The following is a 72089-nucleotide window of genomic DNA, read 5'->3' as shown; positions in this document are numbered from 1 at the left end:
GAATTAAACAAATATAACATGCACCAATGTATGAAGATGATTTACACACCATTTGGATTTTTCTCAAGGTACATGTATGGTAATTTTTTTCATTTGAATTGTTTTCACATTTTATCATATGAGTCCCTACATTGTATCACTAACTAAGTTAACGTTATAATGTGTCTGTTAACAATGGTTAAAGGATACATAAAAACTGAAGCCTGCATGTATATATGCTTATTGAATCAGCATTTATACTCTGGAAGATAGTTGTCTGATTTTGTAAATCGTTTGTCTGGCTAAAAAAAAAATGATTAAAGGACTACTTCGAAAACTTTATGAAAATATGTCATATTCATACATATATTCATGATGGATACTGTAGGTATTAATGGTGATGCATTACAAGAACCTGAATAATTATCAATATAGTTAAACAGTTTAAATATGTGTTGTCCTCTACCAAAAAGATTTTTACTTTGACTTTAGTACTAGTTTACCTTGAGTTTAAAAAAACATTTTAGTTTTATTATATCCACTCGAAAATTAAATCAGACAATAAATAAAAGAAAGGATGTTTGTTATCTGAAATTTAACCTGATTTCAATTATTGATTAGTACAAATGTAATATTCAATACAGTATGTTTTAGGGGGTGGGAAGGGGGGTTGTAGATTTTGCCTGTTAAGGGGGAGGTATGTTGTGAACATACATGTAGATGATCCTGATAAACCATACTGAGATTTTCGTGCTGGCACATGTAATAAGAAGTGATTATGTATGTTATATGGAACATCCATCTGGTTATTTCTGATTTTCTCTGTTTAACCCTAAGGGTAGCTCATATTTAGAATACATGATGAATGACGATGAAAATTTCAGTGTCATTTGTCTCACAAAGCAGCTAAAAATGGAAGCTTGTGGGATTAAGGTAATTCCTATCCTAAAATAATAGTTTAATACATTAAATATATTGTAATTGATAAACCATTAAAACTTAACATAAAAAAGTAATTAGATTACACACCATTAGCCGATATATTTGATACTGAAAATAAACTGTTGCTTTGTTTATGTTTGCATATTTTATTCGCCCATTATTCAGATTTCAATGATGACAATGCTATAAAGGTACCGTTTTGTTGTTAGCATTAGTATTGATTTGATGTAAAGTAAATACTGATGGTTACAAAAAAAAACAAATTTAAAGATCGTGGGATTCTAAAATTACTGAAGCATATCCAAATTGGATATATCAAATAAAATATAATTACCCAAGTGAGGGTAAATATTTTTTGTGGTTAAAATAACTTCTTAATCAAATTAGAACAAGTTCTATCCTGTTAGTACTATTTTTAAAGTTTTAATGTAAATTTTGCCTGAAAATTAAAGGGATCAATGACAATAATGTACTTTACATTCAATATCAGAAAACTCATATGGAAATTAGTAGAATAAGTCAAGGGATAGTAAGATGAAGCACAACAAATTTTCCAGAAATGATAATAATAATAATAATTTAAAGAGGGTTAGCTTTTAGCTTTAAAACTGATATTCCTTCAGGCCTCATACACTGAAATATTTGTTTTTTTACATTCCGTCGGCAGCGACGGTGTCCACAAATATTCACTGTGTGGTTAAAGTTTTTGAAATTTTTAATAAATTTCTTAAACTATATTACTGGATTTCTACCAAACTTGGACAGAAGCTTGTTTATGATCATAAGATAGTATCCAGGAGTAAATTTTGTAAAAATAAAAATCCATTTTTTCTGTATTTTACTTATAAATGGACTTAGTTTTTTCTGCTGGGAAACATTACATTCACTCTGTAGTTATAGTTTTTAGAATTTTAATAACTTTCTGAAACTATCCTTGGTTTGTACCAATCTTGGACAGAAGCTTGTTTATGATCATATGATAGTATCCAGAAGTATATTTTGTAAAAAAATAAATCCATTTTTTCCGTATTTTACTTTTAAATGGACTTAGTTTTTCTGTGGGGAAACATTACATTCACTCTGTGGTTAAAGTTTTTAAAATTTTAATAACTTTCTTAAACTATCCTGGGTTTGTACCAAACTTGGACAGAAGCTTATTTATGATCATATAAAGATAGTATCCAGAAGTAAATTTTTTAAAAAGATAACTCCATTTTTCTGTTTTTATACGACAAATTTTTCGTCGTATATTGCTATCACGTTGTCGTTGTCGTCATCGTCGTCATCATCGTCGTCCGAATACTTTTAGTTTTCGCACTCTAACTTTAGTAAAAGTGAATAGAAATCTATGAAATTTTAACACAAGGTTTATGACCACAAAAGGAAGGTTGGTATTGATTTTGGGAGTTTTGGTCCCAACATTTTAGGAATTAGGGGCCAAAAAGGGCCCAAATAAGCATTTTCTTGGTTTTCGCACTATAACTTTAGTTTAAGCTAAGGCCACACCAATTTGATTCCTTGTTCGACGGACCCGCCCGCACCTATTTTTTTCAAAACAGATTTTTTTATTTTTTTTATATTCCCGCTTCCCGCATCCGGATATGAAATCATGTCCATTTCCCGCACCGTTTTTTTTGTAAATATTATATGAAAATCTCAACATTTGTTTTTTAAAATCACAGTCTAGCCTGTATATAACGATTTTAAACCTATCAGCACCCCACAACACTGTAAATATCTGCGAGAATATTTGTTTCGGCATGAAACCAATTTATTCCAAGCGTGAGTGCTCCGATATAAATAGAAATACAAGTACAGAACAAAACGTTGGTTTCTTTCCCCCTAACTTATATTCCCTATAAAAAAATGTTCGTTGTTAAAATAAAGTTCAAAGAACTTCTGAAGGATTTGCCTTCAACTGCAATTATAATGTATGCTGACGGTCATACCCGCTGCAGGTTTGTGCACCTGTCCTGGTTGATTCAGAGACCTGTCGTTCAGCAGTTATCGTTTGTTGATGTGGTTCATTGGTATTTTCCCGTTTGGAAATATAATTTAGATCGTTGGTTTTCCTGTTCGAATTGTGTACATTAGGCCTACTAAGTTGTGGTCTGATATAGCTTGCTGGTTGGTCTTGATCAAAGCACTGTGTAAAAGGCCGTACTTTGACCTATGTTTGTTATTATCAGGTTGGGACCAACCCTCCCTCAGACAAGGGCCTTGAAGCGGTCATTTTACCATGTTTACTGTTCAGTCTGTTGTAGAAATGAAAATAGAAAATTTATACTAAGGATTTGCACAGTGCTACTTTACAAAACCTTTGACAACTTAGAATTTTTTACTCAAAAAGAGGAGAAATACATTATATTTTAAACAACTTTTCTAAAAGAGGGATGGGTCCACTTATTTAAATTATATTAAACTGTTAAAGTAAATGTGTTAACATGGTTAAAGTCCAGGAATATTACAAAATTCTTGGACATATTTTGACCATTTAATACCAAATATTATAGTTCTTTGGGAAAATATAAGCCCTTTTGTATTTTTTTTTTTACTCAAAAATATATTATAACTTTTATATTTTGAACCCTCATAAAAGGGATATTCATAACATTAAGGGGTTGTTCTGAACCTGATTATGACTTGGATGGAGAATTGTCTCATTGTCAGTCACACATACATAGACCAGATTTAATTATTCAATTATTTCTTGTTGAACAGGGAAAAAATACTTCATAAATTAAAGAAATGTCAAGATACAAGTGATAAATCAAGTTTTAATATAGTCAAAACCTACTATTTTATTTTTACAAAAAAAAATTATAATCGCTCGCCTTTACTTTTTAAGCTTTGCCTCAAAAATTTGCAAATTAAATATTTTTTTATTGAAATTTTCAAATCACTCGCTCGCCCCAATTTTTAGAGTCCAAAAATCCGTAGAACAAGAAATTAAATTGGTGTGGCCTAATAGAAATCTATGAAATTTTGATACAAGGTTTATGACCACAAAAGAAAGGTTGGGATTGATTTTGGGAGTTTTGGTTTCAACAGTTTAGGAATTGGGGGCCAAAAAAGGGCCCAAATAAGCATTATTCTTGGTTTTCGCACAATAACTTTAGTTTAAGTCAATAGAAATCAATGAAATTTAAACACAATGTTTATGACCACAAAAGGAAGGTTGGTATTGATTTTGGGAGTTAAGTTCCCAACAGTTTAAGAATTAGGGGCCAAAAAGGGACCCAACAAAGCATTTTTCTTGGTTTTTGCACCATAACGTTAGTCTAAGTAAATAGAAATCTATGAAATTTAAACACAAGGTTTATGACTATAAAAGGAAGGTTGGTATTGGTTTTGGGAGTTTTGGTCCCAACAGTTTAGGAATAATGGGCCCAAAGGGTCCAAAATTAAACTTTGTTTGATTTCATCAAAATTGAATAATTGGGGTTCTTTGATATGCCGAATCTAACTGTGTATGTAGATTCTTAACTTTTGGTCCCGTTTCAAATTGGTCTACATTAAGGTCCAAAGGGTCCAAAATTAAACTTAGTTTGATTTTGACAAAAAATGAATTGGTTGGGTTCTTTGATATGCTGAATCTAAAAATGTACTTAGATTCTTGATTATTGGCCCAGTTTTCAAGTTGGTCCAAATCGGGGTCCAAAATTAAACTTTGTTTGATTTCATCAAAAATTGAATAAACGGGGTTCTTTGATATGCCAAATCTAACTGTGTATGTAGATTCTTCATTTTTGGTCCTGTTTTCAAATTGGTCTACATTAAAGTTCAAAGGGTTCAAAATTAAACTTAGTTTGATTTTAACAAAAATTGAAATCTTGAGGTTCTTTGATATGCTGAATCCAAACATGTACTTAGATTTTTGATTATGGGTCCAGTTTTCAAGTTGGTCCAAATCAGGATCTAAAACTATTATATCAAGTATTGTGCAATAGCAAGTCTTTTCAATTGCACAGTATTGCGCAATGGCAAGAAATATCTAATTGCACAATATTGTGAAATAGCAATTTTTTTTTTAATTAGAGTTATCTTTCTTGGTCCAGAATAGTAAGCAAGAAATATCTAATTACACAATATTGTGCAATAGCAAGATTTTTTTTAATTGGAGTTATCTTTCTTTGTCCAGAATCAACTTAAATCTTTGTTATATACAATATACAATGTATATTCACTTTTTACTACCAACTGATAAATTAAAATAATCTTTACCATTCAGTGATAACAAGCAGTTTTTTTACATCTTAATATTTTATTATGTATTTAAATGAGTAGTTATTGCTGCAAACTCCATTAGAAATTTTGATTTGATTAGTTTTGGAATAAGGGAAAGGGGGATGTGATTAAAAAAATTGGGTTCAATTTTTCTCATTTGAAATTTCATAAATAAAAAGAAAATTTCTTCAAACATTTTTTTGAGAGGATTAACATTCAACAGCATAGTGAATTGCTCTAAGAGAAAACAAAAATTTTAAGTTCATTAGAACACATTCATTCTGTGTCAGAAACCTATGCTGTGTCAACTATTTAATCACAATCCAAATTTAGAGCTGAATCCAGCTTGAATGTTGTGTCCATACTTGCCCCAACCGTTCAGGGTTCAACCTCTGCGGTTGTATAAAGCTATGCCCTGCAGAGCATCTTGTTTACTTTTAAACGGACTTCTTCCAGTTAGCATTACATACAGTCTGCAGTTAAAGTTTTCAAAACATTTATTAGATTCATTAACTATCCTAGATTTTTACCAAACTTGGACAGATCATAAGATAGCTAGTATCAAGAGGAATATTTTTATTGATTTTTTTCCTCGTTTTTGTTGAGCCTGCGATTTACAGCAAAAGTAGGTGAGACACTGGGTTCCGCGGAACCCTTTCAAATATTTTGAATTGTTAGACATTTTTCATGCTTGGACCTTTTCTATATTCAAGACTATATTTTATATTTATATTTTTCTCATTGTTGAAGCGTGGGTTATAATTGCTTACTACCACTTTATTTTGACTGTTATAGTCACTTTTCTAATTTGCAGTCATACCACATCTCCTCATCTAATTAAACACCCACATTAGAAAAAGTTTTTTTTTTTTTTTTTAAATATGACGAATACATGTATATCATTTTCAAACAGGAAAACAATATGAATTCGTACAGAATTGAATAATTAAAATTATCTAAACAAAGATCAAGTGTGTGACAAATATGCATACGTGTACATGGGTGTACATATTTAATATTATACAGCATCTTAATGTTATCTGTTAAATCTTTTTTAAGAGAATTTCTACTTGAGGTTAAATCTTTATGGGATATTGGTTAAGTATTCCATGTATTCCATCAATAAGTTTGTGACTATATAGAATATTTTTCATACAACTCTATTTTAGCTTTAATTTCGGGACTTGTTATTCTTTGAAAAACTTATTCCTCAAACAATATTGGTTATTTTTTGTGTAAATTTATATGTAGTGGGTATTGGTATACCACTGAGGTAAACCACAAATTCAAATCAAATTCAACAAAGTATGAATTTTCTAAAGGATTGTATTCAGCATGTTCAGACTTTGGCAAAACCATGAGTTAAATTATCCACAGAAGTACAAGTACTCATCAATCCACAAATATTGATACCCACAAAAAAATGTATCCATAGTAACTTATAATATTATGGACAGGTACATGTAGTCAATCAAATTATATGTAATATGATCATATGGTTGCACCATTGGTCGAGTTACGAAACTCCTTCAGGATTTTTATGCCCCATTTGGGTATTATGTTTTCTAGTCTGTGTGTCTGTCCGCCTTCAGGTTAAAGTTTTTGGTTGAGGTAGTTTTCGATGAAGTTGAAGACCAATCAACATGAAACTTATAGTATGGATCAGTATGCATGTACCCTAAGATATGATTTTTCTAATTTTAAAGCCAAATTAGAGATTTTCCCCCATTTTCACGGTCCACTAAACATAGAAAATGATAGGGTGGATGGGGCATCCATGTACAAGGGACACATACTTGTTCATTTATGTCAATATATTCTAAATAGATTTACAAGTTTAGAATAATGGTAAATTACTGTTCATCTTATTAATTTATGGACACGAGGTAAGATGAGTGTTCTCAATAAATCTTCATACCTACAGTGAAAGATAAAAGAAGTCTGTATGTTGGTGGATGGACAGTCTGACAGATATTTAGATTCTAAGATGTGGGATTGAAATGTGTCATACAAGTACATGTTTATGCTGACAAACCTTGTTGATGAATAAATATTTTGTTCTTGCCAATACAACAGCTGAATTATAATGATTATGATTAAAAGAAGATTTTGTTTTGATGAACAGAGCATGTCAGAATGTTGTCAGTAACTGTTGTACAGAAAAGTTGGTGTAACTTGTGCATGTAAAGGGAAGATGTTGTCAAAAGTCACCTACAAATCTGTGTTTGATAATATAAAAAAGTGTTTATGGTAATGACAAATTGTCAAAAATATGCATGTATAACAATAAATTAAACTTAATTTATAAACTTTTCTCTGTTAAAGTTTTTATTTACTTTTGCTTGTTTTAGAAATCTTTCAGAATTGAAGATTGAAAAAGAAAAAAGAAAAAAATAATTGACTTAAAGGAAAACAATTCGCCATTAATTAAACAAAAAAAAAGTTTTTCTCTTTCTGTACTTAAAGAGTCTGATTGAAATTTTAAAATTGTGTCCTGATATTAGATCAAATACCCAATCCATGAACTAAGGTCTAAAAAGGGGTATTAACCTTACAAATAGATTATCAACTTGACCATGATTTTTCCCAGAATGTCCATATATAGTTCCAGCTCAGGTCAACCTTTATAAACTTCATAACTGAATATTGTCATAAGGGACATGAAAAAGAGTATCTTTTCTGCTGTCTTACAGTTGTTGTATCAAGTATTAAAGTTGCAGGGGCACTTGAAATCAAGATTTTTTTTTAAGTAACATATTTTTCAGCCTGCCATGTAGATATTGAGGTATTTGGTTATGAGGTATTTGGTTATAAACAAATAAATGAAAAAAAATGAAATGATTTGTTTTAAATTCCATGAATTTACAATATTGTGACCTTGTTTGATAGCCATTGGACAGGTACAATTCTACTTATTTTCAGGATTTTCTTCGTACTTTCTATGCAGATGTTAACTTTTTTTTAAATGATTTATATAAACAAACTTATTGCTGTGGTTTACCTACATTTGACTTTATTGTAGACATTGTAATGAAAATATAAGTATAGAAAAAGAGCTGAAATGCAAGTTTTTATAGGACCACAATTTTTGTTTGTTTGTATAATGCTATGATGTTGTCGTCTGAAGACACACTTGGTTTCCATACAGTAACTTTAGTTCACTGAAATAGGAAGATAATAGCTAAAATTTGTTATATAAAAAAACTAACAATTATAGTGGTTAACTGCATTGTATCATGTGGCAGAGTTTTAAATTGTATAGAAGGTTCATAGTCTGAACATGTCATTGTAAGTTATTTCAACAAGTAGTTGTATTTCCAAAAGGATTCTGGCCTTCCTTGTAATCACCTCTCATACTCACGAGGTAAAGCACCACCATATGTAGATTGAATTATTTAGGTTGTAGTATTTCATTAGCATTTAGGGGCGGATCTAGCCATTTTAAAAAAGGGGGGGTTCCTAACCCAGGATAAAAGGGGGGTTTCCAACTACATGTTCCCATTCAAATGCATTGATCGTCGAAAAAAAGGGGGGTTTCAACCCCTGGAACCCCCCTCTGTATCAGCGCCTGGCATTTCATTAGCATAGGAACAAACAGTAAATTTTTGATACATGCACTTGTATTATCATAATTGGACAACTAAAATCTTCTTCCCATGTATTTAGAAAAGATTTTTTTTTCGATTTAAAAAGAATATATTGAACTAATTTATGTTTTTATTTGAAAGATTTAGATGCCTTAAATAATAAGGTTGTTGAAAATAAATAAAATTTAAATGCCCAATAGCTATTGAAATCAAGTTTTCTGATCAATTGATATGAAAACCAATAATACTTAGGTTACTAGTTTGAATATTTTCTTTAAAGATGTCAGTCTGAATGCAGGTAGTGAAATGTGAACAATCAGGTCAATTAAAGTTTTTCAATCAGGAAGTTCTGTCAAGGTGATTCATGCAAATACATGTATCCACAAAAGCCTTTTGTTGTGAATTTGAATAATATACATTGTGTAACAATTTGTACTTTATCTTTATACATAATGCAGTCAGGTATTATGAAATAATTCTTTTTGTATAGGAACTATGAGTTTTTATGTTGCATACAATTATTTTTTTCTATAAATAAAATTGAGAATGGTAATCAGGAAAATGTGTCAAAGGACAACAATCCAACCAAGAGCAGAAAACAGGCCAAGGCCACCAATTGGTCTTCAATGTCACTAGAAAATCCCGCACTGTAGTCAGGCGTGATCTGGCCCCTAAAACAAAAAATGTGTACTAGTTCAGTAACAGTAAACTCAGAAACCTATTAACCAACCAAAATAAAAAAAAAAAAACATACAAAACTAACAGTGGACATAAGTTCCTGACTTATGACAGCGGCTAGAATGCTGCTGGGTTAAACATATTTTGTGAGGTCTCAACCATTCCTCTAAACCTGTAAAAAATGTGGAATAAACAAACACAAAGTACATATCTAATGACATAAAATAATAATTTGAACCTTGTAATTTTGTATGAGAATATTTTGGTTAGGTATTTTATCTTTTGTTGTTGTTTGAGTAAGCAAATCCTATATATTTTAAATAGTATGAAGAAATATTTACATAACATTATTTATTCATGAAGATTAGAAAATGTAGTACAAGGAAATTGGCTGAAAACACTTCATACATTTCTCCTTATTAGTCACAATAAGGTTTTCATAAGATATCTATGGTTTTGAAAGTGATATGAAGTAGGGGCAACCCCGTCATAATGAGCCCTCTCATGGGGTTTTCGACTATTTGACAACTTGGCCATTTTTTTATTGATTTTTTGATAAAAGGACTATTTTTGATTATTCAAATATTTTGTACCCTTGTTTAAAAAAAAATGAAATTATTATGTGATTAATATTGGCAAAAATTATTTGTGATAACATGAACATCCCTATGAGGGGCCTCATTTCTATTGTTTTAGGGGAACATTTCTTTTAAATTTATCAATCTTTTTTTATCTAAAACATATTGTTTTTAAAGAAAAGTCCATTTAAAGAGATACGATGTAGATGTTTGGTTATTGACATTGTTTTAATGTGTCCTTTAACTAAAACAACTTTTTTAACAGTGATATATGGTTATCACCGAATATTTGTTATAAAAGTTATGACGTAAATGTATGGTATGGTCATTGATATTGCTTTAGTGGAACATGCCTTAACTATATGTATTATAATGAATATTTATCTAAATACAATGAAGAAGGAGATAAGTGGTTCAAGTACTGAATTATGTGTGTATTTAGAAATATAAATGTAGGGACTAACCAACATTGATGAAGCAAACTAACTGTCAGCATCCTTAAATAAAGGATTGCTTGTGCGGGCTGTCATAATTATTGATAACTACATGTATGCCTCAATAAGTGGTTGTTCTTCTTTGATTGTCAGTATCTTGAGTTGAATGATGGTTCTTTATTGACTGTCAGTATTCTGTAATGAGTGATTGTTCTTTAACGACTGTCAGTATTCTGTAATGAGTGATTGTTCTTTAGTGACTGTCAGTATTCTGTAATGAGTGACTGTTCTTTATTGACTGTCAGTATTCTGTAATGAGTGATTGTTCTTTAACGACTGTCAGTATTCTGTAATGAGTGACTGTTCTTTATTGACTGTCAGTATTCTGTAATGAGTGATTGTTCTTTAACGACTGTCAGTATTCTGTAATGAGTGATTGTTCTTTATTGACTGTCAGTATTCTGTAATGAGTGATTGTTCTTTATTGACTGTCAGTATTCTGTAATGAGTGATTGTTCTTTATTGACTGTCAGTATTCTGTAATGAGTGATTGTTCTTTAGTGACTGTCAGTATTCTGTAATGAGTGATTGTTCTTTAGTGACTGTCAGTATTCTGTAATGAGTGACTGTTCTTTATTGACTGTCAGTATTCTGTAATGAGTGATTGTTCTTTATTGACTGTCAGTATACTGTAATGAGTGATTGTTCTTTATTGACTGTCAGTATTCTGTAATGAGTGATTGTTCTTTAGTGACTGTCAGTATTCTGTAATGAGTGATTGTTCTTTAGTGACTGTCAGTATTCTGTAATGAGTGACTGTTCTTTATTGACTGTCAGTATTCTGTAATGAGTGATTGTTCTTTATTGACTGTCAGTATACTGTAATGAGTGATTGTTCTTTATTGACTGTCAGTATACTGTAATGAGTGATTGTTCTTTATTGACTGTCAGTATACTGTAATGAGTGATTGTTCTTTATTGACTGTCAGTATTCTGTAATGAGTTATTGTTCTTTAGTGACTGTCAGTATTCTGTTATGAGTGATTGTTCTTTATTGACTGTCAGTATTCTGTAATGAGTGATTGTTCTTTAGTGACTATCAGTAAACTGTAATGAGTGATTGTTCTTTATTGACTGTCAGTATTCTGTAATGAGTGATTGTTCTTTATTGACTGTCAGTATTCTGTAATGAGTGATTGTTCTTTATTGACTGTCAGTATACTGTAATGAGTGATTGTTCTTTATTGACTGTCAGTATTCTGTAATGAGTGATTGTTCTTTAACAACTGTCAGTATCCTGTAATGAGTGACTGTTCTTTATTGACTGTCAGTATACTGTAATGAGTGACTGTTCTTTATTGACTGTCAGTATACTGTAATGAGTGATTGTTCTTTATTGACTGTCAGTATCCTGTAATGAGTTATTGTTCTTTATTGACTGTCAGTATCCTGTAATGAGTGACTGTTTTTTATTGACTGTCAGTATATTGTAAGTCAGGTTTGTTTATTTATTGATTGTCAGTATCCTGAAATAATTGTTTGTTCTGTATTGACTGGCAGAATCTTTTAAGAAATGATTTTACTTTGTATACTTTTTGTTTGAAGTTAATATGATTTATTTTGCTAATTTTGCTAACATGTAGTGTACATTTTTGTATTTCTGTGTAAGTGTACTTATCTGCTAACAATATTACCAAGGTTTCGTTCTTGTCTTCTTGGGGGAATAGTTGAACTTAATTTATATGCTGTTTCCCTGGTAAGAAATGGTTGTACTGTACTTTATCTTTTGTATTAAGAAGGAAATGAGATTTGTTTACATTAAGTCATAAAAAAATATGAATACATTGAATATAATTGACAATAAAAGTCAGGAAAACCTGCTACACCTTTATACATTAAAAGATCAAAATTAAAAGAGATTAATTTCTCTCTAAGCATGAGAATAAACATAATTCTCTTCAGTTATAATGATATTATATTTTGCTCTGAGATATTTGAAATGTAATGATTTTTTTCGAGATAATGTCAGCTGTACTCTGATTTCTGTTTACTCTTGCGACAAGGAGATTTATTGACATTTGTGTTGCCACCTACGATTGGATGCTCCTGAACATAAGGAGCATTAAATGCTTAATCCAATTAAATTGGTATCTGAAGTGTTTTTTCTTCCTTCTTTGCTGTAAAGTTAATGGAAAAAGTGGCATTTTAGCTTCGCTACTTGACTCCATTTAGTGTACATATGTAAAGGAAATGCTTATAGGGATCAGAATTGCAGTCATTAGCAGTTTTTTTTTTAAACCTTACGCATAAGCTAGCTAATAAGGAAGTATTATGAGAATAAGATTTGAAATAAAAACGTGATCGTTAATCTAACAGTAAATGTACAATATATATATTAGTTCTCTGTCAGTATTAAACAGGATATGATTTTACTGTATGTCTCATAATGGAAGCATACATATTTATTATTAAACAAATATGCAATTTTTCATATTTTGAGATAAACAATCATAATTCAGTGATTTTCATTTGTTTCTGTTTATCATATTTGTTATTCTTTTATTGTTGTTTACATAAATCAGGCCTTATATTTTCTTGTTTGGAATGTTTTACATTTGTAATTTCTGGGCCTTTGATAGCTTGCTACATGTATATGCAGTATGGGTTTTGCTATTTTTTTAAGGCCCTATGGGAACATATAGTTGTTTAACTAGTAAGTCATTTAGTCTGTAGAGAAGAATTGTCTCATTAACAATCATATGACATCTTTTCATTTTCATAAAAATGAATGATATAAACATTAAATTGTTTGTAAATATTTGACAAATTTTATGAAGTTGTAAATATTTGACAGATTTTATGAAGTAGACTGGTTGCAATGCCTTAGAGACAACATAAAAAAATCAATGAATGATAAAAAACTTAATTCAAATAGTTTGGGGTGGGGAGTCAAATTGCTAAAAGTTTTGTATAAATTGACATCCATTTTACATATATCCTTATTGGTCAATCATTTTTCCCCAAATTAAGTTAAGAGGGGGGTAGGAGGGTCAGTGAAAAAACTATATGAATTAAGTTTTTTATCCTTCATTGAAATTTTGATGTCGTCCCTTATCCCTTTACTAAAAATCAAAGTTGAAACATTGTCCTGATAAATACAATGATTTTTCAAGTCATCAAACTTAAAGAAAGAGTACTGGAGAACTAACTAATAATTAACTTCAGTACATGTATATTTCTGTAACATAGTTTTACATAATATTCAATATTAACTGACCTCTCTATGATAATGATGCATCAACATATACATTGATTGTAATTAAATATTTTTATCTAAGTTATGTTTTTAAAAAGTGTGACCTTCTTTTATTAATTGTCTTGTCACCATTTACATATTAGCACTTGTGTAAACGAATGATTAGGCCTTAATTAAAGAAAATGATCTACTAACTCTATTTTGTATGCCTTTCAATGCTTACCAATAAGTTTTTAATAATAGTGCATTGTGAGACACTTGCAGGTCTCCCCCATGTATTAAAGGTGAAAATAAAATATATAATGCCCACCAACTTACAAATGATCCTTCCTAGCTACCCTGTTAATCTTAAGAAGGAAGCCAATAATATTCATACCTTGATAATGACCCTTTTTTGGGGTTTAAAATATAAAAAAAAGAAGATGTGGAAGGATTGCCAATGAGACAACTCTCCACAAGAGAGAAGATGACACAGAAATTAACAACTATAGGACACTGTATGGCCTTCAACAATGAGCAAAATCCATACTGCATAGTCAGCTAGAAAGGGCCCTGAAATGACAATGTAAAACCAAGGAGGTTTAATATAACCTCCTTGGTAAAACAATTCAAACGAGATAACTTACCCAATCTATGTACAAAAAGTGAACGAAAAACAAATATGTAACACATAAAAATAAATGGTTCATCACTTCAAATCATATCATCATAAAAAACTCTTTTCAGCGGCAAACTTATAGACCTAAAATATATTAGTACATGATATGTGAAGGGAGTTAATGCAAACTGTAGTCTTAAATTCTTATGAATTATATAAGGAGAGTATAAGTTAATTTATAACTAATTGTATTTATGTAATTACAGGCTGGCATTGGGTGTGATGTGTCTTACAGCACTAAACAAGGTAATTATAACACTGAAGAGATTCATATGTTCATACTTCGTGATTTACATTTTATATATCTATTTATCCTAAGATCACCTAAACTTACATGTTAATATGTATTCTGGGGAATACATGTAGGTCAGCATCCAGCTGAATTGAATCACTGTAAGTTACCTTTCTTATTACATTAACCCTGGTTAAGTTTATCTTCACTTCTCATTCTCAGTCTGATATTAAAAGAAATACAAGAAAAAGAAGATGTGGTGTGATTGCCAATGAGACATCTCTCCATAAGAGACCAAACTGAAGGATGGAGAAATTAATAACTATAGGGCACTGTACAGCCTTTAAATATGACAGTTCATTTCTCAGTAGCTATAAGTAAGAATCATCTTCAGTAAACATTCAAATATTTTTTGCATTAGGTCAACAAATGTGTCCTAAGTCAGAATGACACAAACTAGTAGGTTGCTGGTACTTATTTTCAACATTGTTAAGCTTTCGTAGAGATAGGATAGAAAATTAATATTTCTTGGTATACTTTTTGATAGTTGTCTATTTTGTGAGATGATTGGGGAAAAAATGAAAAATTTTAATTAAGTTTTTGTCGGTTAACAGTAAGAAATTTGATCAATAAATAGCTTTTTAAACTGTATGCAATGCAAATATTTGTAGAAATATAGATTGTTTGAGTGAATCATTTATACATATGACATAAGCATATAGTATTGAAGCTTTAACTATTTCCTTTGATGACAAGTTTTAAAATCTCTTTGTCTGAACTTTATTTATTTTGCTCTAAATCTTTGGAAAATAAAAAAATAAAAATTGGTAAAAAACAAACCATCTATTTAGTTTTATACACAATTATTGATATATTTTACCACAGTAACTGAAATAGGGATGAGCTATATACATGTATATAGATAAGACAGAAACCAAACAACACAAAAACTAGAGGCAATTATGGGTTATCAGTGGTTGTTGTTTGTTGATGTGGTTCATAAGTGTTTTTCTTTTTTATATAGATTAAACAGTTAGTTTTCCTGTTTGAACGGTTTTGAAAAAAATTTACAAAACTTTTTTCTCGATTTTAATGGGATGGAGAGGGGATGCGGACTATACATAGCTGCGTACTCTACACGACCAAATACAGTAGTCATTTTTGGGGCTCTTTATAGCTTGCTGTTAAGGTGTGAGCCAAGGCTCTGTGTTGAAGACCTTTCTTTTACATATTGTGACAAGGATGAAGAGTGCACTCATACATTCCACATTTCTTATATCTAACACATAGACCTCATGCAATAGTAGAAAAATGTTCAAACTATGTGTCCAGCTTTAAATAACCCACCTTCTATTAATGTTATAAATACATGTTTCAAATATTATTAAAAAAAAATCCCATCTATACCTGATGGACAGAAGATCTAGACCAAAGAATACCATCAAAGAGCATAATTTCTTGCACAGGACCAGCAAAAAATATATTGGTATTAAAAAAAATTTGATTCCCCACCTTCACTACATTGATTGATTGATGGTAGCTTAAAGCTCCTTTGATCAATGGACTGCTGTATGTAAAACATCGCCAAGAACTTTAGGTATGCTGTTTATGGCATTAGGGCAAGTAGTGACAACAATATTGTTAAAGTTTGTGATTAGGTTATACAGGCCAGACATATTTCTGTGTTTTAAATAATTTATTATGTCATTGTATCCTAGATCAAGGTTAATGTTACTTAGAAATAACTGAAATTAGTGCTATTAGTTCAGGTAACAGAATAATTACTAATTAAATTAATATGTATGGTAAATACATGTATTCCCGAAACAGAATTATTTGTTAAATGAAAAAAAATGTTCTAAAAGAGTGATTTCTTTGTGAACTCCTGTTTTGCTGACTGGACACAATGTATGGTGAATGCAGTGCTCTGAAAATGGTTATTTTGAATTGTTAGAATGGAAAGCATTTACTTCTAGCAACAGTAATTATGGGAAATCTGTGGATACAATACATAAGAAAAATTACATTTGTAAACTTTTTCACCAATTTCATAATATGTTCCACATTAGTGGCCATGGGTATGTCAGTTAAATTTCTACAACCCACTTTAGAGGAATAAAAAATGAATTACATTATTTTCCAATATTTATTAAATGTTCAAGTATCAAAATTTGTGACACCCTGATTAACTGTTCCATATCTTAAATTATTAAATGCAACACATGAAAGATATCTGTTTTTCACAACTCAATGGTCTTTACATGAATTTTATTTATCCTATATTGCTATTAGTTAATACTTCTTTTAAATTTTATAGATATTTAATATATTATATATAAGTGCAGCTTGCTGTTTGATGTGAGCCAAGGCTTCGTATGGAAGGCTGTACTTTGACCTATAATAACTTTTTTTTACAACTTGTCACTTGGATGAAGAGTTGTCTCATTTGCACTCATATCACATCTTCTTATATAGAATTAATGAAAAAAATATGAACAGAGGAAATTTCTTAAGCAGTATGCTTAATATCTTTTCAAATTTGCTCACAGTGCAGAGTTAGTTCTGTATTGGAAGTCATGACTTAATTATTTCACGATTAGCATATTTCTGCATGATTTAGATTTAATTAAGGGACTGCATTTACAAATGCAAATGTTTACAGATTTTCACCTTAGAAGAAAGAAAATAAATATGTACTGTTGCAAAATTTAAGACCAATTACCTAATTGGTTTTGAAGCATTCTATTTTCGCTATTTGTACTTAATTACCCAGGTAGGCACAATTATTTAATTGTATAGTTAAAGACATGGAAAGAGTTGAAAGAAAACAATCTAGAGAAAAGGACCCAATTTAAGGAATGATTCATGACCATGAAATTACATATACTTGAGGTAGATTAAGGCATAATTTATGAAGAAAAAAAATACCAGTAAATATATTACCAAAAGATTGAGTAGAAATCCAGTGTAGAAAACAATAGTTTAATGTGTAGCATGCTAAATATCTAATAATGTGAGATTTGGAATGCTTATCTAGCTAGATCTTTAGTTTTTTTTAGCTCACCTGGCCCAAAGGATGTTTTTTCCATCATTTTGTTTGACCTTTGACTGAATAGATAGAAGCTAAATTTGTAAAATATGTACATGTTAAGTTTTATTACTTTGCTGATGGTTATATTTCAAAATAATTTTGAAATGTCAAAGTTTTCATTAAAACCCAATGGAAAACTTTATTTTTTCTACCTTTTCCATCATTTGTGTTTTCCATTTACCAGCAGAGAAAAACAAACCATGTAGAAAGTATTCTACATTAGCTGTTCGATATAAAGATATTGATATTTTATGCTCTGAAAGTCACCAAAGAATTCAGCTTGCTATTTGCTTCTTGCATTCAGACATGGACTGCAGGAGAAAGTGTTTGAAATTAGAATTTTAAAAAGAATTGATCCATTTATGGACATGCACCACCATGGTTTAGTAGTCAGGAATTTACAGTAAAATAGGGTTTAGGGACTGAAAACTGGTTTTTGAAAATCCACCTTTTTGAACATGTGGTCATTGAAGATAACTGGCAATCATACCACATCTTTTTTTATTTTTATAAGTGCTCCTATTTGTAATTCTGCACACAACTTGTAAACAAAAATCAATGTCAGGAGGAGAGAGTCTCAAATACAAAATAATTAACATAGTAACTTTTATGTTTCAAAAAAATAATGTTATCATGTATATTTTGTAGAATGTGCAAGTTTATCAGCTCAATTTCCGGAACTCTACCAGAGAGAGGATGGACTTTATCCAGACAAACCTAGCTTGTTTGATTTGATACCAATTGAAGAAAAATGGACGGACAAAAATTCAGGCAAACATTATATGTATCCTGGAGTAAATGTTACTTTTAAAGTTCCACCAAATGGTATGATATATTTTCTTTAACAGTCACAAGCTGTAAAAAACCTATTGTACCAAGACATATATATTGAGCAAAATTAATGAGGGGTGTACTTAAGTTGCATACCTGTAGCCAGGGTGTTTGTACAAACCCCCCTTTGAAAACAAATAAGCACTGTCTGTTTGAATTGTGACTGCTAAATTTGAGTTTGTGAGTCCCAATAGCAACCCCCCCAATTTGGATACCCTCACATTATGTATATGTATATATTGATAGGTTTATAATTTTTTTAGCTCACCTGACCTGAAAGGTCAAGTGAGCTTTTCTCATCACTTGGCGTCCGTCGTCGTAAACTTTTACAAAAATCTTCTCCTCTGAAACTACTGGGCCAAATTCTACCAAACTTGGCCACAATCATCCTTGGGGTATTTAGTTTAAAAAAATGTGTGGCGTGACCCGTCAAACCAACCAAGATGGCCGCCATGGCTAAAAATAGAACATAGGGGTAAAATGCAGTTTTTGGCTTATAACTCAAAAACCAAAGCATTTAGAGCAAATCTGACATGGGTTAAAATTGTTAATCAGGTCAAGATCTATCTGCCCTGAAATTTTCAGACGAATCGGACAACCTGTTGTTGGGTTATTTTAAGGAAATTTTGCAGTATTTGGTTATTATCTTGAATACTATTATAGATAGAGATAAACTATAAACAGCAATAATGTTCAGCAAAGTAAGACCTACAAATAAGTCAACATGACCAAAATTGTCAGTCGACCCCTTAAGGAGTTATTGCCCTTTATAGTCAATTTTTAACAACTTTTCGTAAATTTTTTTAACTTTTCTAAAAATCTTCTTCTCTAAAACTACTTGGCCAAATTTAACCAAACTTGGCCACAATTATCATTGTGGTTTATAGTTTAAAAACTGTGTCCAATGACCCAGCCTACCAAACAAAATGGCCGACATGGCTAAAATTAGAACAAAGTGGTAAAATGCAGTTTTTGCTTTATATCTTTAAAACTAAGACATTTAGAGCAAATCTTTCAAGATTCAAATGTCCTTCAGAATAAGATATATCCCCTCACAAATTTTCAGTTGAATCGGACAACCTGTTGTTGGGTTGCTGCCCTAAAATTGGTGATTTTAAGGAAATTTTGCAGTTTTTGGTTATTATCTTGAATACTATTATAGATAGAGATAAACTGTAAACAGCAATAATGTTCAGCAAAGTAAGATCTTCAAATAAGTCGGCATGATAAAAATTGTTAGAGGACCCCTTAAGGAGTTATTGCCCTTTATGGTCAATATTGAACAACTTTTCGTCATTTTCGTAACTTCGTAACTTTCGTAAAAAATTTCTAAAACTACTTGGCCAAATTTAACCAAACTTGGCCACAATCATAATACTAGGGTATCTTTTAAAAAAAAAAATGTCTTATGACCCTGCCTACCAACGAAGATGGCCCACATCAGTAAACACATTAACAGGTGAGCAATACAGGCTCTTGAGAGAATTTAGTTTATAAATTGAGACTATCCCAAATGTTCGACTGTATAATTCCCCTCTGAGCATCATATTCCGCTCTGAAGATCGGGACTTCATCATGCGATGATATGCAACATTAATGTTCATTATGGGTCAAAAGGTTTGACAAATGAATCGAAAAAGAAAAAAAATGTAAGAAACTAGCTTGGAGCTCTTTCTCTTTTACCTAAATAGTTCTCCATTGATTTTGATAGTTGTTCTATGAAAGTTTTTTTTTTATCAATATCTTAATGAGCTATAAACAATAAAAAAAAATAGGGAAGGAATACTCCTTTGAAATATATGAAACATTGTTGTATCTATCAATTGTATTCTGTAATCTTGTTTTAATTAAATTAATATTTTTTTTTTTATAAATTTAGCAAGTTTCAAGACTGTGAAAGGATTTGAGCTGATAGGAAGAACAACCAATCCAGATGAAACTAGATGTTTTGTTTTCTCTTTTAATGGTTCTCTGTTGAATGCAAGTACAAAAGATGTAAGTTTAATAAAATTAAGAAAGGAAATGAGGAATGTGTCAAAGGGACAACAAACCGACCATAGAGCAGTCAACAGCCGAAGGTCACCAATGGGTCTTCAGTGTAAAGACTCTCCCTTGACTAAATGTCTGTATGGGCCATTCATGATTAATTTTATCTATTTCTTTATGATATTTCAGTAAATTATTAACCTTAATCTCAGACTAATATTCTTAAACTTAGTAACTTTTGAAGGATCATTTTCAACTGACCATTATTATTAATATAGAGTCTTATAAAATTTCTCAGAAGTATTTATCATGTCTACAAAAATTTCTATCCTATGACTTTGGCTTAAATTATACTTTTATAAACAAATAAAATCAAGACTTGAGTAGTTTTCAAGATTATGACTATCCAATATATATGTAAAGTATGATGGTCACTCTAAAGTGAGATGGTCTACGCTAAAGTGCGATTCCTCCATAAGCTAAAGTCTGATGGTATGCGAAAGTATAGACGTAAGAAACGTAGATGGATTTTGAGGTTAACAGTCATTTATTCAACTCAAAAATGTACATGCTGGAAGATATATTTCAGTATCAACTGTCATGTCCATGACTTAATTAATACAAACCTATCCGTGCTTTGTCGGCTGAATCAAATGTGTTCATTTTTTAGGGGTGCTCAGTCCCTGTTAAAATATTGTGAGTTTTATGGAAAAGTTAAGTTTGTAAAATAAAGGTGCATGCTTTCAAATTCATATGTAAATTATAGATTGTCAACTAAATCACTAGTTTGTACATTGTAGGAAAATATAACATGTACATGTACGAAAAAGGAGAAAACTTAGACATCTCTTTTCTCACGCAATTTATTAAAAGCTTATACAAATAAATGTTAAACATTCTGACAATGAACAAATTTTGTATGTGTAATTTACAATGGGGCCTGCAAGGGAGGTGTTCAAATAATTGATAGACTGTGTGAACGGTAAGCTACACCAATGATCCAAATATTTGATGACCGGATAGTTAAAAAATAATTTCCATGAAATATAGTATTTTGTTACCTAAATTACCTTTTTAGCAATAAAAACATGGTCGGTCTTAAAAATTTAGTAACAATCACTTAAGCCACAAATATTTATAAAGCCTATTACATAATTATAGCTTAGCATTCTAGCTTTTGCAAAAAGACAATTTTTTAACATCCATGTACTTTCACGTTTTTAGCCCTACAATCTAACACTTTTGGTCAACAACAGCCATTGCACTTTAGCATGAGACACCAGCGTACTTTAGCGTAGACCATCAAACTTTAGCGTGACCATCACACTTTAGAGTACCATTGCACTTTAAAGTCCTACATATATATTGTACATGTAGTTAAGTTTCTATTTTATTTTTTAGGGAGAAATCCAGTTTAGAATCTGGGCCATAATTGTACAGATTGAGACATTCTTTGATTTTGAAGTGTTTAGTCTTCCTAAGCCTCCTGAGAATGAACTTGATGGAATGTCTATAACAAAGACTGTTACAATGAATCCTAGATTTGGTTAGTAAACAATAGGATCTTACACTGTTTACAGTCAAAGGAAAGAAAACATTTTGTTGAGTCTGCATCTACATTTAGTTATAGTCAATGGTTGGAGCTTTTGCTATCTAATTAAAATTGAATCTTCATGCTCACTCACTTTTTATGATTGGTCACTGCGGAGATCTAAATTTAATTAGATTGGAGATTTTGTTTAGCCTCAACAAAGTCTAGAACAGCATGCTGTTTCTAGAGTTTGCATCACAAATGTATTAGTATACTATATATACTAGTGGTTAGTGAAAGAAATTTGATATGCATTTGTTTAAGAATCGGCAAATCTCATTGCCATGGAGATCATTTGGTCCAGCCCTCTAAGTCAGGGTCTATTGACTTTGAAACTTTTGCATATTTTACATGATTAAGTTTGCGATTGGAACAGTTTAAGTATAACCACTAAGGTTAAGTCAATATTTAGTATTCAGTTGTAAGTATTATCATTGACACATCTCATTTCTAATGTAGATATTGTTAACACATGTTAGTTACACCAATATATTTATTGCAATGACTATGAGCTATGAAAAACAAAAGAGTTCTTTACAAAGTCACTAGAGTTATCTTTCTTGGAACATTAAATTGATCATCAACAGATATAAGTCTTACCCAAAAAAGTGTACACAAATACCAGATTATTGATACACTTCTGTGGAGCCTCTCAGTATTTTTCAGTGTTCAGCTCTACAATGATGACTTGTAAATAAAGGCACCAGTAGTATACCTATGTTCAAAACTCATAAATCATATACAAAAACAAATCTGGGTCATAAACCAGAACAGAGGGAAACACATTAAATACAAGAAAATGACGACACAACATTAAAATGTTACACACACAGAAACAAACTAAGCATTAAACAAAATCTGATGGGAATAACAAATATAACATCAAAACTAAATACATGAATTTGGGATAGAAAAGAACCGTGACACGTCTTATAATAATGTGAATTCACACTCAAATATAAGAGGAAACAAACAACACAAAAGAAACACAACGTTAAAATGAAACACACACAGAAATGAACTATAATATAACAATGACCATATTCCTGACTTAGTAACGGGTGCTTTTTTCGTACTTTGATTTACAAGTTAAGGTATGCTAATTAAGCAAGACAACTCATGCATCTTCTTGTTTTATTTGGTTTATTGAATGGTGGAGACTGCAGACATAGTTATAATTGTCTTTCCATATATATTGTTGTCTTCAAATATAGTCATTAGTGTGAACAGTGTATAACTTTCAATTTTCCTTTTGATATTCATGCATTAATTAACAGGAGATGAAATTACTACACCGTACTAAAAATAATGTGGGTAATGAATTTATGAGGCCATTTGTAGGAGATGTGCAAATTCAGAAAGTGTTAGAGCAGTTCTTATGCATTTTTTTATAGTGCAATTTTCTATAATGAGATTAAACTTTCTAATCAAACACATATTTTTTCTTTTCAGATTTAAGTAAACCCTCAGCTGATTGGATAACAACTATAAGTTTTTATCCTAGCAGTATTGACAAGCTGATATATATCCGCTTTGTGGAGCCTCCTCAACAATATAATTTTACACAGTTTGTTATTAAATTGTGGGAACTGGATCAAAGTAACAATGATGTGAAAGTTCTCAAAGATGTAACAATATCACAGGTAATTATTTTAAACCTGAAAGCTTTCTCTGAAATCAGTATCTATTTATAGGTTAAAAGAGTGCAATTATTTGTTTACATTTTACTGGCAAGCGTTTTACCCAAATGATGGTACTCAAGAATAGAATCCCATAGGGGTTCTGATTGGTTGATACAGGATTAGAATTATTTGAATCTAAAGCTTATCTAATAAGGTTTAAAAATTCTTATTGAACATATTTTCCATCTGCACGCCATTTAAAATATGCCTTTTTTATTAAGCCAAAAAAATAGACCATCCTTTTAACTACATTTAGGTAAATTTTTGACACACGATCATCTATATTTTTTGAGTGGTATGCAACACTGAAATTTCTAATAACAGGAAATGCTACCTGTTTTTCTTTAGTTTGTGTAGTCTTCGAGAAATAAAATACAGAACACCAGTGGTACCCTATGAAAAGGGCATTACCAATAATTTCGCTTTTGTAACCCTATATGAGAATTTGATTTTTTGCAACATGAATTGTCCAATTGCAATAATCATGATAATATAATAGCAAGTTGCAAACATTTAAATGCCAAAGAGAACAGGTACTGAACTGGGGAAAGGTTTTATATCCTTTTCAATAAGAGTCGATATCCTTCAGAAGATTTATCTGTTTGTTCTTTATTTGTTTGGCCTTTACAGATTTTAGGATCAGATATTCATTTATTAATTTCTTCCTTCATGAGATTCATTGATTCTGTCAGCAGGATTTCTGGGAGAAAAAAAAGTAAGCTATCTAAAATGGGTCTCCTTTGGAGATTAACATATACCCCAAATCTCCTTTCAATTATAAAGTCTAAAATGAGTTATATATGTAGCTCACTTTTTATTTGTCATTCAGTTTTTTATAACATTACTTGACAAACTGAATTATTTACATAATTTTCAAGCAAATACTATGCATAATCTAAATGATAAAAAGAAAAAAACATTTGTCTTATCAAGTTATATTGTAAATAGAAGTGCTAATTTAAAGAAATATTTTAATTTCAGTATGAATATTATTTTCATGATGTACCACCAGGGAGATATAAAGTGAAAGTAAGTACAAGTATAATGTTATAAATATAATGTTCTTCCATCTGTCAAAGTGTCCCACTTCAGGTTAAAAGTTTTTGGTCAAACTAGTTTTTGATGCGGATAAAGTCCAATCAACTTGAAACTTAGTATACATGTTCCCTATGATATGATCTTAATTTTAATGCCAAATTAGAGTTTTTCATCTAATTTTTCTCAGTCAAATGAACATAAAAAAATGATAGTGTGAGGAGCATGCATCCATATTCCATAGACACATTTTTGTTTATAAAAAAATCTCTGTCATGAAAAAAAAAAGTAATATGCAAAATAAATAGTGTTGATAAACAAGCAAAAACATAATTTTGAAAATGATAGGTGCAATATCATTCCCTTGTACAATACTCACTTTTTCTACAGGTTGAACCCAAGAGTACCTTTGGAGAGTGTTTTTGTTTTAATAGCAATGGTGTTTGTGTATCATGTGCTAAGACAACTACTAGACCTATCATTATAGAAAATTGTAAGTATATTTGTTGTCTTCCTCATAATAATCATCAGTTTAAAAAAAAAAAGAGTCAACTTTAGTGTTTAGCAGATGAATAAAAAAAAATGACGTTGGAAATGTGCCCTTATTTTTGTAGTAGTTTAGGATATATCGTTCAGGACTATAGAAATATTTGTAAATGTAACGTTCTTTTCTTTACTTATTATTGATGATTAACTATAATAATTTACCTTTGTATGTGGAATTGCTAAAGCAGAATTTTCTTTCTCATTATTTTACACTATAGTAAGCACATCTGTTACGACCACTTCTACTACAACTACAACTTCTCCAGCCACCACCAATACTGTCACTGGTCCAGATACCAGCTTTCCATCCAGTACCAATACACCATCACAAGTTGTTGGTGGGTCAGGCGGTGTGTCAGACCCACCTAATGCAGAGAAGGTTGTAGCTGTTGTATTTGGTATAATTCTTGGTTTACTGCTGGTAGGAATACTGGCATTCATTGCTTATAGTAACAGGAGAAAGAAACATGGTAAGAGACCTATGTATTGATTGTTTGAATATAGATTTCTATGAAGCATCACACAAACTTTACAAAAATAATAGTCAAACCTAAAATGAAAATCGCTTTTTGAACCATAGAAAATTGACTATTGGTAACCTTTGAAACTCAAAAACCATAGATATTACTTCAACCAGAGAAGATGAGGATGGGTGACCAGAAAAGAGTGGCAAAAAATTAAAATGTTATCTTATGTGCTCTTTGAAGGACATATATCAGATAAGTTAACTTATATGCCCTGGGTTCTTTCAAACGAAATGCAAAAGATAGACCTTGACACAGTGAACCAACTTAAATATGCAGTAGAACTTTTTGATATGTACATTTCTAAAAAAAAAACATAAAACATGTATGATCATGTATCCTTTTAAGCATATTTACACTGTTGATTTTTCATTCCAATATGTGTGTCATGTTGACAGGAGTAAAAGAACACTTGGAAATAAGACCATCAAGAATGCAATCCAAAGACACAGAAATTGGCAAAAATATCAACATAAATCTTTAATATAATACATGTACAATGTAACACATTATTAATCCACATTATTTTGATTAAATATTTAATATTTCTGTCATTAGGAATAGCAAATGAATTTATTTTTCAGATTCAGAAAAAATTGAAACAGATTCTTTTGAAGATAATGCTCCTCCAACTTCATATCTTACTACTGAACCAGCTTCTTATCAAACTGGATCTACAGATAATGCGTATCACATCAACTCTGGTAAGAAAATTTGGGTTTGATTGTTAAATAGTCATATAGATATAATAATATATTGTATGAGTGCCAATGAGACAACTATCCATCCAAGTCACAAAATTTAAAAGTAAACCATTATAAGTCAAAGTACTGCCTTCAACACAGAGCCTTGGCTCACACCGAAAAACAGCAAGCTATAAAAGGCCTAAAAAATGACTAGTGTAAAACCATTCAACCAGTAAAAACAAAGGTCTAATCTATATAAAAAAAAAGAGACACTTATGAAACACATCAACAAACGACAACCACTGAACATCAGGTTCCTGACTTAGGACAGGTGCAAACAAATACATCAGGTTCCTTTTTTCTATCATTGTACAAATAAATGACAGTCAGTTTTACTGATTGAGAAAATCAATATCAAAATGTCTAAGGTAACAATTATCTTTTGACTTTCAATTGACAAACTGTATTGCTAACCAAGAGATCTTATAGATGACAGAAAAATAGCAAGAACTATGAGCTGTCAAACTTATTTTGTGTTAGCCTCATTATTACTTCATGAATATATTTGACATTAAATACATAACTGAAGATGAATAAACATCATGATTGATCAGAGCCTTAAATTAGAGTTTTCTATTTCAACATTGTTAGCATGTACAGAACAAATATATTTCTGTGTTGAAATGCATCATTTACCTATATAAATATTGATGCTTCAAGACAATAAATGAATGTTTTATAAGTCTGAATTTTAATGATAAAAAAATGGAATATATCAAAGAGACTTTAACTTTTACTGTTTAAAAGGCTAAGTTCACCCAATGTTTGACTGTCTCCTGGCATTTTTTTATACAACAAAATATTGCCTAGGAAAACAATACAGAAAATAGTGCTTTTTTGCAGAAGACATTAATCATTATGATTACATTTGTTGCAGGAGATTTGGTCAAGATACCTACAGTTTTTATAGTATGTGCAGAAGATCATCAGTATCATGTGAATGCAGTAGAGGCATTTGCACGATTTCTAAACTCTCACTGTCAGTGTAATGTAGTTTATGCCCCATGGTGCCTTCATGAATATCTTGATGGTAAATTCAGATGGGTAATCAATACAATTGAAAAGGCAGATTTTGTTGTTATTGTGAATTCTGAATTGTCATACCATCAATTCAAATCCTGGAAGAACAAGGGAGACAAACTGTGGAAATCACCAGATGGAAGTCAAACTTTTGATTTATATATGTCGTCTGTCAGTCAGATTACTAAGCGTATTTTAAATGTAAACAATCATTTCAAATGCATTATTGTGCATTTTAATTACACAGCTAATGAATTCTCATTGGACGAATTATGCACAGGAGCTGAGTATCAGATTCCAAAACATATTCACGAGTTAATGTGCCAGATTCATCAGATGGATAATCGTCGTGCTGGTTACGACAATATCGGCTTTTTTGCAGATCTGATTGGATCTACTGCAGATGGACAGCATTTGTCCACGTGCATCAACTGGGCAGCAAATTTTGAAAAACAAAATCCTAATTGGTTTAATGAATATTTTGAAAATGGTGAGCAGTTTGACTCTGGTATAAGTAGTCCATCTAATTCCTTAGGTGGAGAAACAGGTATTAAGCGAAGTTCAGATGGATCAGCAGACGGTTATGTTAGAGATCATCATCAAACATCTCCACCCAAGTACAATCTCAGGGTGTACAGAAGTAGGGAAAATTCATTTGAAGATAACAATTTAGTTGATAACTTTTCTCAACAAGCACTCAGAACCTCAGACCCTTCTAGTGACGATTTCACTTTTAAACCTCCAAGTGACATTGAAGATGAAGACATTCTCAGTCAGCAGTTGAGACAAGAAATATATGATCTGAACAGAAGAGCACTAGAATCTCAATATCAAAATGATATTGCACCTCAGTATCACCCATCAATAGTATTCAGAGGCATGAGTCAAGAAGAAGAAATCCTAAGTCTTGGTGGACAGAGTGTTTAAAGTTTTAATAATAATAATCAGAAAGAAAAGATCTAGAAATCCATGTTTTTTTATAACTATTTGTTATCGTTGATATTGCTGCATGTCAGGTCAAATTGTTAATGTGTGTTAAGTCTACCTATTTTATTAAAAGTTTAAAAAGGTCTTTTATCAAAAGATTGAATAAAATATTTAAAATCAAAAGAATCTAGAATATATCTTAAAGAATACTTTATTTTAGAGTTAAACAAAACAAATTATATTTTGATTGTTATGATATTGTTATATAATGTATTGCTGTTAAAATTATATTCAATTGTTAAGATTTTAATCTGAAATTTATTGTCATAAATGTTCTTTTAACAACATAATGCATTATATTTTTAGGCATTGTATCTGTCTGTTTATCTGTCTGTTTATCAGGTTGTCAGTCCAGAACATTTTGTACTAGGTTAATGATTTGGGTTTATGTAGTTTACTTTTGAGTATGTGTTCAAATCTAGATAAAAGTAGTCATGCTCATGGTGAATTGTACCATACTATGAATAATGACCTTAAGGGAAACTTTGACAAATATCTGACCAAACTTTTGAAATTCTATTACCAGTATCTCTTCTACTGATTAAACTTGAATCAATTTGCAGAAATAAAATAATGCAAAGAGCATGTACTATCACTTCTGTGAACTCGACAATCTTAGATTTTAACACATTATTCTATTAATGCTAGGAGTACATAATTTGATTGAATTCTACATATGTATTATTTTACATCATTTAGAAGTGCTATTTGTGAAAGATTATTCCGTCAATGCTTAAACTACATATTTAATTGTATTTTGATTATTTTACACTAATTAGAAGTGCTATTTGTGAAAGATGCCATATATTATTTTCAAATGTTAGTTTTTTTAAAAGAAGCAATGCATTAAGTTTACTGCTATTCGATATAGCATGGTGCTGATGCAGTTGCATTTGTTATAACCCTTCATATATCTGTATGTCCTGATGTTTTAGGTAGTTTACTTTTTAGTTGCCTTATTATCATCTTTACAGCAAAATTTCTTGAGTCACTCACAGTGTAGGTAAAGGTAATATGTGTGGTTAACATTATTGCTAAAATTATTAGGTTATTTAAAGTAGACTAGTCTGACAGATATCCAATCTATCTTTCTGTATGACTGAATTTTTCTGAAAGTAGTGTAGTATACATAATCTAAACATATTTCTACTGTTTAGCTAGCAAGCAAGCCAACCTAAGATATGACCTTTACCTACACACTCACATCATTTTACTGTAAATTTAGTTAACATTTTACTTATAATGTTTACTTATAATCATATGCCTAATAAGGACTTTAACTTAATTTCATGACTGACCATGGCATTGTAGTGTGTGTGTGAGGCATGGTGTCTTATATATTAATGTTTGTTATGTAATATCTATAGTTGCAGGACCAAAGTTGTTTTTTTAGAATTCCTCTGTTACAGTATTACAAAATATGTTATCTTGTATATAGAAATATAATCAAAATTAGATTTTTAGAATATTTTATAAATATATTACATAAATATAAGAAGTGTGTATGTGCCATATTTTTTAAATTATTAATCAAATGTTGATATGTAGCAATTTTTTCTTGTTCATTTTATGAACATAATTAAATGATCTGATGGTGTGTAATTTTGAAAAGAATGTCCTGAAATATTTTAGAATGTTGTTTATGAGGGTTTGGATGGGGTATACATAATATATAATATATAATGGGGAAATAAATAAAATTAGAGAAAAAATGGCATATGACTATTGAATAGAAAGAAATAGCATTAATAATTAAAGAATACTTAAATGGATGACCCTGTCTGACCTTCTTTTTTGGTGAATTGTCTTCATATGTTGTTCTTTTTGGCTACAGGAATAACACCTTATTCATTTTTGTCTTGTTATATTAAAGAGGACCAATTTTGTTATGATCGACCATTGATTTAAGTTATGATAATGCATAATTATCCATTCATATCAGTTGATAGCATTGTATGAAAGGCCACTTCAGATATTTGATTCAAAGAATTTTGAATATTGGTTGAATGTTAAATTTCTCAGTTGATGCCTTTATATATAAATAAGTTACTCTTAAATTGAAAGCTATGCAAATTCAATATTTTATTAAAATCTCACAACTTGTATAGCATAAAACATATATAAAATATAGTGTAGCATCTAAGTTCCTAATGCAGGGTCAATGCGTTCTTACACAAGAAATTGTAGAGCGAATCAAAAGTATTTTAACAATCTTCCCAGTACAAATTTATTGTTCACACATTAAGTGTTACTCTTGTTATAAGTTATTTTGATAGTGTTATGAGCTTTTGTCAAAAGCTTGTGTTAAAATAAACTCTTATTTTTGTGTATATTTATGAGTTGATTATATTTTTTTCGTACACCTATTCAAAAATTTTTACAAAAAATTATTTCCTTTCAAAATTTAAAAAAAATCTTTTTGAACAATGGTTTAAGGTTAGCATGCATAATTTGACAGGAGCCTTTTTGCGCCAATAAATGTTTTTCAAGGGTATCATTTGCTCAAACTTTTGTTCTTTCAAATGTACACAGCTACTTTTGCATATGTACTATCTAGAAATTTACTTCTAATATTTAGTACTATTTTTTTACTTTAGAATTATTGTAATATTTAGGTACTTGTATTTTCCAGTACTTGATTTGTACTTAAAATATTGGTACAAAAATAATACCATCAATGATCACAGTATTCTATGTTTGAACATCATAACTTGGTGAGATTTGAAAAAGACAAACTTTTATAATGCTGAAAATGTAACCATGCAACAAAAAATCTGTAGTACTTTAATTTCAAGTACAAATCAAGTACTGTAAACAACAGGTACCTAAATATTACAATAATTTTAAAGTAACAAAATAGTACTGAATATTAAAAGTAGAATTCCAGAACTACAGATTTTTGGTACAGAAATAGTACCTATGCAAAATTAGCTGTGTATCAATTGTGATAATAATCGGAACTCATTAGCACCAATTCAACTGTACATATTTCTATCTTACATATTAATGATTTATTTATATTTGATGACAGTTCTTTGGTCCCTCCATCAGTATGGGCTGAAATCCCACCTACTGCAAGATGTATCAATAATGAAACGGAGGCATTCCACAAGAATTACAATGAATTACAAGGGACTGCATCCCATTTCTCAATGTTTGTGTTTTTGGACAATATATATATTGTAAAGCTACAAGCTACTACATACATTAAATTGTGAGTTACATATGCAGCAGCAGTAAGAAGTAGATATGCTTCAGAAAAAGAAAGATTTGACCCTCAAAAATATAAGAAGTATTTCAACTGAGAACTCAGCTGCAAAGGCTTTGTGTGTGTAATGAGTAACACATTCCAGCCTTTGTAATAATATATATGTTGTCCAGCTGTACAAAGTTTTAAAGTAGGTATTCTATTAAATGTCATAAAATGACTTTAACTCTGCCAGTGTAAACTACCAAAGCCAAGATGAAAGAGAAGGCAACTTATTTTTCTTTTAATTGGCACAATCATATATTTTATTTTTGGTGCAAATGATACCATGTAAATTTAAAACAATTAGCGCAAATATAGTATTGGGAAATTTTTTCGCATTTTAAAACAAATTTTGCATATTAACAGTGATCACTTAGAAATATAAATGGTTTTATCAAAATTTTCGTTGAATTATGAGATTGTTCAATATATCAAATAAGAAATTATTTATATCATGTTTTATAATTATAATGACTAATTTATACATTTTTACTGTTGCTGATATTATGATATATAGATCTTATATTACAGTTGTATATCTTGTCTTCCATGTGGCATATACATGTAGTATATTACTTATTCTCTTTAATTTGATTATTCCTTTTAATTTTTATACTCAGAAATCACAACATTTAAATTTATTCAGTTTTAAATATAGATGTTTTGTTTTTATCTATTTTTATAATTTGACTATTATACTGAGTGCCACTGAAAACGCAACACTTGTAAATTTCAAATATTTCAAAATTTATATAATTTTTTTTTTAAATGATTCCCTATATTGGTTAGAAAATGAATCTTAAGACTTCTTTCAAAATCTTTACGCTGGAATAATTTTAGAAAAAAAAGTTACGTGCTTGGTTACAAAAAAGGGGGGTGAGTTGAGTGCATTTTAACGTTGAGTTGAGTTGAGCGCTATTTAACGCACGAGATAGATATTTTCTCATTGTGTGTTTTGGAAAGCCTCGCTTAAGAATTGAACTTTCCCATCCTTTTTTGTTAGCCACTGCAATAAACTAAGCCGTAGATGCCAAGACTTTTAGACAACCAGAGACATGAAGTTTGGGGCATGGTGCAAGGAGGCATTTCAAGTCGTGAAATTGCACGCAAAATGCATTGTTCAGTCTCAGCAATTACCAGACTTATCCAAAGATTCAACCAAACTGGGTCTTTAAATGATAGACCATGTCCCGGTAGACAGAGAGCAACTACTGCCCAACAGGACCGATACATTCGTCTTCAGCATCTGCGAGATCGGTTCCGTACGGCTGTCCAAACAGCACGGGAGACTGTCGGCGTCCATAGGAGACAAATTGGAGCAAACACGGTAAGACGCCGTTTGCGCAGCAGCGGATTGAGGCCACGGAGGCCTTTCCGTGGTAACATGCTGACAGCAGTATGACGCCAAAATCGCTTAAGATCTTTTCCAGCAAGATAACACTCGTGCACACTCCGCACGACTCACAACTGCAACAACCATGTTCAGACATTACCATGGCCAGCCTTTTCGCCGGATTTGAGTCCAATAGAATACTTATGGGATCAAATTGGACAAGCCATAAAACCACGACAGCCCCCACAAGTTACGCTGCACCAACTCGAAATTGCATTGCGAGAAGAATAGACAAACATTCCACAACACTGTATCCGACGTTTGGTCAGGTCAATGCCACGTCGTTGTAGAGCTTGCGTTGCAGCACGAGGTGGACACATTCGTTATTGAGACTGTGAGTTAGTGAATTGTAGCGTTGTGTTGCATTAATGTATTGCATTCGAATTGTGGTAATTGAACATTTTTGGTTGAGTTTTATCTTAAGATAACCCTTTAACTGTCTTTAATAATTACTGTAAACAAAATATTATTTTTTATAAAAATATTATTTCTAAAAAACTTAGTGTTGCTTTTTCATTGGCACTCCGTATATATACTGTGGATTAATTAATATTTGACCAATTTTGACAAGGCTTTCAGAAGTCTTAATTTATCACACCTTCAGTTGATGTTGATTTTTTCCTATGGGTATCCTTCCTATTCATTTTTTATAATAAAACATTAAATTTGGTACATAGATTTTTTAGAAATTTCAACATTTGGAAACAAACAGCTCTATGCTGTTTGATGATTTCTTTGGTGATGAATTATCAATATCAGTTAGAAAAGTAACAGATTCAAAGAAAATGACTTCATGAAAATGAAAGATATAAAAAAAATAGTTTCATATTTGAATTTGAAATTGTTACTTAGTTTCTTATTGAAGGTGCTTCCTTTTGTTATAACTATAGGATACAGACTAGTTCAATTCATTAATTGAAATTCATTCTGCTTTTCTTTTTTTTTCTTTTTTCATGATTTTAAAAATTTTATAGATATATTAACATTTGTTTTGTTATACATTCTAATGAGCACATCCAATTAAAACATATCTTATGATCCTAATGTCTTAGAACAGTAAATAGTCTATGTCATGGTTTTGCCATAAAAAAAAATGCATATAATTTTTACTCGCTGAACTATTAATTAAAAATGGAAAAAAAATAATTATACATTTATTTCTTTTATTATCTATAATATAATCGATTAAATTCTTTAAAAAAAGGTAACGATTTAGATAAAAAAAGGAGGAATTAAGAAAAAAAATCTTATATTTGTCCTAAAATAATCTGAAATCCAATTTAAAGTCCTAAGATTTTTCTGATAAAACTGTTGGTACAAAAGTTTCTGTTCTGATGATATAAAATAATCAAAGAGTCAATAACATTGGTTTTGGGTTTATAAACCAATTCTTTACATAGTTGTTTGGGAAAAACATTATAAATTTTTTTTAAGGTTTTACAGCCTACAACAAGGTGAAGTTGTGCTTATTTTAAGTTTTGTGGTATTTTTTCACCGAGAACACTATTTGGAATGATGTACACCGGTACTGTTAAAACAAAGTGAATGATCCTACTGATGTTTTACATCATCTAAATTGTAATTTATGTACCAACAACATATAATATATTTAAAAAAATCTATTGATGTGTATTGATGATTTGAAGACAAAATTCAAGGATAACTTTTGTTGATTTTATGTGCTTTTTATGCTTTTTATGCTGATTTTCTCCTATTTTACAAGAATTTACAAAGTGATATTACAGAAAATAAAAGAAATAAGTTCATTTTTTTTTCAATGTTCAGTTAGTTTGGCATATTTTATTGTCCAAAACTTTGACAATAGGATCAGACACAAGTTTTGCAACTTAGAACGTCTTCTCCATAACTTTCAGTTATAGTTCACCAAGCCCCACTTGTTTGCAAATTTTACCAAAATCTGTGACATAGCCATTTACCCTTAGTTTACTGTAAGACTTGCTGTTTTGCATATATAAAAGTTCATATCACATGTAAACTATAAGTTTGTTGATCATGAGATTTTGCAATTTTACACATTTAATGACTGAATTAGATATAATTCACCTCTTTGTAAATATTTCAGCAATAAAGTTGATAATAATTTTAATCATAGCTCTTTGTTTTAAAGAGCACATCTGTAGATTTTACTTAGAAAAAAACAGTAAATATCTATTGAGTTTTATTTCTTATTATAGTTTTTATGAATTTTGTGTTCAATCTCTGTGTAATCACACAAGATATATCTGTTCTGAAGGAAAATATAGAGTAATTAAAGTGGGAATGATTTAAAAATAAACAGCTTCTTTTGAAATTTGTTCATTTATTTGTTTCATATTTTAGTGTGGTGTAAATTTTCACTGAACTAATACACATTTTATTGTTAAGGCACCAGCTGAAGGCCATTGAGATGCTTGATTTTTCTCACCTTGTTTTAGACACTTAGATGGCCTAGGGCTGTTTTCTGCTCCTTTTCGGGTGGTTGTCTTTTTGACACATTCCATTCTCAATATATTTGATTTGTTCACAACCTTCAATGAGTTAAAGACTGCTTCTTGTTTTAATGTCTGGATGATTTTATAACACGGATAGTAGTTATGTGAGTATGTTCTCAAACTCTTTATATTTTCTAATGTAACATTCAGAGACGGCCTACATGATAAAATCTGATCCAAAGAAATGATATTATCTTTGATATCGTAAAAATATGACTTATAGAAAATATCTCTTTGTTCCTGTAACTTTATTAAGTTTGAAGTGGCAGTACTCAAATTATTTGTTAAAACTTCCTTAAAATGATATTAAAGCACTACTTATTACAAAATAAATAGACAGAAGATACAAAGTACTCATGATAAATGAAGTTAAGCTTTTGATTTTTGCTCTCTAAAACACTTCATTTTATGAGATTTGAAAATTTTAAAGTGAATGGTAATACTTGTGGCAAAAACACTTTGTCAACTTGTTAATTTTGGACACTTGTAACTTCTCTTTCGAACTATTTTTCCTATTTGCTTTGCTTTTCTTAATTGTATCTTAGTTACAAGTGACAAATTGATTCATTGAAAAACCTTTATCAACAGATTTAAGTGAAAGACATTGTTGTCAAAATATTGATGGTAATAGCTTGGTATTAGGTAATATTGTTTGATGAATTGAATCAAATATTAGACCAATTCTATAAAACAGGACCAGAAAGGAAACTAGACAGTTGAGCTTATAACAAAAGTTGACACGGTAAGAAATCTTTGAATAATACATTGATGTGGCATAATAAACAAACAAAGAAACACAACTTTTAATTATGTAAGTCTGACATGCAGAAGACGCTCGACTGAAAAGTTTAAAGGTCAAATAAAGTCGATCATTAAGGACTCAATCGGACAGGTTTTTGCCAAATAAAGCTAATATTTAGAAAAAAATCAAAGCTTTATATTTATGATTATGACCATATCAACGACAATTCATTCAAAAATGTATTCTGTGACTGTCATATAAGTGAAAGGTTTAGCTAGCTTTAAAACCAGTTTTTGTCGAGCCTGCAACTTTTGTTGCAGAAAGCTCGACATAGGGATAGTGATCCGGCGGCGGCTATGGCGGCGGCGGCGGCGGTGTTAGCTCACTTCTTAAAAGCTTTATATTTTAGAAGGTAGAAGACCTGGATGCTTCATACTTTGTATATAGATGCCTCATGTTAAGAACATTCTGTCAGTCACATGTCCAATGTCCTTGACCTTATTTTCATAGTTCAGTGACTACTTGAAAAAAAAGTTAAAATATTTTTTAAAGTTTAATTCTCTCTTATTATAAGTAATTGGATAACTATATTTGGTATGTGCGTACCTTGCAAGGTCCTCATGCCCGTCAGACAGTTTTCACTTGATCTCGACCTCATTTCATGGATTAGTGAACAAGGTTAAGTTTTGTTGGTCAAGTCCATATCTCAGATACTATAAGCAATAGGTCTAGTATATTCCGTGTATGGAAGGACTGTAAGGTGTACATGTCCAACAGGCAGGTGTCATCTGACCTTGACCTCATTTTCATGGTTCAGTGGTTATAGTTAAGTTTTTGTGTTTTGGTCTGTTTTTCTGATACTATATGCAATAGGTCTACTATATTTGGTGTATGGAATGATTGTAAGGTGTAAATGTCTAGCGGGCAGATGTCATCTGACCTTGACCTCATTTTCATGGTTCAATGGTCAAAGTTAAGTTTTTAAGTTTTTGTCTTTTTTTCTCATATTATATGGCAAAGGTCAACTATATTTGGTGTATGGAAATATGTTATGATCTATATGTCAGTCCAGCAGGTTTTATTTGACCATGACCTCAATTTCACGGTTCATTGCACATTGTTAAGTTTTTGTGTTTTGGTCTAAAGTACATGTTATAGGTCAACTATATTTGTTGTATGGAAGCATAATGTTGGCTGTACATGTCTGCCTGGCATGGTTTATCTGACTTTCACCTCATTTTCATGGTTCATTGGTCTTTGTTTAGCTATCTTGGTTACTGTTAAGTTTATGTGACAGTTGTAATAAAGCTTTATACTTAGGACTATCAACATAATATCAATGATTAGTAAAGAAGGCGAGACATTTCAGTGTGTGCACTCTTGTTGTTATATACATTGTTGTTAGACCTTATTTTAACTCTTGTTATTCAATTATCAAAATAAGATAGGTCTGTACAAAGTTAGAAATATGCCAGTTGTTCATTCGTTTGATGTGTTTGAGGTTTTGATTATGTCGTTCTAATAGGTACTTTCCGTTTTGGATTTTCCTCTGAGTTCGGTATTTTTGTGAATTTACTTTTTAAAATGGACCTTTTTGCGGACCATACTTGCGAATTATAATTTCACAAAAAGACAATCAAGTCAATATCTACTTATCTTTTATAGGCAATGATACAACAAATTATAGTTCACTGTACGGCCTTCGATAATGAGCAAAGTCCATACCGCAAAGTGAGTTATAAAAGGCCTCGAAATGACAATGAAAACAATCTAAACGAGAAAACTAACAGCCTAACTTATGTACCAAAAAATCGAACGAAAAACAAATATGTAACACATCGACAAACGACAACCACTGAATTACAGGCTTCTGTTTTGAGACAGGCACATACAAACAGAATGTGGCGGAGTTAAACATGTTAGCGGGATCCCAATCCTCCCCTTACCTGGGACAGTGGTGTAACAGTTCCTCATGAGAACATACTATACAGTGATATGCAGTGAAGTTTAGCATTTGATAGTTCATTGATAACATTCTGGCGTATCATAAACAAACAACTTGTAACGTCTCATTTCATTGGCCGAAAGATTTAAATACAACAGCAATGTAGTCAGTCTAGTCAGTGTGCACGTGAATTGACACAGGTGACCGACAATGGAATTTACTATGTTACTACGAACGTAAAACAATGATTTGTATAGTTTACAAACCTTTGACCAAAAGATTTAAATAAATGTTTTGCTAACTTTAAATAGTGGGGTCGAAAAAGTATACTGATATTCTAAGTTCTTTATGCATGCAGCAACTCAATTATCTTGTACCCGGCATGATGAGAAATATAAGGATAAAATAAAATACATGTGCCGCTTTTATACGGATGAATAAATGAACCACTTTTAATGTCTTTCATACCTACGATAGGTTATAATCCTTACAATGTCGTAGTCACTTATAAAGTATTTCATAATACTGATCCTGCTTTACAATAATTAATGATGGGCTGCACTGACATTCCTCTTTTATTATTTTCATGCTAAAACATACACACAGTAGCTACCATAAAAGGAGGAAGTTGTTCCCCAAAGATAGAAACAAAATAACTTAATCGTATCATTTGTGCGCCTGAATGAATTCAGTGAAGATTATTACTTTCGCATGTTTGGAACTTAATCAATATAAATACTTGTGAGAAATGTCGTAGTTTATAAGGAACAACTCCCGTTTGAATTGTTTTTACATTGTCATTTCGGGGCCTTTTATAGCTGACTATGCGGTTTGGGCTTTGCTCATTATTGAAAGCCGTATGGTGACCTTTAGTTGTTAATTTCTGTGTCATTGTGGTCTCTTGTGGAGAGTTGTGGCATTGACAATCATACCACATCTTCTTTATTACATTTAAATGTACTGTTTTCGATTATGAATGGGTGAATATTTATTTTTTAAATTGATACTGTAACAATAGAGTTGCATAACATTGTTGAACAATCCGCTAAAGTATATATAGTATGTATTCGTATTTGAAATAAAATACAAAACGAAACGTGTATGATTAACTGATAATAAAAATATCAAGAAATTATGGATGACTAAATGTATACATGTACAAGATAAAACTCACCTTTTTATAAATACATTTAAATGATTTAGGCAGCAACCATTTGATTTTCTGGTGGGGGGTTATGGTTTTTTTTTCTGTGCAAACTTTTTTTTCGCCTTCGGCGAAGAACTATCTATTTTTTTAGCAACAAACCGAAAACAATTTTTTTCTTTCAATTTTAGCATTATATATAGTGGCAGCTGAGGGTAAAACAAACAATTTTTTTTTTCTCAGGGTCCAAAACATTTTTTTTTTCACCAAAACTTGGAAACAAACTTTTTTTTCCAAAAAAAACCATAGCCCCCCCCCCCCCCCCCCCCCAGAAAATCAAATGGTTGCTGCCTTAATGAATACAGACATTGTTTGTTTCTATTTACATAGATATAGAAAGATGTGATGAGAGTGCCAATAAGACAACTCTCCATCCAAATAACAATTTATAAAAGTAAACCATTATAGGTCAATGTAAGGCCTTCAATACGGAGCCTTGGCTCACACTGAACAACAAGCTATAAAGGGCCCTAAAATTACTAGTGTAAAACCATTCAAACGGGAAAACCAACGGTTTAATATTTATATAATATATAATTTACGTTCGTTTTTCAAGCGAGAATAGCAAAACCTCATGAATTATATCGTTTGTATAAACTTCATTTAATTATCCGCTGTGCCAGGATTGGACATCTCCATTTTTTCTTAACAAAGCGTGTTACATGTTATGAATTTACTTACAATTTCGGAATTCATTTTTTTCCTTCAAGTTAATGGAATCAGAAAAAAAATCACTATTCTATGAAGAATAGCTAAAACTTGGCAAACTATATGAAAAGTGTTTGTAGTAAAGTATACAGTTTCATTTTTCAAGTACAACGTTAATTCATCGAGTCCATTGAGTAAAAGAGAAGGCAGGATAAGCAACTTGGGTGTGTCAATGAAGAAAAAAAAATGTGAATTGAGTTTTTTTTTTTATCCTACATTAAACTTTTGATGTCGTCCCTTGATTTAGAAGAGATATTTAAATTGAATATTTTAACTGTTCAGATTTTAAAGTTTAAACCTTACTACCAAATAATTGCAGAAAATTATAACACAAATGAATTTCACATGCACATTTATAAAGCTAGAATTGTGATTTAATAGAATCATGTATGCGAATACGACGATGGAAGCTTTAGACGACCTTGACCAGCTACGTGAATATTAATCAGTTCATTCAACGTTAAAGTACGTGTGTTCTATTTTTGCAGAAGTGAGGTCGAAGGTTTGAATTGACCAATGAAAACGATCGTTCCTTAGAGAGTTAATCTAATAAAGTTTGTTTGTCTGATTATGTCGCACGACCTATCGCGAAGCTTGGCCGCAGTTGGGTATAAAAATCAGTTGAAACTAGTTAGCAATATTTAGTGAGCAATCCGTCACTTTTGTAAATCTTTGATCAACATATTTTTTTTCACGGTGAAGCTTATAAATTCAATAGCGATTGTGAATTTTTTTTTTATCTTATTTACAGCAGCCTTTTAATATGATGTTTCCGTCTGACATATGTCCGCTGTCCTTGTCCTCGTTTCCTTCTTCGTCGTGATTTGACTAATATATAATGATTGTTTGATGTTCATGTCCGTATGGCAGACACATCTGACATTGACCTCATTTTCATAGATACTTGATCGTTTTCAGCGGGAAAATATTTCAAGAAAAGATTACTAATATGAGTATGTCAAGCTGGAAGTATTAACAGGGGACACGAAACAATACTTAATGAGTTTATTTGTGGATAATTCAAATCTCTTGTATCCGCCTAGAATATATAATGAACACTAAGTTAAGGTTCCACTAAAGTCAAAATATAGGACACTTCATAAACATCTAAACTTTGCCTGTATTTTTCAACCTATAATGAATAAAGTTATAAACTATGAAAACATATGTTCATTAAAGCATACTTTACATATACACACTGTGTAAATTGTAAACAAACTTGAAATTGTTATGTTGTGGCCAAACCGGTTCTTGGGGTGAACACTAAATTTTCAAAAAAATCTGCAGGCCTGCAAGACGACTTAATTTGCTGAAAATTGGTATGGACGTATACTATTACATGTAATGCAGGGCAAGCCATTGTTAATTTTTTATAAAATGTATTGATTTTCGAGTTTCAGTTAATTTCATGTATCTAAGTGAACGAATATGGAAGGTACAATACAGAAATTGGACAAATATGCCATTAAAACATATGTATGTGACAAATCAGCATTGGCTTGCCCTGCATTACATGTTACAGTATTCATCCATACCAATTTTCAGCAAATTAAGTCGTCTTGCAGGCCTGCAGATTTTTTTGAAAATTTAGTGTTCACCTCAAGAACCGGTTTGGCCACAACATAACAATTTCAAGTTTATTTACAATTTACACTGTGTGTATATGTAAAGTATGTTTAAATGAACATATGTTTTCATAGTTTATGACTTTATTCATTATAGGTTGAAAAATACAGGCAAAGTTTAGATGTTTATGAAGTGTCCTATATTTTGACTTTAGTGGAACCTTAAGCTGGGGTCACACATTCACGATTTTTACTACCGTTCTTGATAGGACCATTCCCGATTAAAATTTATTAAAAGTCTGATCAAGATCCTGTGAATCTTGGATGGAAATTCAAACTTAAATTAAAATTTGTAAAAAAAATAATTTGATCACGACAACAATCAGATAGTATTCAGGAAGCACCGATATTCAACTGTTTCTAAGCGAATTAGTCCCGATAATACCGTTCTGAATCCGCTTCTAATCCGATTTGTATTTTTCGCCAGGTAAAATTCGACCGAGTCTGTCCTGACTGCGTCCCGACTCTACCGAATGTTATCCGACTGAGATCAGACAGTGACCGGACAGTGAACCGACGCTGACGGAAGTTATCCGTTCGAAAACTGTCGGCATATTCGGGATGATCAAGTACTGTCGGAACGTAATCCTATCATAGTCCGCTCTATCGCATTGCAAACGGCTTTGTCTGGTCTCAGTCGTATTGTATTCTGTAATTGTCGGGACTCTGACGTGGGTATCATTGACGAATTTCGTATTAATAACGTGACTGTTTTGGAACGGTTTCGGCAAAAAAGGGTTCGCAATCGACAAGATCTGGATGCAATCTGGACTCAATCGGCAGAAAAACAACTATGAAAAATTACTCCGGATCATTCCCGTTCCACAGGACACCGTCCAGAATACACAAGACATTGTTCGGAATTCGATCCGATACAGCAGAATCTGTCACGACATAGCCACGATTGTAATCCGACTAGACAAAATCGGCTGAGTTGCCCCGAATGTTACGGGACGCACCTAACTGTCGGGATGCTTTGCCGAACTATTCGGACCCTTCCCGATCAGTAGGAATCTGTTACGAACTAAAACGAATGCGTTCAGGCAATGATAGGACATTCCAGATAATTGAGGATACTAATCCGACTTTTTCACTTTTCGTGTCGTATTGCTGTCTGATCTCAATCGGGAGCAATAATCGGCAATGTGTGAAACCCGCATTAACCAGGATTTATCGAAACACCCAGACAAAATTAGGAATAATAACTAGATTCGTCATGTAACTTTTCAAATATTTGGCTTTCGTACTCTTTGAATTCATTATTGTGATAGCCTTCTAAATATCTTGATTTCAGCTCACTATTCGGACTATACGGCTATAAATCACAGTATTGGTAGTTCAAATGTTACACTTCACATTTTGACTTGTCGTCAAAAAATCGTACGGTGCAATTTTTGTAAAATGGGCTTTAAAGTTCGTTCCCTTGTTTTAAAGAAAAAAAATACTTTTAAAAGATTTTAGGCCTACATTCTTAAAGTGCTTTCGTGATATGCTTTTTGTCGAGCCTGCAACTTTTGTTGCAGAAAGCTCGACATAGGGATAGTGATCCGGCGGCGGCGGCGGCGGCGGCGTTAGCTAACTTCTTAAAAGCTTTATATTTTAGAAGCTGGAAGACCTGGATGCTTCATACTTTGTATATAGATACCTCATGTTACGAAGTTTCCGTCAGTCACATGTCCAATGTCCTTGACCTCATTTTCATGGTTCAGTGACCACTTTAAAAAAAAGTTCAGATTTTTTGTAATGTTGAATTCTCTCTTATTATAAGTAATAGGATTATTATATTTGGTATGTGCGTACCTTGCAAGGTCCTCATACCCGTCAGACAGTTTTCACTTGACCTCGACCTCATTTCATGGATCAGGGAACAAGGTTAAGTTTTGGTGGTCAAGTCCATATCTCAGATACTATAAGCAATAGGGCTAGTATATTCGGCGTATGGAAGGACTGTAAGGTGTACATGTCCAACAGGCAGGTGTCATCTGACCTTGACCTCATTTTCATGGTTCAGTGGTTATAGTTAAGTTTTTATGTTTTGGTCTGTTTCTCCCATACTTTATGCAATAGGTCTACTATATTTGTTGTATGGAATGATTGTAAGGTGTATATGTCTAGCGGGCAGATGTCATTTGACCTTGACCTCATTTTCATGGTTCAGTGGTTATAGTTAAGTTTTTGTGTTTCGGTCTGTTTTTCTTATACTTTATGCAATAGGTCTACTATATTTGTTGTATGGAATGATTGTAAGGTGTATATGTCTAGCGGGCAGATGTCATTTGACCTTGACCTCATTTTCATGGTTCAGTGGTTATTGTTAAGTTTTTGAGTTTTGGTCTTTTTATCTAATATTATATGCCAAATGTCAACTATATTTGGTGAATGGAAATACTTTATGATCTAAATGTCAGTCCTGCATGTTTTATTTGACCATGACCTTTATTTCACGGTTCAATGCACAGTGTTAAGTTTTTGTGTTTTGGTCTATTTTTCTTTAACTATAAGTAATAGGTCAACTATATTTAATGTGTGGAAGCATTGTTAGCTGTACATGTCTGCATGGCATGGTTCATCTGACCTTGGCCTTATTTTCATGGTTCATTGGTCTTTGTTTATCTATCTTGGTTAATGTTAAGTTTATGTGACAGTTGTAATAAAGCTTTATAATTAGGACTATCAACATAATATCAATGATTAGTAAAGAAGGCGAGACATTTCAGTGTGTGCACTCTTGTTGTTATATACATTGTTGTTAGACCTTATTTTAACAATTTCAAACAAACTTTAGCAAAATTAATCCGTTATTGAAGAGTTTTTGTAAATATTGAACACTACGAGTCTTTTTCTTTTAATTGATAGAGTACGTTTCACTTAAATTTCATCCTTTATTTTTTCGCAAAATGTAAAATAATCAACATTTATATGATATTTTGAACCTTTATTAAACAAAAAAATAAAAATCCTTTATCCCAGAAGCATTATTTTGACTTGTGCATTGAAACAAAATATACACTGTTGTTTTTGTCGAGCCTTCGACTTTAGTTGAAAAAGCGAGATTAAGCGATCCTATATTCCGTCGTCGTCGTCGGCGGCGGCGGCGTCCACAAATATTCACTCTGTGGTTAAAGTTTTTGAAAATTTAATAACTTTCTTAAACTATACTGGATTTCTACCAAATTTGGACAGAAGTTTGTTTATGATCATAAGATAGCATCCAGAAGTAAATTTTGTAAAAATAAAATTCCATTTTTTCTGTTTTTTATTTATAAATAGACTTGGTTTTTCTGCAGGGAAACATTAAATTCACTCTGTGGTGAAAGTTTTTAAAATTTGAATAACTTTCTTAAACTATACTGGATTTCTACCAAACCTGGACAGAAGCTTGTTTATGATCACAAGATAGTATCCAGAAGTAAAGTTTGCAAAAATAAAATTCCATTTTTCTGTTTTTGTCGAGCCTTCGACTTTAGTCGAAAAAGCGAGACTAAGCGATCCTACATTCTGTCGTCGGCGTCGTCGTCGGCGGCGTCCACAAATATTCACTCTGTGGTTAAAGTTTTTGAAATTTTAATAACTTTCTTAAACTATACTGGATTTCTACCAAACTTGGACAGAAGCTTGTTTATGATCACAAGATAGTATCCAGAAGTAAAGTTTGCAAAAATAAAATTCCATTTTTCTGTTTTTGTCGAGCCTTCGACTTTAGTCGAAAAAGCGAGACTAAGCGATCCTACATTCCGTCGTCGGCGTCGTCGTCGGCGGCGTCCACAAATATTCACTCTGTGGTTAAAGTTTTTGAAATTTTAATAACTTTCTTAAACTATACTGGATTTCTACCAAACTTGGACAGAAGCTTGTTTATGATCATTAGATAGTATCCAGAAGTGAATTTTGTAAAAATAAAATTCCATTTTTTCCGTATTTTACTTATAAATGGACTTAGTTTTTTCTGCGGGGAAATATAACATTCACTCTGTGGTTAAGGTTTTTAGAATTTTAATAACTTTCTTAAACTATCCTGGGTTTGTCCCAAACTTGGACAGAAGCTTGTTTATGATCATTAGATAGTATCCAGAAGTAATTTTTGTAAAATTGAAATTCCATTTTTTCCGTATTTTACTTATAAATGGACTTAGTTTTTTTTCTGCGGGGAAACATTACATTCACTCTGTGGTTAAAGTTTTTAGAATTTTAATAACTTTCTTAAACTTTCCTGGGTTTGTACCAAACTTGGACAGAAGCTTGTTTATGATCATAAGATAGTATCCAGAAGTAAATTTTGTAAAAAAAAAATCTATTTTTTCCGTATTTTACTTTTAAATGGACTTAGTTTTTCTGCGGGGAAACATTACATTCACTCTGTGGTTAAAGTTTTTAAAATTTTAACATCTTTCTTAAACTATCCTGGGTTTGTACCAAACTTGGACAGAGGCTTATTTATGATCATAAGATAGTATCCAGAAAGTAAATTTTGTATAAAGATAACTCCATTTTTCTGTATTTTACTTTTAAATGGACTTAGATTTTCTTCTAGTTAACATTACATACAGTCTGCAATTAAAGTTTTCAAAACATTTATTAGATTCATTAACTATCCTAGATTTTTACCAAACTTGGACAGAAGCTTCTTACAATCATAAGATAGTATCAAGAGGAATATTTTTATTGTTTTTTTTCCTCACTTTTGTTGAGCCTGCGATTTACAGCAAAAGTAGGCGAGACACTGGGTTCCGCGGAACCCTTACAATTTTTTTATTTATAAATAGACTTGGTTTTTCTGCAGGGAAACATTAAATTCACTCTGAGGTTAAAGTTTTTTAAAATTGAATAACTTCCTTAAACTATACTGGATTTCTACCAAACCTGGACAGAAGCTTGTTTATGATCACAAAATAGTATCCAGAAGTAAAGTTTGCAAAAGTAAAATTCCATTTTTTCTGTTTTTTACTTATAGATGGACTTAGTTTTTCTGCAGGGAAACATTACATTCACTCTGTGGTTGAAGTTTTTAAAATCTCAATAACTTTCATTAACTATCCTGGATTTGTACCAAACTTGGACAGAAGCTTGTTTATCAGATAGTATCCATAAGTAAATTTTGTAAAAAAAAATCCATTTTTTCCGTATTTGACTTTTAAATGGACTTAGGTTTTCTGCCAGGAAACAACACATTCACTTATTGGTTAAATTTTTTAAAATCTTAATTCTTTCTTATGCTATTTTAAATTTGTACCAAACTTGGCCAGAAGCTTGTTTATGATCAAAAGCTAGTATAAAGAAAGGAAATTTTGTTAATATTTGTTACCTGTGTATCTGTATTATACTTATTAATGGACTTAGTTTTTCTTCCAGTTAACATTACATACAGTCTGCAGTTAAAGTTTTTAAAACATTTATTCAATTCATAAACTATCCTGAAATTTTTATCAAACTTGGACAGAAGCTTCTTACAATCAAAAGATACTATCAAGAGGAATATTTTATTGATTGTTTTCCTCATTTTTGTTGAATCTGGGAGTTACAGCAAAAGTAGGCGAGACACTGGGTTCCGCGGAACCCCTACACAATTTTTTTATTTGGTTTGGTTGTTGTCTCTTTGACACATTCCCCATGTCCATTCTCAATTTTACTACAAAATGAAGATACAGGTTTTCCTCTTGAAATTCGACTTTCCACAAATACTGAACCGGACCGATACTATTATTTTAATCTATAAATGATTTTTCGTATCACAAAGACTTTTCATTGCTAAAATTTGTTCAATTCGATCTTTTTTGTAAGTTCATGGACCCATTTCGTGTTGGTTATCGTGTTTTTATGTATTTTTTAAAAGATTTTTTATTTTCGTATGTTTATTTGATATGGTTTTTTTTCTTTATTTGTATTTCAAAAATTAAGAACCAAGTCTGAATTTGGACATGTAGTTACCTGGAAAATGATTGAATTATGAAGTCCTTTACGATTAGGTCCTAGAGTAGTATAGTTTTAGTTATCAAAGGATTATAATTCATTACGCCAGACGAGCGTTTCGTCTACATAAGAATCATCAGTGATGCTCAGATCAAAATAGTAATAAAGCCAAACAAGTACAAAGTTGAAGAGCATTGAGAACCAAAATTCCAAAAAAGTGTTGCCAAATACGTCTAAGGTAATCTATTCCTGGGATAGGAAAGTCCTTAGTTTTTCGAATATTTCAAAGTTTTGTAACAGGAAATTTATAAAAATGACCATATAAAAAAGGCAACACATGTTTTTTTAATTTTGAAAAGTGTATCGTGTACAAGAGAAGAAGTACTGAATCACTTCCTTTATTGTAAAGAGTAAACGTTGCTTCTAACGTTCTGATGAAAAACGTAATGATGGAATCTGCCATCAATATGTTGAAGCGTATGGGTCTTTTGTTGAAATTCATGATTTGGTGAACCAATTCGATTCTTATGTCTTTTGCACTTTCCATACCTCCCTTTGGCCCATCATTCACAACTTACACCAGTCTGAGAGGTGGTATGCTATTGCTCTTTAAAAATGTATTGATGATAACAAAAAAGTAAAATAAATGATGACCTTGCAGTTGACTATTATAAAAATGTGACCCTATGCTTTTCTCTAGCGCACACAGTAGCAGACATTTTTTTACCGTACGATATGAAAAACTCAATAAAGTTGTCTGCTGAAAAGGAAAGCCGCACAAAGACTACAGCTTCTACCAAATTGTATCAGATTATTGAAGAGAGAAGGATTCCTGACTGGAAGAAGTTTTTTTCTGTTAAAGAAAATCAACAGGCTCTCAGTAATTTCTTTGGTAGTTTTTCTTCTTCAAAACTATGACAAATCTTCTTCTACCTTATAATGGGCTTTACTTAGCCGGAACGTTTGTAAATCAGAAATTGAAGAAGTTATTTCAGACATTAATGTTAATTGTAAATGACTGTCGTAACTTGGTTAGCACTCAACAAGGGCCAATATTCGTATGATAATACATGCCTTATACTTTGACATGAAGTTAACAGAAATGAGAAAGAGCGACAGAATAATCATTCGGACCTCTGATACGGGTGTGACTGTTCTGTGTCTTCACTACTACAAACAGATGACACATGCATGCGAGTCGTAGGTGCAGATTTGGAACATTGGCAGTGTTAAAAATAGTTAAAGATTTTAACCCATTCACCAACTATGTGCTTGCTTTTCCCCAACTGTAACATATAGAAATTGACAATGATGGTCGGTTGAAAACAAATTTACGACAAAAGAGATGATTTCAGCTTTCCAAGTGAACTTTCCATTTCTAAGTAGCAACATTCCAGCAGGACCTGCATATGCGGTATATCTTCCAATTGATATGATATTCCCTTGCTTGCATTTCCTATCATGATTTTCATGATAAGCTTTTAAACCAAGAGTTCCAAATAGTGAAGTTGAATTCATTCCTTCGTAAGTTTTACGGACGCCATCACGAGTTGGTTGACCGTTATGGAATAATCGTTTCACAAATGATATCGGATATGTCTCTTACGTCGTAAATACAATCCTCTTCCCTTTCATGAATGTGACCTAGCGAATTAAACTAGTTACCGGATTTGTAATAATATAAGTAACACGACGGGTGCCACATGTGGAGCAGGACCTGCTTACCCTTCCGTAGTACCTGAGATCACCCCAAGTTGTTCGTGGGGTTAGTGTTGCTTATTTTTTAGCTTTCTATGTTGTGTCATGTGTTCTATTGTTTGTCTGTTTGTCTTCTTTCCTTTTTAGCCAGAAGTTGACAGTTTTTTTTTTCGATTTATGATATCTTTCGTTCCTCTTTTATATGCATGAGCTTTTGCAACAAAAAAACCCGTTCGGGATAGAAGGCTTTAATTGAAAACAACATTTATCATTTATTGCTGAGGTTCGATGTCACCCGGCAAGGTAACTACTATAAATTTGACGGAATTTGTATTGATCTTGTATAAAAAAAAAAACAAGTGTTTGAAAAACGCCAATTTTCAGAATTAATCAATTACTAAGTAATAAGTTCCTTTTTTGAGATAATTCAATGTCAATTAATTTGAAATTTAACACAAAATGCTGCTGATATCTTTCAATTTTAAAAATGTAGAAAGAAAAGAAAAGAAAACAATATGTTGATCTTTGACCTTAATTTATGCAAAACTGTTACCACATTTCGTTTTGACGACATCGATATTCCAAAAGTACTCATTTTTCCGAATCCAATGATATATAATATAGCCATATAGTATGTTTGACGATTAAATTTTAAAAATATTGGGTCTGGTCACTGTACTTAGATAAGAAATAAAACTCTACACACAATAATCACCACTAAGTCTGATTTTGGCACACACGTGTTTTAATTTGAAGGATGCTTTCTACATGTATGCTCTTTAATTTAGTTATTGATTTAACTAAATAAGACTCATCAGTAACGCTTATGTCAAAATATTTATAAAACCAAACAAGTACAAAGGTGAAAAGCATTGAGGATCCAAAATTCCAAAAAGTTGTGCCAAATACGGCTAAGGCAATCTATTCCTGTGATGAGAACATCCTTAGTTTTTAAAACCAACGGAACGACTGGAAAACAACTCAAAACGTGCATGTGTCTTATTTGATTATATGTCTGGCCTCTTTAATGAGTATTTAGTTACAACCACTAAGTCAATACCACTGGAGTTTGACGTTTCGTTCAGAAGGTTATAACACACCCTGAAGTTAGCGTTTTTGTGCTGGTATGCAATATCATTGATTCCATATTCTGTATGAATTCACCGTCATGAAATGTTAAATTATTTGAAACACTAAGGATACAACTATACTGCAAGATTTGCAAAAAGTTGACACAACTGTTTAAAATTCACAAATTTTGCTTTCAGTGCTCTTTTGTTTCATTGTTGATTTACACTTTGAATCTAACGTCATTGGTGAATCTCATGTACTAGTATATGAAACACGCATTTAATTCAATAATTTACAAGCCTTGTATTTTTATGAGTCTTAACAATAGGAATCGCTTTGTCGGTGACTGAACGCACTGGCGACATTCCTCGAGGTTATAGAACTTATAGTTATCTGATCTATAATTTTACTAATTCTGTCCTGTCATTAATTTTGACATTTTGACTTAGTTTGAATTCGCACGAAAAGAGAAGTATGCAAAAGAGGGATGAAAGATACCGGAGGAACAGATAAATCGAAAATAAACTGACAACGCCATTGCTAAAAATGCAAAAGAAAAACAGAGAAATAATACTAGTAGTACACAAGAAAAAACATAGAAAACTAAAGCCTGAGCAACACGAACCCCACAAAAAAATAGGTGTAATCTCAGGTGCTCCGGAATGGTAAGCAGATTCTGCTCCACATGTGGCACCCGTCGTGTTGCTTATGTTATAACAAATCCGGTAAATAGTCTAATTCGGTAGGTCACATTCATGAAAAGTGAAGGTGATAGTAGTTACGACGTAAGAAACATATCTGATTTCATCTGTGAAACGGTTATTCCATAACGGCCAATCAACATGCGATGACGTCCGTAAAGATGATTTCAACTTCACATTTTGAAACTCTTGGTTTAATAGCTTCCTTTTGAGCAGCAATCCTCTATCAAGGAAATCATAATAGTAAATAAAAGCGCGGAAATATCGTATCAATATTGGGAGATATATATTCCGTATACATGCGCTGCAGGAAAGTTGTTACATAGAAATGGAATGTTTACAATTGGGAAGCTGAACTCATCTCGTTTGTCATAAAGTTTTGTTTTCCTCCTTCTGCAGTTCATGCGATTCCTTCTGTTTTTATTTGTTTACTTGTTTGGTCTCATCCTTATCAATTTACGAGAACTGGACACAGGTATACCACTGCTGCCTTAATTTATTTAAGCATATTTATTTAAAGTCGATTTATATATAGTATATTTATCAGTTTCCTATTTGCATGTGCGAGTGCTGCCTTGTTTTGGCATTGTCCTGCTCTTTTACGAAATGTACAAGGATGTCTTTATCATGCAATATATATGACACGTAACTGCCTGCTGCTTTAATGGCATAGGATACAGTTAAAAGGGAGGTAATGATGTTACTGACGTAAATTGTTATTTTCGCGACTTCAAACTATGACTTATGATCACTTAATATCGGGAAAAGATTCAGTTTTCGTCTGATTCTATCATTCGAACTTATCTAACTTGAAAACGAGTTAATGGAACCCTGTTTTTTAAAATACCATTTGGTTTGATTACGCGAAAAGATTATGTGTGCAAATTTTTATGAAAACGTAAATAGTGCAATTTATCTAAATTTGATAAATATACAACAAAAAATTATGTTTTTTTTTCTATATTCATGAACATTTGATAAACATGAGGTATTTTTGAATAAGAAATGTAAAAAATTTTAAGATACTTATTAAATACAGAAAGTAAAAATTATTTAAAAAAAACAATTTGTTTTTATCTTTTAAAACAAAAAAGTTATTTCTTTCTTTCGTGAGGGGAAATACGGTCATAAATCCGAAATTTAAGCAAATATACAAAATTTCGACCTCACTTAAATCAAAAAGAAGGTATTTTTTTAAATCAGGTAAAAAATAGTCTATATGGAAATTTTTATCAAAATGTAAATACGGGATCAAAACTGTATCGTATGCCCTCAATATTCAACCACTAGCACGATACCTACCATGTTGGACTTCCTAGCAGTTGTCAGCGCTTCTGTGCTAGCATGAAATATTATTGACACGTTATTTATTGTAATTTTGCAGTTTATATCATGTTAACAAATCTTCGATTCGCTGAGGATTTTCTATTCCTAGGCATTTATAAGCTAAGCCACGATTGACACACATTTTTTGCAGTATTTGGCGAGGAAGTGCCCAAAAAGTAAAACTCTACAACATGAGGTTGTTTTTCTCCAAAACTTTTGAGTCAGATAAAACTTACGTGCAGACCATTTTTATCCTGTTCGGATTTTCTATAATTGCTATTGGTGAAATAATTGCTTTAAAATCATTAGACAAAACTGTATTATGACCAATGTGTTCTATGTTTGACATGTGTTCCCGTTGATTAGTCAACTTTGTCTACATCATATAAACGAAGCAGCGAACTTTGAATCTGATCCATTTAGCAATTTCAAGTTCGATTATTAAATTATGTTTACAGATGACGGACAGACAGTCTAAGGACGCACCAGTAACGGCGAAATCTAAAATAGCCATTCGGGTCACGTGATGTAAAAACTTAAGGACACTATTAATAAGTTATTTGCACTTATTAGTGCTTAAAATTTTTATGAAGGAAGTAAATAATCAGTTGAAGTATACCACTTCAATCTTAATTAAGTTACAGGAACAACCAAACAAGGAAGTTGTATTAGCCATGTTACGACGGTTTAGATAACTTTGGATCATCTACTTCATCTCATATTTAGTTTACTCACTTAGAGTTTTTTTTATTACTTTTTTATTAAAGCGTCACTGATGGGTATAATGTAACGGAACGCAAGTCTAGCGTGCATAATGTTATACTGGTATCAACGATGGGTTTATTAACTTAAATGAATGGCCATTGTTTGAACATGTGGATCATCCCCGCATTTTGCTCTCTGCATTTTTCACAATTTGAAGTCTTCTAACGTTAATTTGCTTTGAGACATATCGTATTTTTCCTTACTGACGGACTGTTAGATTTGATATACGAGTATAAGAAGGTTGATATCATTGGTACTTGCCATAGGTTCTATGTCTTTAGGGTTTGATCAACTGAAAATAAATATATGTCTTATCAAAAACTGCACGTACGCAACTGAAGACTAGATAATTGATATTGACATGTAGTCAAGTGGTCATCAGATAGTTAATATATAACACTAAAAAAATTATGAAGTGCTTTATACGAATGCATCAGATGTATATTGATGACTACGGGATTGAAATATTAAGGTGAGTTACTTTTTATCTAGCGATTTTTAGAAATAGAACTATCACAGGAATCATACAATCACTGGCTGGGTTTTTTTCTGTGCTATTCGAAAAAAAAGTAAAATCACAAAAATACTGAACTCCGAGGAAAATTTAAAACGAAAAGTCCATAATCAAATGGCAAAATTAAATGGTAAAACACATCAAACAAATTAACAACAACTGTCATATTCCTGACTTGGTACAGGCATTTTCAAATGTAGACAATCGTGGATTGAACCTGGAATTATAGTGAAATGTTCTTATGGAAGTAATATATATATGAAATTATTAATTTTGATATACATTCTATTTTGATATTTGTTAATTGTTTTTGTTGTTGCAATTCATGAACGTTTTTTTTAACTACATAATAATTTTATTCATCAAATATTGCTTGTTACATAAACCATCAAGATTCCAAGCTTCTCTTGACGTACCCTGTTACAATCCACTGACTACCCAGGGAATAATCAGCTGATTAAATTTATTGACATACATTTTTTACAAAACTCTTTATTAACAATTTAAAAATATTGTTTATTGACAATGTGTCTTTTTATTGAAAGTAGCATTGGACTTATTGCCTTATGTCCATTTAAATTGGTATCTACTCTCTTGGTGTATTCGTTATTCATGAACGTTAAGAATTAAGTAGACATGATAAAACGAGTTTTAATATCAATATCTATTATTTGTCAAAGTACGTTTTATAGATAAAATCCTTGTACATAAATGGTATACACCTTTGTTAAAATATCCAATGAATCAATAGTTTTAAAAAATATTTTTGGTTCTAAGATGAAAGAATAAGTGATTTAACTATCTTATATATTTGACCTTTTATATCAAGAATTTTGTCTCCACCTGGTTATTTTATCTGTTATAACAAGGATTTAAATGGATAATTGTGAACTTTTAAATTGTAAAAAATGTGCATGGTATGTATGATGAGAGTATTAGAAAATAATTCGTTCTTTTTTATTTTCATTAATTGATCGGAAAGGGTGCACACAATTCCATACATAATCTGGTTCACTTTGTTAGATTGAGAGACGCTTTTTCAAAAGAATCATCGAGCATTCTTACAAATTCGACAATCGGCAAGAAAATTCAATGAAAATATGAAAATGTAAATGAACTGTACGTAAATGTATATGATAATGTCAAAAATGTATTTTAATATAATAACGATTAAAACAAAGGTAAGTAACCTTATCTTTTTTTTTTATATTATTTGCCTCTTTTTTTTTATAAAACAAATCTCACATTGACAGGAGATAATCACTCTCAGCTACGAATTTTACTGTTCAGTAAAAGTGTTTATGAGCACTCGGGCTGAAGTCTTTGGAGACTGATTTGATAGAGAGAATCACAATGCTTCACAAGCATATGCTATTTAGATTATATGTATAAAGTCTCTGTGCAATTGCAATTATGTATAAACAGTAAACAGCATGGAATAGATTATATGTATATATAATAATTATCATATATCATAATGTACATAATTTAAATAATAACATATATAGTTGAATTAAAAAGGCCACAAGATTACTGTTTAACGTCGAGGGCAATTTGCATGTTGAAGTCTTCAGTTGGTTCCGTCCTGGGGATGAAAAAAAATTGTCACTGTTAGACAAAATACATATTAACCGACGATATCTTTTTGATTTTGATATAAATGATTTTCTGATTCAAGAATTTTCTTAAAAAATATTCTTTTCTTATTTATATCGCTGAAACTGAACAATTTTATTGTCAGACTTTTTTATATGGAAAATACTTTATTTCATTGTTTTATGAGTGAATTGTAATTATAATCAGCCAAAACCTGCAATTTGAGGACAAGTCTCTAAATTTTTGTTACATGTAGTTCATAATTATTACATCTGTGTTTTTCGCTATGCACATCTTTTATGTTAATTTATACATCTGAATTTTCCAAACATCTTCCCAATTGTGCGCCAAACATCTTCCAAATTGTCCCTCGTAATTTTTGTGGGACAATCGGTAATACACATTGTTGCCTTGCCTACTTTGTCACAAACATGAATACGAGATCCAAGTAATGGAATTTTATGAAAATGTCATACAGTTGAGAGGTTAAGCTTATAATAAAACCACATTGAATCCAACAGTTCCTACCTAACAATATATCTGTAAACAGTCAGGAATATGACAGTTATTGTCCACTCGTTTGATGTGTTTGAGTTTTTGATTTTGCCATTTGTTTAGAAACTATCCGTTTTGAACTTTCCTCGGAATTCTGTATTTTGGGGGCTTAACTTTTTTTGTAATCGATGCATTGAAACATTATTTATATTTCAACAAAATAAGAATGATGAAAATAATGATTATAACACTAACATTAATCATAATAAAATAATGATAATTATAATGGCAATAAAAATGAAAATGATTATAATTATAATTATTTGATAAAAGAAACAATATTTTTAATACGCAATGATGACTATAACAATAACAATTATTATAATAAGAACTATTACAGTTATGATGATAATAACGATAACTATATTGATAATGTATAAAACAATATCGTTGTTGATAATAACGATACCAATTTTGACAATAACAATAACTATATTGATGATAACAATACTTATATTGATAATAACAATACTTATATATATATATTGCAAATCACAATACGAATAATAATAACTATATTGTTTAAATTTACTTTTTCACTTTTCTGGTCTTTTGGAAAATGTTGTTTGTGCTGTATTTAGACCCTTCTACAACAAAATTTGTTTTACATGCACACGTATAAAAATTGCGGTTTTTATCCAATGCAATCATAGGTTTGGACGTAGTTTTCATATTAGACTTGTGTAATACTAATAACTATATATAAATACAAACCAATTTTAGATGAGTGCTATCTCCTGGTAAACTTATTTTGATGAGCATACGACAGTAGTCAATATACACGGTTGTTGTATTACGTACATTAAAATGACTTTTCAGCTTGGTAGTCTTGAAAAATAAAGGAGAAAATCCATCTATAAAAATTGACCTCTAAACAGGTTTGTCCATTTTATTTCGTTATAGGTTAATGATTGTGAAATGACTTTCATTAATAATGAAGCCATACCATATGAGATGAAAGAATTGAATTTATTTATACTTATGTATGCTGATGATATGGTTATTTTCTCAGAATCTGTTTTAGGGTTACAAAATATGCTTGATACATTATATGCGTATACATCGAAATGGTCACTGAGTGTTAATGTTAATAAAACTAAAATTGTAGTATTTTGGAAAAGTGGTAGAGTTCATCTTGATGAGAAATGGTATTATGATAATAAAGAAATTGAAGTAGTTTATAATTTCACCTACCTTGGTGTACTTTTAAATTTTAATGACAAATATAATATGTTACAACAGAAATTGTCAGAACAAGGTAGCAAAGCAATGTTTGCTTTAAGACGAAATGTGAAAAGTATGTTTTTAAACTATGTCACTTTGTTATCACTTTTTGATACTTACATACATTTTCTATTAAGTTATGCAAGCAAACTATGGGGTGCAAATAAAGCCCCGGCAATAGAGATAGTCCACATGAACGGTTGTAAAAATATACTTGGTGTTAAATTGTCTACTAACAATGTTATGATATATCAAGAACTAGGTAGATTGCCTTTTATTTTTGCAAGAAAATGTAAGATTTTCAAAAATTAGTTTAAATTGCTAAATACTTTGTATAATGTACAATTGTATAATGAAAAATTGTTACAATTACTAATTTTGTGAATTAGAGAGATGTCCAAATGATAAGTGTAACTGGTTGTATTTTATAAAGAATGAATTGTTTGTTATTGGTTTAGGTGATATAAGGTATAGCCAAAATCTTATTAGTGACTTGCCTGATGTATATTTTGCTGTCATAAAGCAACGTTTGTATGATTGTCTAAAACAAGAACTTGATGCTCAGTTCCATATTTCTCCAAAATGTTCTTATTATAAATACATGTTAGATAATTTTTTGTCTGCAATTTTATCTATGCAAACCAATTCCAAATTCCAAATGTTTACAGACAGAAAATGTATTACAAAAATAAGACTAAGTAACTACAACTTAGCTATAGAAAATGGATGATTTTATGGTATAACAACACATAATATAACTTTTTTTTTAAATGATATAGAGGTTCATTTCATCCTTAAATGCCCAAGTTTTCAAGGTTTTAGAAAAAAATATATTAAGCTATTTTATTGGAAAAACACGTCGATGTACAAATTTATTAAACTGATGAGTACAAACAATGTAAAAGAGTTGATTAATTTATGTAAATTCACATTTAGATCTTTTAAGCTTTGGTCTGAAATGTTAAAATAATGTTTGTTTATTGCTACAATACCTTCTGCTATTCTATCCCATAGTTTGTGTTTATGTTATATGTATTATATGTATTACTGATGTAATTCAAATGTATACCTAAAGTTTATATAAACTTTGGTTATTTAGACATATGGACCAAAATATTCTCTGTGGAACAAGTTTGTCAAACTTGCATTTTTACAATTTTTTGTGTTTTAACTAAACAAATTATTGTATATTGTAAAATCTTTGTATGTATGTATTACCAGACGGTTCGGGGAAACGACAAAGGAAAACGAAATACATGCATGCTAATTGAAAGAATGATTTTTTCTTAAATTTTAGTCTTCATTCCTTTATGTGAAATTAATTGCATAATGTAGTCCTGAATTAACCAGTAATTTTAAAGTAACTACTGTGGATTCATTTATTTTCGTGGGTACCACTTTTCGTGGTTTGAGGAAAATTTACATATTCGTGGATATCTTATTTCGTGGTTTTGGCAAAGTCTATACTTATTCCTTTAGAAAATTTGTTATTCGTTGAACATTTGAATTCGTGGTTCTCCTGTACCCACGAAATCCACGAAAATTGGTATCCAACGAATATTAAGGAATCCACAGTATATGTTCGATTCTTTTTTTTTTGTCTTCTACAGATACAATTGAAATTATGTCATCTTTTAAATGGAAAACAAAGATATCGTTTAAAATATATAGCCAGTATAAATTGATATACATTCAATTTGATTATCCGCCAAAAGAGACAGATTTTCATGAGTTCAAAGTGCAATTAGTGGAACTTGACAAGGCGGGGTATGACGCGAAACTTGTAAAATCTGTCAATATCAAACAGGTATGTATTACTTTTTTTGTAAGCTATTTCATACATTTTAAAAGCGTATATTTACGTGCTCTCTACTAAAAATACTTATTTGCTTTTTGGGTATCCTGTCTCAATAAGTAAAATAAAAATGTACAGTTCTTATCCCTTGACCGACTTTGGCTATAGTATTTGTTCATTTTAGTCTATATCGTTATATCTTTGTACAAGTTTTGGATTTTCAAATATTTTGGCTTCGTGCATCACTTAGTAGACATATATTGTCGAAAAAACAATGCTGACAAATTGGTACAATTAATGTTTACTGCTTCTTGATCTGTTAGTCTGCTGGTGAACTGCTATTACCAGAGGCTACCACAAATCCAGTAGTCATGGATGTTATGCGGTACTGGCATGTAAATATGGACATTGTGTTTTTAAAATGTGTTACAAAATTTGGAAATTATCTAAAATTAAGAAACATTATTTTTTTTTGTTCACACATCGTTATCAATATAATTGAATTTGATGCGACTGTCATATAAGTGAGAGGTTTAGCTAGCTATGAGACCAGGTTTAATCCACCATTTTATACAAAATGCCTATACCAAGTCAGGTATGACAATTTTTAACCAGTCGTTTGGAGTGGTTGAGTTTTTGATTTTGTCATTTGGTTATGTACTTTCTTTTTGAGTTTTCTCGGAGTTCAGTTGTTTGGTTTTTTTACTTTTTTTCTTCCCTGTGTAAAGCTCTGAATCCTTGGTCGGCTTTGGCTTTATTCTTTATCCTGTTTGTTTTATAAACTCTTCATTTTAATCGGTTCTTAATTTTAAATAGTTCGACCTGTATTACCACTGAAACGGCAAATGTTGTTGAAATTTGCATCTGTTGTGAAAAGACAATTGTAACAATAATGTTATCATATAGAGTTATTTGATTTTCTGAATTCATCTTTCTCGAATAATAATTTATCAGCTGTATCTGCATAAATCTGTTCGTATTTGGCACAACTTTTTGCAATTTTGGATCCCCAATGCTCTTCAACTTTGTACTTTTAAAAAAAATGTCCTGTACCAAGTCAGAAATATGGCCATTGTTATATTATTGTTCGTTTCTGTGTGTGTTACATTTTAACGCTGCGTCGTTTGCTTTCTCTTATATTTGAGTGTAAATTCACATTGCGATAAGACGTGTCACGGTACTTGTCACGGTACATTTAAGTGTTATGTCGTTGTCCTCCTCTTATATTTAATGCGTTTCCCTCGGTTTTAGTTTGTAACCCCGATTTTGTTTTTTTGTCCATGGATTTATGAGTTTTGAACAGCGGTATACTACTGTTGCTTTTATTTTTGGGTTAATAATTATTTTGATATGAGCGTCACTGATGAGTCTTATGTAGATGAAACGCGCGTCTGGCGTACTAAATTATAATCCTGGTACCTTTGATAACTAATTAGATCATACAATGCAAATAACTATGTTTCTTTTTTGGCATCAATTTCTTAAGATTATTGTTTAAGTCCAGTCTTAATTTTTAAGCCTAAGGGAAAGCTTTTCAATGACAAAACTTACTTTTTAAGTGATACTAGGCTATATTTTGAATGGATTAAAATTGTTGTGAGAACTACAATATACAAATGACTCTTATCGAACGACTTCAGTAATGAATGCAAAATTTGTTAAGACAATCAAACATTATCAACATAAAGTATTGGATTAAAAATTAACATAGATTATTCTTTTATAACTTACATGTTCTATCTTCTAGAATGAATACGTTTTTGAGAATTTGCAGCCAGGTCGATACAAAGTAAAAGTAAGTACAGAATATTAAACTTAATTTTACTAACTATATACCTAATTGAGGGGGTCACGGCAATACAACGTACCTTAACTAGTTAACATTTACAAGCCAAAAAGAACTATTCAGTCTGAAAACAATATGCTTCTGGTAAAACCAACAGTAAGAAAAAAAAACATACGGAGAGAGACGTTTTGATAGAGCTGCCTCCGTTTTATGGAAGGACTTACCGAAAGAGCTGCGAAACACGGAAACTGTGAATGCTTTCAAGAAAAAACATTAAAACTTATCTATTCAGACAGTCTTTTCCACATGATTAGTAATCGGACAGTATTAGACTTTTATTTCATCTCAGTATTTATTTTTTAATGCATTGTAAAGCGCTTAGAGTAAATGTTTATTTAGATAAGCGCTGTATTAGCACTGTCAATAATAATAATACTATAAGGAATCAAGAGCAAACACGAGAATCAAAGAAGGCTTGTGGACAAATAAGGTTAGTGCATTGTATACTTAAAGCATGAACGAACTACCATCATACCCATGTATCATGTGTTCTAGAGTGGTAAGGTTATTTCATAGTAAAAGCAATGATAGTGTACCAGTGTTAAAATCTCATGAAACAATAAGGAAAATACAAAATCTATAATCTTCAATCTATAAAATAAAGAAATGTAGAGAATCGCATACGCTCAAAAATCAGGAAGTTTGGATGAGTCAGCATACACTCAAAAATGAGGTAGTTAGGATGAATCGATAGCGTAACCGTCTCGTTATGCGTTTCGACATTCATTCTTAATATCACAAAATGAAGAAAACAATCGGCAGATGCAAAGATCAGACTAGTTATCTCAGACGAGTTATCTTGTAAAAAAGATATGCGACTGTTAAAAACAACCACTTTTGATTTGTCTTCTTTTGTTAAGGTTGGACCCCAAAATTGCAATGCCTGTGGTTGGACTGCAACAAGACCTCTCATAATAGAAAACAGTAAGTAACTATCTAAGTCACTAGAACTAACAATCAAATAATGTATGTGTTGATAAACAGGTAATGTATAAATTATTAACTAAGTACGTTTTGTGTTTCAGTCAGCTTTATTATAATAAACACAAGGTTTTGACTTCACTGACTCCATTTATGATAAAATTAGAGTTGTTTGACGGTTCGAACCATGTAAACGGAAATACATTAAAGACATACCGTTTATTCAAAACGAGCTCTATATTAAGCTACAACTCCCCAAAAATGTGCGTCGAACTGTTACCCTGTTCCGTAGCGGTTCTCTGTCGTTGATGATCGAGACCGGAAGATATGCCCGACCACAGACAAAAGTAGATGAAAGACCATGCCGACTATGGAAGTTAAAAACATTTTTGTTGATTTGCCCATTTAAGGAGGATATTAGGTTTGAATTGTTTACAAATCTAGAACAATAATTGATTGTTTTGATACTCTTGATATGGACAGTAAATTTATCGAAATGATGTCTTGTGAAAATATTATTAGTCACATAGTGTTTAGTGTAAAATTTAGACTAGTGAGCTACCAAAATGAGCAAGTCTTCAATACTGTCAGCATTAAGAAATTACTTTCACGGAGCCTACATAAACAGATAGCAGCAATAACAACTTAATAGGTTTCAATATGTTAATTTTTGTCGAGCCTTCGACTTTAGTCGAAAAAGCGAGACTAAGCGATCCTACATTCCGTCGTCGTCGTCGGCGGCGGCGTCCACAAATATTCACTCTGTGGTTAAAGTTTTTGAAAATTTTATAATTTTCTTAAACTATACTCGATTTCTACCAAACCTGGACAGAAGCTTGTTTATGATCATAAAAGAGTATCCAGAAGTAAATTTTGTAAAAATAAAATTCTTTTTTTTTCTGTATTTTATTTATAAATGGACTTAGTTTTTCTGCGGGGAATCATTACATTCACTCTGTGGTTAAAGTTTTTAAAATTTAAATATCTTTCTTAAACTATACTGGATTTCTACCAAACTTGGACAGAAGCTTATTTATGATCATAAGATAGTATCCAGAGGTGAACTTTGCAAAAATAAAATTCCATTTTTTTCTTTTTTTTACCTTTAAATGGACTTAGTTTTTCTGCGGGGAAACATTACATTCATTCTGTGGTTAAAGTTTTTTTTAATTTTAATAACTTTCTTTAACTATCCTGGGTTTGTACCAAACTTGGACAGAAGATTGTTTATGATCATAAGATAGTATCCAGAAGTAAATTAAAAAAAAATCCATTTCCGTATTATACTTTTAAATGGACTTAGGTTTTCTGCCAGGAAACAACACATTCACTCTGTGGTTAATTTAAAAAAAAAATTAATAACTTTCTTATACTATTTTAAATTTGTACCAAACTTTGACAGAAGCTAGTTTATGATCAAAAGCTAGTATCTAGAAAGGGAATTTTGTTAAAATTTGGTACCTGTCTATCTGTATTTTACTGATAAATGGACTTAGTTTTTCTTCCAGTTATCATAACATACAGTCTGCAGTTAAAGTTTTTGAAACATTTATTTGATTCATAAACTATCCTGAAATTTTTACCAGACTTGGACATGTTGGACAAAAGCTTCTTACAATCAAAAGATAGTATCAAAAGGAATATTTTTATTGATTATCCTCAATGCTCTTTAACTTTGTAATTGTTTGGTTTTATAAATATTTTGATATGAGCGTCACTAATGAGTCTTATATAGACGAAACGCGCGCCTGGCGTACTAAATTATAATCCTGGTACCTTTGATAACTATTTAATATATTTATTTCAATCTTAATCATCAATGTCTTCGTCTGTTTAAATCTTTAAGATTTTTCTCAATACCGTTTTGTAATTTTTAATTTGTAAGGGACGTTACACCACTACTAACTGTGTATGAAATAAGCCCCGCCTCCCTTCTTACCTAATATGGAATATAAAGGAACGTGACTCCAATACTAACTGTGTTTGAAATAAGCCCCGCCTCCCTATTCACCTTATATCAAATATACACGCGGACGCTTTTAACCAATCATACTCCTAGAAATGTATAGGAGGCAAGATAAAAAAAACTTCTTTGTCATATGCAATTTTGAAATCCATTCAGACGCGAAAACTATTAAGCACAAGAAGCAATCATATTTAATTTTTATATATTTTTAACCATAATCAGTGATTTTTTACTTAAATACCTTTGATAGTCGTTTTAAAAAACCTGAACTTTTAAAATTTTATCTGTGATAATTAATATTTCTATTCTTATTTCTTATTTTTGAAGCTCAGAGTGATGTTCAGTAAAAAAATCTATTCTAGATCTTTGGAATTTGAATTTTACACATATAAACTAAAATGTCTTGCTTAGTTAATTCTTTTAACATTTAGAAAGAGAGAGGAAATATACCAAAGGGACAGTCAAACTCATAAATCTAAAACAAACTGACAACGCCATGACTAAAAATGAATAAGACAAACAGAAAAACAGAAAAACAATAGTACATATGACAAAACATAGAAAAATAAAAAATAAACAACAAGAACCCCACCAAAAACTAGGGGTGATCTCAGGTGCTCCGGAAGGGTAAGCAGATCCTGCTCCACATGTGGCACCCGTCGTGTTGCTTATGTGATTACAAATCGGTAGGTCACATTTATGAAGGGAAGGGGATTGTAGTTACGACGTAAGGAACATATCCGATATCATTTGTGAAACGGTTATTCCATAACGGTCAACCAACTCGTGATGGCGTCCGTAAAATTTACGAAGGGATGATTTCAACTTCACCATTTGGAAATCTTGGTTTAATAGCTTCTTTGTGAGCAGTAACCCTCCATCAAGAAAATCATGATAGGAAATGAAAGCACGGGAATATCGTATCAATTGGGAGATATATACCCCGTATGCAGATGCTGCTGGAATGTTGCTTCTTACAATTGGAAAGTTCACAATTGGAAAGCTGAAATCATCTCTTTTGTCGTAAAGTTTTGTTTTTAACCGACTCTCATTATCAATTTCTCGATGTAAGGCAAGATATGAAGCCGACTTAACTGTATCTGTAGTATCCTTTACCTCATGTTCGATGGGATATATGCTTTCCACATAGTCACTAAATTTTGAATTGTTTAGTGAAAGAACATCCTCTATATAGCGGAAAGTAGAGTTAAAGGATATTGCTAACTTCTTATCTATCTTCCTAAGAAGTTCCTGCATGTGCATGAAGTCAGCCTCATAATAATAAAGAAACAAGTCGGTCTCATAAGTGTACATAAGGCTGGATAGTTGTGTGATGTTAACGTAATTGTGTATCTTACATTGTATATATATGTCTGATCAAATATGTGACACTATAATAAAATAAACCATTGTTATTAAAAGAAAAATCTGAAGTGTTGCTTTTACATGGTGTATATTGTTCATCGAGTTGTCATGGAATAGATTATGTTGTAGTATAAGTTCGAAATTGAGACAGTTTAGGTAATTAGGTCTCCTGGAACAATAGTACAGTATTTATCTCGGGCAGGATAATTTGTTTACAATATTTGTTCTAATATTATATTTTTGAGATTCTATTTTAACGTCAGTTTCATTTAAATCCTTTTTTTAGCTCACCTTTCCTAAAAGGAAATGTGAGCTTTTCTTATCACTTGGTGTCCGTCGTCGTCGTCGTCGTCGTCGTCTGTCGTCGTTAACAAATTTTCAAACATCTTCTCCTCTGAAACCACTGAATGGATTGGATGAAACTTAGCATGATTGTTCCTTATATTATCCTGCACAAAATGTGTGCTTCGATTTTTGATCCGTCAAAAAATATGGCCGCCGTTACTTAAAATAGAACATAGGGGTCAAATGTAGTTTTTGGCTTATATCTCAAAAACGAAAGCATTGAGAGCAAATCTGACATGAGGGGAAAATGTTCATTAGGTCAATATCTATCAGCCCTGAAATTTTCAGATGAATCAAACAACCCATTGTTGGGTTGCTGCCACTTAATTGGTAATTTGAAGGAAATTTTGCAGTTTTTGGTCATTATCTTGAATATTATTATAGATAAAAATAAACTGTAAACAGCAAAAATGATCAGCAAAGTAAGATCTACAAATAAGTAAATATGACCAATATTGTCAATTGATCCCTTAAGGGGTTATTGTTCTTTAATGACAATTTTTCACAATTTGTTCATCATATTTGCTAACTTTAAAAAATATTCTAAAACTACTCAACCAAATATTCTTCTAAAACTACTCAAACCTAACTTTAAAAAATCGTCTCTCTAAAACTACTCAACCAAATTCAACCAAACTTCAACTGAATGATCAGTAGGGTGTTTAAAATAAAGTTTGTGTTTTATTTTCTATTTCGTCAAAAACATGGCCGTCATGGCTAAAAGTAAAACACAGGGTAAAATGCAGTTTTTGGCTTATATCTCAAAAACTCCAGCGTTTAGAGCAAATAAGACAAGAAGTTAAAGTATTTATAAGGTCATTGTCTACCTGTTCTGAAATTTTCAGCCGAATTGGGCAGGTATAATGCCCCTGAATTGATGATTTTAAAGAAATTTTGCAGTTTTTGGTTATTATCTTGAATATTATTAAAGATACAAATAAACTGTAAATAGCAACAATGTTAAGCAAAGTAAGATCTACGAATAAGTCAATTTGACCAAAATTGTCAATTGACCCCTTAAGGAGTTATTGCCCTTTAAAGACTTTTTTCACAATTTGTTCCTCATGTTGACTTACTTTAAAAAATCTTCTCCTTTGAAACTGCTGTATCAATTTCAGCCAAACTTAGGCTAAATGAGTTTCAGAGTATTTAGTATAAATTTTATCTTTTATTTCCTTATATGGCTAAAATAGAACATAGGAGAAAATGATTTTTTTTTGCTTTTGAAGAAAATAGGACGATTCAAAGAACATTTAAATAAATTGAAAAGCCAAAATAATCATTGATGAGAGATTTAACCAAAAAAAATAAGGTGAGCGATTCAGGCTCTTAAGAGCCTCTTGTTTTTTAAAGTGACAGAACAGTAGCTTTTAAATTAAAGGATACATGTATATAACTTATAACTTTATAATCTAGTTCTCATTCAAATGTCTACAAGTGTTTCATTTCTTTAAATTATTTATTATTACTATTATTGTTACAAAAGTACCTTCGAAGAACATAGCATCAGAGGGAAATCCATACCCAACTACCGAGAGCATACAGACATTAACTTCGTTACCAGTCACACCCACAGGGGAAATTACATCACAGGAAAATCCATATACCGAAAAAGATTCAACATTTGCTGAAACTCTTGCATCATCAGCACATACTGAGACAATAACATCGGATGGAAAGATATATACCACTACTGACAGCACCTATACTACAACGTCTGTGTTAGTTCAACATACAGGGAAAATAAAATCACAGAAAATTCTACATACCGAAAAAAACGCAACTCTTGCTAAAACTTCTCCATTATCCTCAACACATACACAGAACATAACATCTGATGGAGATTCCTATACCACCATTGACAACACCCGTAATGCAGCTTCATTAAGATTTGCATATACTCGGGAGATAACGTCATTGAGTTCAGTTTCATGGACCAGTCAGAAAACAGGAATTATTGTTGGCGCTGTACTTGGAACTTTACTTGGTATATTGCTAGTATTTATTTTGGTCTACAATGTGTACATTGGTAGGAAAAGAAAGCATGGTAAGTACGATACCATAAAGTTCAAGTCTTAGATACCCGTTAGAAATATAATAATATTGTGGTTTACCCTAAAATAATAGCTTTATATTGAAATGTTTCTGTGATCTTACGCAATATTTAGCCTGAAAAAAGAAAAATCACAGAAATACCGAACTCAGGGAAAAACTCAAAACGGAAAGACCATGATCAAAAATCAAAAGCTCAATCATATCAAACGAATGGATAACAACAGTCCTATTCCTGACTTGGTACAGCAATTGTTTCTCACAAGTTTTTTACGAAATATTTTCGGTTCAATTAAACACAGGATTGGGTACCAGATATCAGTACAGTTTAAACTCTTCTGCAACCACTAATTTTATACCCATAACTAAAAAATGTGTATCAGCGTTTATAAATTAGCAAGGTTTGTGAAGTAGTGTTATACATAAAGGTATGTAGGTTTCGAACGTAGATTATGAATCTGACCTTTTAGTTAGTACAGAAAATAAAACATAACATTGCGCGTCAAAATAATCAGAGTTACAGATAGTAGTCCGTACTACAATCTTCAGCATACAAGTTATATCTATGATGAGTTTTTTCACTTATATATTCGAATGAAGTGATGTCTTGGTATTCCTCTAATTTTGGAATAAGAATTTGTTATAAAATATCAAAACATTTAAAATGGACATAATCTAAACAATATTTGAGCTAAGTGAATGAAACAACTATGTACTTTCAAACCAACTTTTTCAGAGCTTAAAAAGATCGTCTTAGAGACGCATGCCCAACACGAAGAACCTTCGGATACTACCATTATGACGTGTGCGGTTGGAGAAACCAAAGGTTAGACGATGTTTTACAATAGCTAATAACGATAGAGGTACTTGATGAAACAGACAATACCAAGGCAAGCAAGAAAAATTACGAAAAGAAAAACAACAGAGCAAAAATCACTACACAGAAATCTAACAATTGAAAATTCTAAATTTACCTCAGCTTGCAAAAGAAATAAAAAAAAAATTTTGAGTTTGTTTTTTTGCGGAAAGAACAGATCATTTACTTATCAGCTGGTATACCGTTTCAGTTAAATTTTCATAATCAAATATAACAATAACGTCCCCCGAATTCAAATATATTTCAATCAGACTGACACCACGTCGAGGGGACTCATATTTTCATACATTGCGATTCCATTACAAGTAATTGGAATCAAGTTTCAATAACCGAAGGTACCAAGAGAACAATAAAACAAAACCTTGCTTAACAAGTGAAATCCATCTTCCTACTCATGGCTACCTGAATGGAATTGTGCGTTGCATTCGATTACGTCATCAACGAAGAAAAAAGGACGGGATTGTCACCATGACATTTTGATTATATTCGATGCATTAGTTCGGTCATTTAGAAAGGAACAACAATTCGGAATTAAAACTTTAAAAAATTTAAGTAGATTTGAATTCAATCTAATTAAAACAAATAATAATTGCTCTGTTGACATTTTTTTCAAAATATGCAATCTTATCGAAGACGGTGCATGATTTTGTTTTAAATGTTGTGCCAGTGTGTTGTGTTAGATTTGTCCATCCTGTTATTTTTTTTTGTGACAGCAAGAGTGATGAATAAAACGGAAATATCTAATTAAAAGTGTAGAACATACCTGAATAACAGCATACCTTTGACATCACATTACCATTTTTCATTTATTAGATAACCGACGAAGTACAATCCGTAGAGAGTCATCACATTTCTAGTTTGTCAAACGCTCTTAACAAAAAAAAGCGGAGACAGTGGCAGCAAAAATTAACTGTGATGTGTCTTTTCAATGATATTGACTTGAAACTTAGTTCATTAATCAGTTATGTTCATTGTCAAAATTATTTTACCCATGTTTAGGGGAAATAGGAACGAACAATGGCCGTTACATGAAAGACAATGAAGTAACAAAGGATTATAATTAAGTACGCTAGACGCGCGTTTCGTCTACATAAGACTCATCAGTGACGCTTCTATCAAAGTATTTATAAAGCCAAACAAGTACACCGCTGAAGAGCATTGAGGAGGCCATAATTCCAAAAAGTTGTGACAAATACGGCTAAGGTAATATATGCCTGGGATAAGAGACAAACAAAAACGTTTGATCACAAAAATCAACAAACAAACAAAAAATTTCGAATTTCATTGCGATACAAAACCAAACATATGATTGAACCTTGTTTTTGGCTAGCCTAACCTCGCGTTTGATTGCAATTTTAAAGATATACTTCTAAAACGACAACTTTACATGACGGCAAAACAATACAAATACATGCAAGAACATTCTAGACAGAAATACATAAATGAAAATATTATAGTGCATTTCGACATGTTTACAACAGATTATCGCAACCTTTTTCTACTAGCTCGATTCCCCGATGAAGATTATCCCGTACATTAGGATTTCCCTTTTGGGATACATCGACACTATTGACCTTCTGGTAATACTTGCCAGAGCAAAAATCTGCCATAAGCCCATGTATGTTTTTTTTAATTTCTTTTCTGCATTATTTCTCATATACATCTTCAACTGACGTTTCTTTCAATACAACTTCATGTGTGTATTCATCCGAATATACTACAAAACTTTTTCAAAAGGTTAGAGGTATTAACAATTCGTGAAGTTTTCTATTACCGTTTTAATAGAAGCGCTTCCTTTTCCCTTTTACTTTGATGCTCAATTCATTTTCCATCACTTCTCTGAAGGTCTTTGTAACCTTGTTAGTTTTTATCATTAATCTGAGATTACTATATATCACCCTTGTCCTGTACGTACTGTTAGCTTGGTAGTAACGTCTTAATTGAAATCAATCTAGACAGTTACCATACATATACTTAATATTATCTATAGCATTTTAAGATACAATAAGATATAAAGACTATTGTTAATATAAATTATTGGGAGAAAAGTTTTCCCAGAACGCTATATACACCATCTACTTTATTATAGTCAGCTTAAGAATACTATCAATGATAGAGCATATTTTGAATGTAGGCAATTACCAACTGTTTTACATTCCTTTATTCAAAAGGGTACTGTTCATGTTGTTTTACATCTGAAATTATTTGAAATTTTCTTTTTTCCAGATGATCTCCTCAAATTTCCTAAAGTATTCATAGTAAATGCAGAAGATCATCTACCACATGTGAAAGCTGTCGAAGCCTTTGTTAAATTTCTAGATGTTCAATGTCACTGCGACGTAATGTATGCTCCGTGGTGTCTTCGTGAATATCAAGATAATAAATCTAAATGGGTCATCAACTCCATTGACAAGGCCGATTTTGTCATTATCGTGAACTCGGACCTAACTTACCACCAATTTAAATCCTGGAAGAACCAGGAAAATAAATGTGGTAAATCAACAGACACAAATCAAACACTTGAGTGTTTAATGATGCCGCCAATAAGTCAAATTACTGAATGTATTATAAATGGTAACAATCCATTCAAATACATAGTTGTACATTTTAGTTACACTGCTGACAACTTATCCCTGGACGAGCTGTGCACAGGAGCAGACTATTTAATTCCAAAACATATTCACGAGTTAATATGCCAAATACATCAAATGGATACCCGTCGTGTCGGTTACTGCAGTATTGGGTATTTTGCAGATCTTTTGTCCGACACCACAGAAGGGCAAGATTTGACAGAATGTATCGCATCAGCAGCAATTTATGATGAACAATGGGTATATAAAAATTTTGGGACCTATGGGCAGTGTGAATCTGCTATTGATATTCACTTTAATTCTTTTGAAAGTGTTGATTGTGATAAACCAGTAAACGAATCCTTCATTGATTACAATATAAGTGCACACATTCCACCATCTTCTCAAAATCAAAACAATGTCACTCAAGAGAACGCACTTAGGCAGGATTCATTCGAAGACAATAATGCTATTGCTATTACAGACATTTTGTATCATCAAACGTTACAGAATTGTTATTCAGTGAATGATAACTTCAGCTTTAAAGCCCCAAGTGATACTGACAATGACGATGTTTTGAGTCAGAACTTACACCAACAAATATATGACCTAAACAAAAGAATGATGGACCCACGCTACGAAAATGATATGATGCCTTACTGCCAACAAGCAGTGCAGTTAAGTCACGAAGATGAGGCCATAAGCTTGGGAGGTCAGAGCGTGTGAATCTTGAATTATCATGTAGTCTAGAATGGTTGAAATGTAAAGTTCTACTGTACTTATTATATTCTTTCAAAATATCTAAACGTATATCACCTTGTCTTATTTTATCAGGTTAACTATGTTAAATACGTTCAAATACATAGTTAAACAGAAATAACTGTGGAATAATCAATTTATAATAAAGAAACAACCAACTTTCAAATAAAATCCAAAAATTAAGAAAAAAAATCCAAGAAGACAAAAACGTCTGCAATTAAAAAATAATATAAATCTGACTACATGGTGAAGAAATAATTTACCAAT

The 72089-nt window shown here is 31.4% G+C and overlaps 2 protein-coding genes across 3 annotated transcripts in view; both read left to right on the top strand.

The window, feature by feature from the left end:
• LOC134716693 (uncharacterized) overlaps positions 1-28667 on the top strand; it is a 30040-nt gene extending 1373 nt beyond the window's left edge. Inside the window, exons 2-11 of the mRNA XM_063579701.1 lie at positions 14546-14585; positions 18311-18487; positions 20373-20488; positions 21881-22025; positions 23523-23713; positions 24734-24781; positions 25178-25280; positions 25552-25803; positions 26442-26561; positions 27481-28667. Of these exons, the coding sequence (XP_063435771.1) occupies positions 14546-14585; positions 18311-18487; positions 20373-20488; positions 21881-22025; positions 23523-23713; positions 24734-24781; positions 25178-25280; positions 25552-25803; positions 26442-26561; positions 27481-28550 (2262 nt within the window). The 3' untranslated portion in view covers positions 28551-28667. The remainder of the gene's footprint in view (positions 1-14545; positions 14586-18310; positions 18488-20372; positions 20489-21880; positions 22026-23522; positions 23714-24733; positions 24782-25177; positions 25281-25551; positions 25804-26441; positions 26562-27480) is intronic.
• Positions 28668-36361: 7694 nt separating this feature from the next.
• LOC134716676 (uncharacterized) lies at positions 36362-71878 on the top strand. Of its 2 annotated transcripts, none has more exons than XM_063579692.1 (7): positions 36362-36487; positions 58937-59133; positions 60869-60916; positions 61828-61891; positions 67051-67611; positions 68353-68442; positions 70720-71878. In XM_063579692.1, exons 2-7 carry the CDS (start codon positions 58951-58953, stop codon positions 71787-71789), a joined length of 2016 nt encoding a protein of 671 aa, XP_063435762.1. In that variant the 5' UTR covers positions 36362-36487; positions 58937-58950; the 3' UTR covers positions 71790-71878. The 2 variants fall into 2 exon arrangements, with proteins under 2 accessions (XP_063435762.1, XP_063435754.1); XM_063579684.1 differs by lacking the exon at positions 36362-36487 and adding an exon at positions 53720-53909.
• Positions 71879-72089: the final 211 nt, after the last annotated feature.

This window comes from Mytilus trossulus, chromosome 1 (genome assembly GCF_036588685.1).
Source record: "Mytilus trossulus isolate FHL-02 chromosome 1, PNRI_Mtr1.1.1.hap1, whole genome shotgun sequence".
Lineage (NCBI taxonomy): Eukaryota > Metazoa > Mollusca > Bivalvia > Mytilida > Mytilidae > Mytilus > Mytilus trossulus.
The sequence above is the reverse complement of the archived record's forward strand: the minus strand, read 5'-3'. Positions and strand labels throughout refer to the sequence as shown.

Coding starts and splice junctions, on each gene's coding strand:
- LOC134716676 (XM_063579692.1), top strand. CDS start 58,951: ATGTCATCTTTTAAATGGAAAACAAAGATATCGTTTAAAATATATAGC. Junction 60,917..61,827: donor CAGGTCGATACAAAGTAAAA/GTAAGTACAGAA, acceptor TCTTTTGTTAAG/GTTGGACCCCAAAATTGCAA. Junction 61,892..67,050: donor ACCTCTCATAATAGAAAACA/GTAAGTAACTAT, acceptor TTGTTACAAAAG/TACCTTCGAAGAACATAGCA.